Source organism: Somniosus microcephalus, chromosome 21 (genome assembly GCF_052327205.1).
Source record: "Somniosus microcephalus isolate GS21.2 chromosome 21, FLI_Smic_1.0, whole genome shotgun sequence".
NCBI classification, from domain to species: Eukaryota; Metazoa; Chordata; class Chondrichthyes; order Squaliformes; family Somniosidae; genus Somniosus; species Somniosus microcephalus.
Genome location: NC_141007.1, coordinates 4,371,900 through 4,443,988, shown reverse-complemented (window position 1 = coordinate 4,443,988; position 72,089 = coordinate 4,371,900). Strand labels below are relative to the sequence as shown.

The 72,089-nt window shown below is 54.8% G+C and overlaps 1 protein-coding gene across 1 annotated transcript; it reads left to right on the top strand.

Annotated features, from left to right (window-relative positions):
• The first annotated feature begins 23,310 nt into the window (after positions 1 to 23,310).
• Positions 23,311 to 43,196, top strand: LOC147102556 (uncharacterized). The gene is made up of 2 exons (XM_085963203.1): positions 23,311 to 24,290; positions 42,838 to 43,196. The coding sequence occupies exons 1-2, from the start codon at positions 24,038 to 24,040 to the stop codon at positions 43,194 to 43,196; spliced, it is 612 nt and encodes a 203-aa protein (XP_085819329.1). The 5' UTR covers positions 23,311 to 24,037.
• The last annotated feature ends 28,893 nt before the right edge of the window (positions 43,197 to 72,089 follow it).

Below are 72,089 nucleotides of genomic sequence, written 5' to 3'. Positions count from 1 at the left end.
TTGGACCTTCTGGCATCCTAGGCAGCTCTTGGTCATGTCTTCGATGTCTCCATCGATACCTGGCCACCATACAAATGCCCTAGCTAGGTTCTTCATTTTCACTCTACCCAGATGCCCCTCGTGAAGCTCCTTTAGCACTTTATCCTGGAGTTTGGGTGGAATCACCACTCTGGATCCACACATCAAGGTTCCTCGGCACACTGACAGCTGTTCTCTTCTTTGCGAGAATGCTGGCAACAGTGGTTCGCCATGTGCTGGCCATCCCTTCACTGTTAAATCGTAGACCCGTGAGAGAGTAGGGTCATTTCTTGTCTCCCTTTCAATGGCAGAATTTGTCACCGGTAGACATTCCACTATGGTAGAGTGGAATATCTCTACTGGGTCTACTGTAGGTGCCTCTTCTATCATTGGCAACGGTAGGCGTGATAAACCGTCAGCATTCCCATGCTGTTTTGACCCTTTGTATTCAATGTTATATTGGTGTGCCCCTAGAAAAAGGGACCACCTCTGTAGTCTTTGTGCCGTCATAATGGGGACACCTTTTTTAGGGTTGAATATGGAGATGAGGGGTTGATGGTCAGTCAGCAAGGTAAATTTTTGTCCGTGTAGGTAATGGTTGAATTTCTTCACTCCCCATACCAGGCTGAGTGCTTCCCTGTCTATCTGGGCATAGTTACGCTCAGCTGAGTTCAATGAGCGTGACGCAAAAGCTATCGGCCGTTCCGAGCCATCAGGGAATCTATGGGACAATACCGCTCCTATGCCGTAAGGGGATGCATCGCACGCCAGTCTGATTGGTAGTGATGGGTTGTAATGAGCCAAAATTTTCTCGGATGTGATTAAGTCTTTACATTTATGGAAGGCATGTTTACAGTCTTCGTTCCATTTCCAAATCACTCATGTCTGTAGAAGATCATTAAGAGGGTGTAGAATAGTTGATAAGTTCGGTAAAAATTTATGATAGTAATTTATTAATCCCAGGAATGACCTTAATTGTGAAACATTTTCAGGTGCTGGGGCTTTTATAACTGCTTCAATTTTTTCAGGTGACTTATGCAACCCTTCCTTATTAATTATGTGGCCACAATATGATACCTGATTTTGGAAAAATTCGCACTTGGGGCGATTTGCTCGTAGGCCCCGTTCTTTCAGCCTAGTGAGCACCTGCTCCAAATTGGCAAGGTGCTCGTTGTCATTTTCTCCTGTTATAAGGATGTCGTCTAGGTAGCATTGAGTCCCCGGAATCCCTTGCAGGACTTGCTCCATAGCTCTTTGCCAGATAGCTGGAGCTGATGCTATTCCAAAAACCAGTCGATTGTACTGGTACAGGCCTTTGTGCGTGTTTATTGTGAGATACTTTTTAGAGGTCTCCTCAACCTCCATCTGTAGATATGCCTGTGCCAAGTCAATTTTTGTGAAACGTTTCCCTCCGGATAGTGAGGCGAAAATATCTTCTATCCTCGGAAGAGGATACTGTACCGTGTGAAGGACCGGGTTTACAGTCACCTTAAAGTCCCCACAGATGCGAATTTTTTTCTGTTCCTCAGAGTTATTTTTCAATGTTTTTTTCATGACTGGAACGATGGGTGTTGCCCATTCGCTCCAATCTATTTTGGATAATACGCCTTCCTTTTCCAAATTCTTCAGCTCTGCCTCGACTGCCGGACGTATTGCGTATGGCACCGGTCTTGCCTTAAAAAATTTTGGAATTGCTGTATCTTCCACTTTTATTGAGGCGGTGATGCCTTTCAAGGTTCCTAGTTTCTCTTGAAACACTTCTTTGGCGTTGGCCAAGATGTCTTTTAATCGTTCAGGTATGATGTCATCATTGTTTTTTTCCTTACTGGTCACCGTCAGTGCCTGAGTGGAGTGCCAGTCTAAACGTATCTTCCTTATCCATTCACGTCCCAACAACGGTGGACCACCATCTTGTAGAATGTATAAATACAACTTCTGTATTTCTTTGCCGTTGTATACCACAGGCACCCTTATTTTTCCTTTGGGGTAGACTTTCTGCCCCGTATATGTTTTTAAGATAATGGATGTGTCTTTTAGAGGTATATGCGAAAATAGCCTCTCGTAATCTCGTCGATTTATTACGGTTAGAGCTGATCCTGTATCTAGCTCCATTTTAACTGGGGACCCTGCTATTGTGAGGGTAACCCAAATGGTTTGGTAATCCTCTTTGGCAAGTACATTATGTAATTTGAGACAGCTTAGTCTCTTGTTTCCGGAGTCGCTATCGCTATTCTGGTCTTCGGAGCTACTGTCCGCCATCATTTGTACCTTCCTGTACTTTTCTTTATTGATTCTTTGTTTTCTGTCAGTGGATTTATTTTGTCCAGATTGGCATACCCGTGCAATGTGTCCAATCTTACCACATTGCCTGCATGCTTTGCCCTTGAACCAGCAGTCCCTCTGGTTATGGGTGGATCTGCCGCAGCGATAACATCTTCCGAACTCCTGTGTCATTTTATGGGTGCCGAAGTCCTGTGTCTCTTGTTGTATCTCTGCAGCTCCTTTTGCTGCTGCTTCGTATGATACAGCCATACTGAAAGCTTTGTCCAATGTTAAATCTTTTTCAGAAAGCAGTCTTTTTTGTGTTCCTTCACTTAAGAGACCGCAAACAAATTTGTCTCGAAGATAATCCGATAGTCCTGCTCCGAATTGGCAGTACTTTGATAGCTTTCTTAATTCGGTTAGGTAATCAGCATTACTTTCATTCTTGTGTTGATTTCTCTTGAAGAACTTGAATCGTTCCGCTATCAGCAGCGGTGTTGGGTTTAAATGCTCCTGCAGGGTATCAACAATTTCTTTAAAAGTCTTGTCCTTTGGTTTGGCTGGAGTGATTAAATTTCGTAACAGCCCGTATGTCTTCGCGCCCATTAAGTTCAGAAGTACTGAAGCTTTTTTTTCATCTGTTATTCCATTTGCAGTGTAATAAACCTCTACTCTTTCCACGTATGTGGTCCAATCTTCTATTTCGCCATCAAAAGCCTCAATATTACCAGATTTAGGCATTTCAGAAAAGATATGGCGCTTCCCGCACTTTTTTTTTCTCTGTAGCAACGATATGGCGCTTCCCGCGCTTTCCCGCCGCTGCTACCGATAACAACACTGTTTATTCACTGTTGGAGACTCGTTCCCGACAGAGGTCTAAACGCTGACCTGCTTGCCGCGCCGGCCGTCTCTCGAGTGCACCCTCCCAGTCCGTTATTGCTTGCCTCCAATTTCGCTGCCTGTCTCAGCTGTAGAGCCCGCCGCTGGAGCTCCAGCCTGACGCCCAGGAAGGATTAGCGCAGTACCTGTCACCAGCTTGGCCAGCTGGTGAAACCACAGTTTCTCTTACTTCCTTGAGTCTTCTGGACGCTGGAGGAATCGATGTCCTTGAGGTGCTGCCGAATTGCAGGTAAGTCCGTTTCCACTTCGTCGCCACTGTAGTGTCCGTGTGTAGATAAAGACACTGAAGACAGGAGTTGGTTCATAGGTATTTACTAAGCAAGTCTGGGGGGGGTTTCTAAAGGATATACACAATACACAGGCTTATATAGCCCAAGTGGCAATTACCGGCATTACGCACAACTGGGGCTCTTAAAGGCACATACACCATAATTGCTCTTAAAGGCACATACACCACTCTCCTTCACCGCTACTCTCGCTCACCGCCACTCTCGCTCACCGCCACTCTCGCTCACCGCCACTCTTGTCCATCGTTACTCTCGCTCACCGCCACTCACCTTCACCGCCATGCTCGCTCGTCGCTACTCTCCTTCGCTGCCACTCTCCTTCACCGCTGCTCTCGCTCACCGCTACCGTCGCTCAGCGCCACGCTCGCTCACCGCTATCTCGTTCACCGCTACTCTCCCTCGCAGCTACTCTCGTTCACCGCTACTCTCCCTCGCAGCTACTCTCGCTCACCGCCACTCTCGTCCACCGTTACTCTCGCTCACCGCCACTCTCGCTCACCGCCACTCTCGCTCACCGCCACTCTCGTCCACCATTACTCTCGCTCGCCGCTACTCTCGCTCACCGCCACTCTCGCTCACCGCCACTCTCCTTCCCACCACTCTCCTTCACCGCCCCTCTCGCTCACTGCAACCCTCGTTCACCGCTACTCTCGTTCACCGCTACTCTCGTTCACCGCCACTCTCGCTCACCGCTACTCTCGTTCACCGCCACTCTCGCTCACCGCCACTCTCCTTCGCCGCCACTCTCCTTCACTGCCACCCTCCATTGCCGATACTCTCGCACGCCGCTTAACTCGCTCACCACTACTCTCGATCAAATCTACTCTCCTTCAATGCTACTGTCCTTCACCGCCACTCTCACTCACCAGCATGCTCCCTCACCGCCACGCTCGCTCACCGCCACGCTCGCTCACCGCCACTCTCGCTCACCGCCACTCTCGCTCACCGCCACGCTCGCTCACCGCCACTCTCACTCACCGCCACTCTCGCTCACCGCCACTCTCGTTCACCGCTACTCTCGCTAACCGCTATTCTCCTTCACCGCCACTCTCCACCGCCACGCTCGCTCACCGCTACACTCGCTCGCCGCTACTCTCGTTCACCGCCACTCTCGTTCACCGTCACTCTCGCTCACCGCTACTCTCGTTCACCGCTACTCTCCATCACCGCCACTCTCCCTCGCCGCTACTCTCGCTCGCCGCTACTCTCCCTCACCGCTACGCTCCTTCACCACTAGTCTCGCTCCCTGCTAATCTCGCTCACCGTTACTCTCCTTCACCGCTACTCTCCCTCACCGCCACTCTCCCACACCGCCACTCTCCCTCACCGCTATTCTCCCTCACCGCCACTCTCGCTCACCACGACTCTCCTTCACCGCTACTCTTGCTCACCGCCACTCTCGCTCACCGCCACTCTCGCTCACTGCCACTCTCCCTCACTGCCACGCTCCTTCACCGCCACTCTCGCTCACCGCCACTCTCGCTCACTGCTACTCTCCTTCACTGCTACTCTCCTTCACCGCTACTCCCGCTCACCGCTACTCTCCCTCACTGCTACTCTCAGTCACCGCTACTCTTGCTCACCGCCACTCTCGTTCACCGCCACTCTCGCTCACTGCTACGCTCCTTAAACACCACACTCGCTCACTGCTACTCTCGCGCACCGCCACTCGCGCACCGCCACTCTCGCTCACCGCCACTCTCGCTTACCGCCACACTCACTCACCGCGACTCTCCTTCACCGCCACTCTCGCTCACCGCCACTCTCGCTCACCGCCACTCTCCCTCACCGCCACTCTCGCTCACCGCCACTCTCCCTCACCGCCACACTCCCTCACCGCCACTCTCCCTCACCGCCACTCTCGCTTACCGCCACGCTCGCTCACCGTGACTCTCCTTCACCGCCACTCTCGCTCACCGCCACTCTCCCTCACCGCAACCCTCCCTAACCCCTACTCTCCGTCGCCGCTACTCTCCCTCGCCGCTACTCTCGCTCACCGCTACTCTGGATCAAATCTATTCTCCTTCACCGCTACGCTCGCACACCGCCACTCTTGCTCACCGACACTCTCCCTCGCCGCCACTCTCGTTCACCGCTACTCTCGCTAACCGCTATTCTCCTTCACCGCCACTCTCCACCGCCACGCTCGCTCACCGCAACCCTCGTTCACCGCTACTCTCCCTCACCGCTACTCTCGCTCACCGCTATTCTCCTTCACCGCCACGCTCGCTCGCTGCTACTCTCGTTCACCGTCACTCTCGCTCACCGCTATTCTCCTTCACCGCCACGCTCGCTCACCGCTACACTCGCTCGCCGCTACTCTCGTTCACCGCCACTCTCGTTCACCGTCACTCTCGCTCACCGCTACTCTCGTTCACCGCTACTCTCCATCACCGCCACACTCGCTCACCGCCACTCTCCCTCGCCGCTACTCTCGCTCGCTGCTACTCTCCCTCACCGCTACGCTCCTTCACCGCTAGTCTCGCTCCCCGTTAGTCTCGCTCCCTGCTAATCTCGCTCACCGTTACTCTCCTTCACTGCTACTCTCCCTCACCACCACTCTCCCACACCGCAACTCTCCCTCACCGCTATTCTCCCTCACCGCCACTCTCGCTCACCACGACTCTCCTTCACCGCTACTCTCGCTCACAGCCACTCTCGCTCAACGCCACTCTTGCTCACCGCCACTCTCGCTCACCGCCACTCTCCCTCACTGCCACGCTCCTTCACCGCCACTCTCACTCACCGCCACTCTCGCTCACCGCCACTCTCGCTCACTGCTACTCTCCTTCACTGCTACTCTCCTTCACCGCTACTCCCGCTCACCGCTACTCTCCCTCACTGCTACTCTCGGTCACCGCTACTCTTGCTCACCGCCACTCTCGTTCACCACCACTCTCGCTCACTGCTACGCTCCTTAAACACCACACTCGCTCACTGCTACTCTCGCGCACCGCCACTCGCGCACCGCCACTCGCGCACCGCCACTCTCGCTCACCGCGACTCTCCTTCACCGCCACTCTCGCTCACTGCCACTCACGCTCACCGCCACTCTCGCTCACCGACACTCTCCCTCGCCGCCACTCTCGCTCACCGCCACACTCCTTCAGCGCTACTCTCGCTCACTGCTACTTGCCTTCACCACAACTCTCCCTCACCGCCAATTTCCGTCACCGCCACTCTCCTTCACCGCTAATCTCCCTCACCGCTACTCTCCCTCGCCGCCACTCTCGCTCACCGCCACTCTCGCTCACCGCCACTCTCGCTCACCGCCACTCTCGCTAACCGCTATTCTCCTTCACCGCCACTCTCCACCGCTACGCTCGCTCACCGCAACCCTCGTTCACCGCTACTCTCCCTCACTGCTACTCTCGCTCACCGCTATTCTCCTTAACCGTCACTCTCGCTCACCGCCACTCTCGTTCACCATCACTCTCGCTCACCGCCACTCTCCCTCACCGCCACTCTCGCTTACCGCCACGCTCGCTCACCGCGACTCTCCTTCACCGCCACTCTCGCTCACCGCCACTCTCCCTCACCGCCACTCTCCCTCACCGCCACTCTCGTTCACCGCAACCCTCCCTAACCCCTACTCTCCGTCGCCGCTACTCTCCCTCGCCGCTACTCTCGCTCACCGCTACTCTGGATCAAATCTATTCTCCTTCACCGCTACGCTCGCACACCGCCACTCTTGCTCACCGACACTCTCCCTCGCCGCCACTCTCGTTCACCGCTACTCTCGCTAACCGCTATTCTCCTTCACCGCCACTCTCCACCGCCACGCTCGCTCACCGCAACGCTCGTTCACCGCTACTCTCCCTCACCGCTACTCTCGCTCACCGCTATTCTCCTTCACCGCCACGCTCGCTCGCTGCTACTCTCGTTCACCGTCACTCTCGCTCACCGCTATTCTCCTTCACCGCCACGCTCGCTCACCGCTACACTCGCTCGCCGCTACTCTCGTTCACCGCCACTCTCGTTCACCGTCACTCTCGCTCACCGCTACTCTCGTTCACCGCTACTCTCCATCACCGCCACACTCGCTCACCGCCACTCTCCCTCGCCGCTACTCTCGCTCGCTGCTACTCTCCCTCACCGCTACGCTCCTTCACCGCTAGTCTCGCTCCCCGTTAGTCTCGCTCCCTGCTAATCTCGCTCACCGTTACTCTCCTTCACCGCTACTCTCCCTCACCGCCACTCTCCCACACCGCAACTCTCCCTCACCGCTATTCTCCCTCACCGCCACTCTCGCTCACCACGACTCTCCTTCACCGCTACTCTCGCTCACAGCCACTCTCGCTCACCGCCACTCTTGCTCACCGCCACTCTCGCTCACCGCCACTCTCCCTCACTGCCACGCTCCTTCACCGCCACTCTCGCTCACTGCCACTCTCGCTCACCGCCACTCTCGCTCACTGCTACACTCCTTCACTGCTAATCTCCTTCACCGCTACTCCCGCTCACCGCTACTCTCCCTCACTGCTACTCTCGGTCACCGCTACTCTTGCTCACCGCCACTCTCGTTCACCACCACTCTCGCTCACTGCTACGCTCCTTAAACACCACACTCGCTCACTGCTACTCTTGCGCACCGCCACTCGCGCACCGCCACTCGCGCACCGTCACTCTCGCTCACCGCGACTCTCCTTCACCGCCACTCTCGCTCACTGCCACTCACGCTCACCGCCACTCTCGCTCACCAACACTCTCCCTTGCCGCCACTCTCGCTCACCGCCACACTCCTTCAGCGCTACTCTCACTCACTGCTACTTGCCTTCACCACAACTCTCCCTCACCGCCAATTTCCGTCACCGCCACTCTCCTTCACCGCTAATCTCCCTCACCGCTACTCTCCCTCGCCGCCACTCTCGCTCACCGCCACTCTCGCTCACCGCCACTCTCGCTAACCGCTATTCTCCTTCACCGCCACTCTCCACCGCTACGCTCGCTCACTGCAACCCTCGTTCACCGCTACTCTCCCTCACTGCTACTCTCGCTCACCGCTATTCTCCTTAACCGTCACTCTCGCTCACCGCCACTCTCGTTCACCGTCACTCTCGCTCACCGCTACTCTCCTTCACCGTTACTCTCGCTCACCGCAACTCTCCTTCACCGCTACTCTCGCTCACCGCTAATCTCGCTCACCGCTACTCTCATTCACCACTACTCTCGTTCACCGCCACTCTCGCTCACCGCCAATCTCCCTCACCGCCCCTCTCGATCACCGCCAATCTCGATCACCGCCACTCTCCTACACCGCCACTCTCGCTCACCGCCACACTCCTTCACCGCCAATCTCGCTCACCGCCACTCTCTTTCACCGCCACTCTCCTTCACCGCCACTCTGCTTCACCGCCACTCTCGCTCACCGCCACTCTCCCTCACCGCCACTCTCCTTCACCGCCACTCTCGCTCACCGCCACACTCCTTCATCGCCACTCTCGCTCACCGCCACTCTCCCTCACCGCCACACTCCTTCACCGCCAATCTCGCTCACCGCCACTCTCTTTCACCGCCACTCTCCTTCACCGCCACTCTCCTTCACCGCCACTCTCCTTCACCGCCACTCTCCTTCACCGCCACTCTCGCTCACCGCCACACTCCTTCACCGCCACTCTCGCTCACCGCCACTCTCCCTCACCGCCACACTCCTTCACCGCCAATCTCGCTCAATGCCACTCTCTTTCACCGCCACTCTCCTTCACCGCCCCTCTCGATCACCGCCACTCTCGCTCACCGCCCTTCTCCTTCACCGCCACTCTCCTTCACCGCCACTCTCCTTCACCGCCACTCTCCTTCACCGCCCCTCTCGATCACCGCCACACTCCTTCATCGCCACTCTCGCTCACCGCCACTCTCCCTCACCGCCACACTCCTTCACCGCCAATCTCGCTCACCGCCACTCTCTTTCACCGCCACTCTCCTTCACCGCCACTCTCCTTCACCGCCACTCTCCTTCACCGCCACTCTCCTTCACCGCCACTCTCGCTCACCGCCACACTCCTTCACCGCCACTCTCGCTCACCGCCACTCTCCCTCACCGCCACACTCCTTCACCGCCAATCTCGCTCAATGCCACTCTCTTTCACCGCCACTCTCCTTCACCGCCCCTCTCGATCACCGCCACTCTCGCTCACCGCCCTTCTCCTTCACCGCCACTCTCCTTCACCGCCACTCTCCTTCACCGCCACTCTCCTTCACCGCCCCTCTCGATCACCGCCACACTCCTTCACCGCCCTTCTCCTTCACCGCCACTCTCCTTCATCGCCACTCTCACTCACCGCCTCTCTCGTTCGCTGCTCCTCTCGCTCACCACCACTCTAGTTCACCACTACTCTCGCTCACCGCTACTCTCCCTCGCCGCTACACTCGCTCACCACTACCTCTTTCACAGCTACTCTTATTCACCGCTACTCACGCTCACCGCTACACTCCCTCACCGCTACTCTCGTTCACCGCCACTCTCCTTCACCGTCACTCTCGCTCACAGCCACTCTCGCTCACCGCCACTCTCGTTCACCGCCAATCTCACTCACCGCCACTCTCGCTCATCGCCCCTCTCGATCACCGCCACTCTCGCTCACCGCCACTCTCCTTCACCGCTACTCTTGCTCACCGCTACGCTCCCTCACCGCAACCCTCCCTCACCGCTACTCTCTCACCGCCACTCTCGTTCACCACTACTCTCTTTCACAGCTACTCTTATTCACCGCTACACTCCCTCACTGCTATTCTCGCTCACCGCCACTCTCGTTCACAGCCACTCTCCCTCACCGCTCCTCGCCCTCACCGCTACTCTCCTTCACCGCTACTCTCGCTCACTGCTACTCTCGTTCACCGCCACGCTCCCTCACCGCCAGGCTCCCTCACCACCACACTCCTTCACCGCCACTCTCGTTCACCGCCAATCTCCTTCACCGCCACTCTTCCTCACCACCACTCTCACTCACTGCCACTCTTCTTCACCGCCACTCTCACTCACCGCGCCTTTCCTTCACTGCCACTCTCGCTCACCGCCACTCTCGCTCACTGCTACTTGCCTTCACCGCAACTCGCCTTCACCGCAACTCTCCCTCACCGCCACTCTCCGTCACCGCCACTCTCCTTCACCGCTAATCTCCCTCACCGCTACTCTTGCTCGCCGCTATTCTCCCTCGCCGCTATTCTCCCTCACCGCCACTCTCCCTCACCGCTAATCTCCCTCACCGCAACTCTTGCTCACCGCTACTCTCGCTCACCGCTACTCTACTTCGCCACGACCCTCCTTCGCCGCCACTCTCCATTGCCGATACTCTCGCACGCCGCTTAACTCGCTCACCGCTACTCTCGATCAAATCTACTCTGCTTCAATGCTACTCTCCTTCACCGCTATTCTCCCTCACCGCCACGCTCGCTCACCGCCACGCTTGCTCACCGCCACGCTCCCTCACCGCCACGCTCGCTCACCGCCACTCTCGCTCACCGCCACTCTCGTTCACCGCCACTTTCGTTCACCGCCAATCTCCTTCACGGCCATTCTCGCTCCTCGCTCACCGCCACGCTCGCTCACCGCAACCCTCGTTCACCGCTACTCTCCCTCATCGCTACTCTCGCTCACCGCTATGCTCCTTCACCGCCACGTTCGCTCACCGCTACTCTCCCTCACCGCTACGCTCCTTCACCGCTAGTCTCGCTCCCCGCTAGTCTCGTTCCCCGCTAATCTCGCTCACCGTTACTCTCCTTCACCGCTACGCTCCTTCACCGCAACTCTCGCTCACCGCTACTCTCCTTCACCGCTACTCTAGCTCAGCGCCACGCTCGCTCACCGCTAATCTCCCTCGTCGCTATTCTCCCTCGCCGCTACTCTCCTTCGCCGCCACTCTCGCTCACCGCCACTCTCGCTCACCGCCACTCTCGCTCACCGCCACTCTCCTTCACTGCCACCCTCCATTGCCGATACTCTCGCACGCCGCTTAACTCGCTCACCACTACTCTCGATCAAATCTACTCTCCTTCAATGCTACTGTCCTTCACCGCCACTCTCACTCACCGGCACGCTCGCTCACCGCCACGCTCCCTCAGCGCCACGCTCGCTCACCGCCACTCTCACTCACCGCCACTCTCGCTCACCGCCACTCTCGTTCACCGCCACGCTCGCTTACTGCCACTCTCCTTCACCGCTACTCTCGCTCGCCGCCACTCTCGCTCGCCGCCACTCTCGTTCGCCGCCACTCTCGTTCGCCGCCACTCTCGCTCGCCGCCACTCTCGCTCGCCGCCACTCTCGCTCGCCGCCACTCTCGTTCGCCGCCACTCTCGCTCGCCGCCACTCTCGTTCGCCGCCACTCTCGCTCGCCGCCACTCTCGTTCGTCGCCACTCTCGCTCATCGCCACTCTCGCTCGCCGCCACTCTCGCTCACAGCCACTCTCGCTCACCGCCACTCTCGTTCACCGGCAATCTCACTCACCGCCACTGTCGCTCATCGCCCCTCTCGATCACCGCCACTCTCGCTCACCGCCACTCTCGATCACCGCCACTCTCGCTCACCGCCACTCTCCTTCACCGCTACTCTTGCTCACCGCTACGCTCCCTCACCGCTACGCTCCCTCACCGCAACCCTCCCTCACCGCTACTCTCTCACCGCCACTCTCGTTCACCACTACTCTCTTTCACAGCTACTCTTATTCACCGCTACACTCCCTCACTGCTATTCTCGCTCACCGCCACTCTCGTTCACAGCCACTCTCCCTCACCGCTCCTCGCCCTCACCGCTACTCTCCTTCACCACTACTCACGCTCACTGCTACTCTCGTTCACCGCCACGCTCCCTCACCGCCAGGCTCCCTCACCACCACGCTCCTTCACCGCCACTCTCGTTCACCGCCAATCTCCTTCACCGCCACTCTTCCTCACCACCACTCTCACTCACTGCCACTCTTCTTCACCGCCACTCTCGCTCACCGCGCCTCTCCTTCACTGCCACTCTCGCTCACCGCCACTCTCGCTCACTGCTACTTGCCTTCACCGCAATTCTCCCTCACCGCCACTCTCCGTCACCGCCACTCTCCTTCACCGCTAACCTCCCTCACCGCTACTCTCGCTCGCCGCTACTCTCCCTCGCCGCTATTCTCCCTCACCGCCACTCTCCCTCACCGCTAATCTCCCTCACCGCAACTCTTGCTCACCGCTACTCTCGCTCACCGCTACTCTACTTCGCCACGACCCTCCTTCGCCGCCACTCTCCATTGCCGATACTCTCGCACGCCGCTTAACTCGCTCACCGCTACTCTCGATCAAATCTACTCTGCTTCAATGCTACTCTCCTTCACCGCTATTCTCCCTCACTGCCACGCTTGCTCACCGCCACGCTTGCTCACCGCCACGCTCCCTCACCGCCACGCTCACTCACCACCACTCTCGCTCACCGCCACTCTCGTTCACTGCCACTTTCGTTCACCGCCAATCTCATTCACGGCCATTCTCGCTCCTCGCTCACGGCCACGCTCGCTCACCGCAACCCTCGTTCACCGCTACTCTCCCTCATCGCTACTCTCGCTCACCGCTATTCTCCTTCACCGCCACGTTCGCTCGCCGCTACTCTCCCTCACTGCTACGCTCCTTCACCGCTAGTCTCGCTCCCCGCTAGTCTCGTTCCCCGCTAATCTCGCTCACCGTTACTCTCCTTCACCGCTACGCTCCTTCACCACAACTCTCGCTCACCGCTACTCTCCTTCACCGCTACTCTAGCTCAGCGCCACGCTCGCTCACCGCTAATCTCCCTCGTCGCTATTCTCCCTCGCCGCTACTCTCCTTCGCCGCCACTCTTGCTCACCGCCACTCTCGCTCACCGCCACTCTCGCTCACCGCCACTCTCCTTCACTGCCACCCTCCATTGCCGATACTCTCGCACGCCGCTTAACTCGCTCACCACTACTCTCGATCAAATCTACTCTCCTTCAATGCTACTGTCCTTCACCGCCACTCTCTCACCAGCACGCTCGCTCACCGCCACGCTCCCTCAGCGCCACGCTCGCTCACCGCCACTCTCACTCACCGCCACTCTCGCTCACCGCTACTCTCGCTAACCGCTATTCTCCTTCACCGCCACTCTCACTCACCGCCACTCTCGCTCACCGCCACGCTCGCTCGCCGCCACTCTCCCTCGCCGCCACTCTCCCTCGCCGCCACTCTCGCTCGCCGCCACTCTCGCTCGCCGCCACTCTCGCTCGTCGCCACTCTCGCTCGCCGCCACTCTCGTTCGCCGCCACTCTCGCTCGCCGCCACTCTCGCTCGCCGCCACTCTCGTTCGCCGCCACTCTCGCTCGCCGCCACTCTCGCTCGCCGCCACTCTCGCTCGCCGCCACTCTCCCTTGCCGCTACTCTCCCTCACCGCTACTCTCGCTCACTGTCACTCTCGCTCACCGCTACTCTTGTTCACCACCACTCTCCGTCACCGCCACTCTCCTTCACCACAATCTCCTTCACCACCACTCTCCCTCACCGCCACTCTCCTTCACCGCCACTCTCGCTCACCGCCACTCTCCCTCACCACCACGTGCCCTCACCGCCACTCTCCCTCATCGCCACTCTTGCTCACCGCCTCGCTCGCTCACTGCCACTCTCCTTCACCACCACTCTCGTTCACTGCCACGCTCGCTCACGTCGGCTCTCGTTCACCGCTACTCTCCGTCACCGCTACTCTCGCTCACCGCTACTCTCGCTCACCGCCACTCTTGCTCTCCGCCACTCTTGCTCATCGCCAGTCTCCTTCACCGCCACTCTCGATCACCGCCACTCTCGCTCACCGCCACTCTCGCTCACCGCCACTCTTCTTCACCGCCACTCTCCTTCACCTCCACTCTTCTTCACCGCCACTCTCCTTCAGCGCCCCTCTCGATCACCGCCACTCTCGCTCACCGCCACTCTCGCTCACCGCTACTCTCGCTCACCGCCACTCTCCTTCACTGCCACTCTCCTTCACCGCCACTCTCGTTCACCGTCACTCTCCATCACCGCCACACTCGCTTGCCGCCACTCTCCCTCGCCGCTACTCTCGCTCGCTGCTACTCTCTCTCACCGCTACGCTCCTTCACCGCTAGTCTCGCTCCCCGCTAGTCTCGCTCCCCGCTAATCTCGCTCACCGTTACTCTCCTTCAACGCTACTCTCCCTCACCACAACTCTCGCTCACTGCCACTCTCCTTCACCGCCACTCTCCTTCACCGCCACTCTCCTTCACCGCCACTCTCGCTCACCGCCACTCTCCCACACCGCCACTCTCGCTCACCGCCACTCTCCCTCACCGCCACTCTCCCTCACCACCACTCTCCCTCACTGCTACTCCCCTTCACCGCCACGCTCCTTCACCGCCACTCTCGTTCACCACCACTCTCGCTCACCGCCACACTCCTTCACTGCTACTCTCGCTCACTGCTACTCTCGTTCACCGCTACTCTCGCTCACCGCTACTCTCGTTGACCGCCACGCTCACTCACCGCCACGCTCGCTCACCGCCACTCTTGCTCTCCGCCACTATCGCTCACCGCTACTCTCCTTCACCAGCACTCTCCCTTGCCGCCACTCTCCTTCACCGCCTCTCGCTCACCGCTACTCTCCTTCACCGCTACTCTCGTTCACCTCTCTCAATCACCGCTATTCTCCCTCACCGCTACTGTCGTTCACCGTCACTCGTGCTCACCGCTACTCTCGCTCACCACTACTCTCCCTCACCGCTACTCTCCTTCACCTCTCTCAATCACCGCTACACTCCTTCACCACTACTGTCGTTCACCGTCACTCGCGCGCACCGCCACTCTCGCTCACCGCCACTCTCCCTCTCCGCGAGTCTCCTTCACCGCCACTCTCCCTCATCGCTACTCTCAGTCACCGCTACTCTTGCTCACCACCACTCTCGTTCACCGCCACTCTCGCTCACTGCTACTCTCGCTCGCCACCACTCTCGCTCTCCACAAGTCTCCTTCACCGCCACTCTCGCTCACTGCTACTCTCGCGCACCGCCACTCGTGCACCGTCACTCTTGCTCACCGCCACTCTCGCTCTCCGCGAGTCTCCTTCACCGCCACTCTCGCTCACAGCCACTCTCCTTCACCGTCACTCTCGCTCACCGCCAGTCACGCTCACCGCCACTCTCCCTCAACGCCGCTCTCCCTCACCGCCACTCTCCTTCACCGCCGCTCTCCCTCACCGCCACTCTCCTTCACCGCTACTCTCGGTCACCGCCACTCTCGTTCACTGCCACGCTCGTTCATGGCTACTCTCCGTTACCGCTACTCTCCCTCACCGCTACTCTCCTTCACTGCTACTCTCATTCCCCGCTACTGTCCTTCACCGCCGCGCTCGCTCACCACGGCTCTCGCTCACCGCCGCTCTCGCTCACTGCCACTCTCGCTCACCGCCACTCTCGCTCACCGCCACTCTCGCTCACCGCCACTCTCCCTCACCGCCACTCTCGCTCACCGCCACTCTCGCTCACCGTCACTCTCGCTCACCGCCGCTCTCCCACACCGCCGCTCTCCCTCACCGCCACTCTCACTCACCGCCGCTCTCGCTCACCGTCAATCACCCTCACCGCCAATCTCCCTCACCGCCACTCTCACTCACCGCCACTCTCCCTCACCGCCACTCTCCCTCACCGCCAATCTCCCTCACCGCCACTCTCTCACCGCCGCTCTCCCACACCACCGCTCTCCCTCACCGCCACTCTCACTCACCGCCGCTCTCGCTCACCGTCAATCACCCTCACCGCCAATCTCCCTCACCACCAATCTCCCTCACCGCCACTCTCCCTCACCGCCACTCTCCCTCACCGCCGCTCTCCCTCACGGCCACTCTCCCTCACCGCCACTCTCCCTCACCGCCACTCTCCCTCACTGCCACTCTCGCTCACCACCACTCTCGTTCACCGTCACTCTCGCTCACAGCCTCCCTTTCTCACAACCTCCCTCGTTCACCGCCAATCTCCCTCACCGCCACTCTCCCTCACCGCCACTCTCGCTCACCGCCACTCTCCCTCACGGCCACTCTCACTCACCGCCGCTCTCGCTCACCGTCAATCACCCTCACCGCCAATCTCCCTCACCACCAATCTCCCTCACCGCCACTCTCCCTCACCGCCACTCTCCCTCACCGCCGCTCTCCCTCACGGCCACTCTCCCTCACCGCCACTCTCCCTCACCGCCACTCTCCCTCACTGCCACTCTCGCTCACCACCACTCTTGTTCACCGTCACTCTCGCTCACAGCCTCCCTCGCTCACAACCTCCCTCGTTCACCGCCAATCTCCCTCACCGCCACTCTCCCTCACCGCCACTCTCGCTCACCGCCACTCTCCCTCACCGCCACTCTCGCTCACTGCCACTCTCGCTCACCACCACTCTTGCTCACCGCCACTCTCGCTCACCTCTACTCTCGCTCACCGCCACTCTTTCACCGCCACTCTCCCTCACCGCTGTTGTGTATGTACCTTTAAGAGAATAACTGGTCTCAGACTGCAGTACCAGCAGTGACCACCCCTGTATAAAAGGCGCTAGAGAGCCTCTGTTGTTTAGTTTCGTTCTTGCCTTTCACGAGTAAAGATCTGTTTGTTTTCACTCCTGCTAGTTCGTGTCTCAATCATTCACGGACGTAACACTGGCGACGAGTAAGAAACTAACTTACCTGCAACTCAGCAGCAGCTCCGACGACGTTGTTGAAGGTCGGAGCCAGAAGAAAGAAAAAAAAAATAGAGGCCATTGAAACTCGAGAAACGGGCGTCGACCGTCAATCATCGATTTAAAAACTTGCAGGACTGTCCAGAGCCAGGCTGGGTTCCTCGGTCCGTGGTTTCCCAGCTAATCGGGCTGGTGGCAGGTAGTGCTCTGATCCTTCCTGGGCTGCGGCGGGCTGAAGCTCGATCGGGTGGCTTTTCAACGGGGCCGGGCAGCGAGTCGGGACGCAAAGAGAGAGAGAGAGGGTGGAGCACACAGGGCGCGGCCGGTGCTTCGAAGCCGGGCAGCGTTCGGACCTAAGAAGAGGGAGGGAAGTGTCCCAGAGGGTCCGCTCCACGACGGGAAGATAATAAAAGAAAAAGGATTAATATTTAATGCGCAGGAAACCGTGGAAAGCAGCGCTAACAACAGCGGGGAAGAAGACAAAGCGCGGGAGGCGCCATTTTGTTAAATCGGGGAAGAAGGCAAAGCGCGGGAGGCGCCATTTTAGATTTGCAAGATGCCAAAGACTGGCTGTATCACTGCTTTTGATAATACATTAGAGGGCTGGACCACGTATGTGGAAAGAGTCGAGGTATATTTCGAGGCAAACAAAATAGCGGAGGGGAAAAAGGCATCGATATTGCTAAACTTAATGGGCGCTAGAACGTACGGCCTATTGCGGGATCTGATTACTCCAGCCAAACCGAAGGCGAAGAGTTTTAACAAAATTGTTGCTGTTCTACAGGAGCACTTAAACCCTGCACCGCTGTTGATAGCAGAAAGATTTAAATTCCAGAGGAGAACTCAGCACAAAGATGAGAGCAATGCTGAGTATCTTACGGAACTACGCAAGCTATCAAAGCACTGCCAGTTCGGAGCAGGACTGGCAGCTACCCTATGGGACAAATTTGTCTGTGGACTCCTGAGTGAAGGAACACAGAAGAAGTTACTCTCAGAAAAAGAGCTGACGCTAGGTAAGGCTTTCAGCGTGGCAGTATCGTATGAAGCAGCAGCCAGGGGAGCTGCAGAAATTCAACAAAAACCACAGGAATACGGCACCCACGAAATGACACGGGGATTTGCAAAATGTTATCACTGCGGCAGAACTAACCATGACCAGAAGGACTGCTGGTCCAAAGACAAAATATGCAGACAATGCGGGAAGATTGGACACATTGCATGAGTTTGTAGGTCTGGGAAGAAGACCAGCGACAACAAAAAGGCTACTAAGGAACCGTACAAGAAAGTACAAAAGATGACGGACAGTAGTTCCAAAGACCAGATGAGCGATAGTGAATCCGGAAACAGGAGACTAAGCTGTCTCAAACTTCACAATGTAATCGCAAAAGAGGATCACCGAACCATTTGGGTCACTCTCACGATAGCAGGGTCCCAAGTTAAAATGGAATTGGATACAGGATCAGCGCTAACCATCATGAATCGACGAGACTACGAGCGGCTATTTTCACACATACCCTTGAGAGAGACATCCATCGTCTTGACGACGTATACGGGGCAAAACATATACCCCAGAGGAAAAATAAGGGTGCCTGTCGAATACAATGGCAAGAAAATACGGAAATTGTATCTCTACATACTGCCAAATGGTGGACCACCATTATTGGGACGGGAATGGATCAGGAAGATAAACTTAGATTGGCATTCCATTCATGCAATGACGGTGGATGGTAAAAAAGATGAAGACGTCACTCCTGGACGATTGTCAACAATCTTAACTAACGCCAAAGGGGTATTTCAACAAGAACTGGGCACACTTAAAGGCATAACCGCCTCGATAAAAATAGAAGAGAAGGCAGTTCCCAAGTTTTTCAAAGCGAGACCGGTACCATATGCAATTCGCCCAGCCGTCGAGGCAGAGCTGGAGAATCTGGAGAAGGCGGGCGTGTTGTCTAAGGTCAACTGGAGCGAGTGGGCGACACCCATCGTTCCTGTCATGAAGAAAACGTTAAGCAATAAGTCCGGAGAGCCAAGGAAGATTCGCATCTGTGGGGATTTCAAGGTGACGGTGAACCCTGTCCTTCGCACAGTACAATATCCTCTTCCAAGGATAGAAGACATCTTCGCCTCGCTGTTTGGAGGGAAGCGTTTTACAAAAATTGATCTAGCACAAGCATATTTGCAGATGGAGGTTGAAGAGTCCTCTAGGAAGTATCTCACGATAAACACTCACAAAGGTCTTTACCAGTATCATCGATTGGTATTCGGAGTAGCATCGGCTCCGGCGATATGGCAAAGAGCGATGGAACAAGTCCTGCAAGGGATTCCGGGGTCTCAGTGTTACTTGGACGACATCCTTGTAACAGGTGAAGATGACAGTGAACACCTTAACAACCTAGAACAGGTGCTCACTAGACTACGGGAACATGGGCTGCGAGCCAACCGCCCCAAGTGCGAATTTTTTAAGAAACAGATATCGTATTGTGGCCACATGATTGATGAAGAGGGGTTACATAAGTCCCCTGACAAAATTGAAGCGGTTGTTAAGGCCCCAGCGCCTGAAAATGTGTCGCAACTGAGGTCATTCCTCGGGTTGGTGAATTACTATCATGAGTTTTTGCCGAATTTGTCGACAATTCTGCACCCACTGAACGCCCTGCTACGAACGGGGGTAGCATGGAAATGGAGCGATGATTGTAAGCGTGCTTTTCAGAAGAGTAAGGACTTAATCACTTCAAAGGAAGTATTGGCTCACTACAACCCAGCACTGCCAATCAGGCTGGCATGTGATGCGTCTCCCTACGGCATTGGGGCGGTACTGTCACATAAATTCCTTGATGGTTTGGAGAGGCCAATAGCTTTTGCGTCACGCTTGTTAACTTCTGCCGAGCGTAACTACGCCCAGATTGACAGAGAGGCCCTTAGCCTAGTGTGGGGGGTGAAGAAGTTCAATCACTATCTGCACGGTCAAAAATTTACTCTACTAACCGATCATCAACCTCTTGTCTCCATTTTCAACCCTCAGAAGGGCGTACCGATAATGACAGCACAACGGCTGCAGAGATGGTCCCTTTTCCTAGGGGCACACCAATATGACATCGAGTACAAAGGAACTAAACAGCATGGAAATGCTGATGGATTGTCACGTCTACCGTTGCCGACGGTGGAAGAAGAAGACCTTGCAGTGGATCCAATGGAGTTATTCCACTCGACCATAGTCGAATGTCTCCCTGTGACGAATGCAAACATAGAAAAGGAAACACGGAATGACCCGACACTATCACGGGTCTATGATTTAACGGTGAAGGGATGGCCAGCACATGGCGCACCACTGCTGCCAGCATTCTCGCCAAGAAGAGAACAGCTGTCAGTGTGCAGAGGAACCTTGATGTGTGGATCCAGAGTAGTAATTCCACCTAGGTTGATGGATAGAGTGCTCAATGAGCTTCATGAGGGTCATCTGGGTGGGGTAAAAATGAAGAACTTAGCCAGAGCGTTTGTGTGGTGGCCGGGAATCGATAGAGAAATCGAAGAGATGACCAAGAGCTGTGCAGGATGCCAGAAGGTCCAAAACGCCCCACCACAAGCTCCTCTGCATCCATGGGAGTGGCCCTCATCTCCATGGCAAAGGGTGCACATTGATTTTGCTGGTCCCTTCATGGACTCGATGTTTTTAATTGCGGTGGATGCACATTCAAAGTGGCCAGAGGTAATAAAAATGTCCTCAACCACCACAGAAAAAACTATCACAGTTTTACGAACCATATTCACCAGGAATGGGCTGCCTGAACAGATTTGCTCTGACAATGGACCACAGTTTGTGTCTGAAGAGTTCCGGAGGTTCTTAAAGAACAATGGTGTTAAGCATTACACATCTGCCCCATATCATCCAGCCACTAATGGATTGGCCGAGAGGTTTGCCCAAACATTCAAGAAGGCTATCAAGGCAATGTGTAATGAAGATATACCCCTACAACACAAGGTGGACAACTTCTTGTTTGCCTACCGGAATGCGACACATGCGGTTACCAACCAAACTCCAGCCATGATGTTCTTCAATCGAAGACTACGATGCCGCTTGGATTTGGTTAAGCCAAACGTCCGAAGAGATGTGGAGAACAGGCAGTTTCAGAATATGAATGAAAGGCCGACCAGGAGTTTTAAGATAGGTCAACCAGTTTTGGCCCGGGACTACCGCACTGAGAAATGGCAACCAGGAACAATTTGTACACGACAAGGACCTCTCATGTATATCGTGGACGTTGGGGAGAGCATTGTAAGGCGCCATGCTGACCAGATTCTAGAGTCACTGGAAAACGTCAACTCCACACCACGATCTGATACACCTGGTAATGAAATCGACGTTCCAATTGCAGCTACCGCAGAACCGGTAATATTGGAAGCAGATGAACCAAACAATGACATTGATTCCGACTCAACATTGTCAGAAGAACCTGATACCCCAAAGAGGCGTTATCCAGATAGAATCAGGAAGCCTCCTCAAAGACTGAACTTATAATTGCTTAAACTTAACCAATGTATCTAGCAACAGTAATTGTGATTGTAATTCGTTATCATTTAGTTGTTAAATGAATGTTATGTACTGTTTATCTAAAAGGGGAGGAATTGTTGTGTATGTACCTTTAAGAGAATAACTGGTCTCAGACTGCAGTACCGGCAGTGACCACCCCTGTATAAAAGGCGCTAGAGAGCCTCTGTTGTTTAGTTTCGTTATTGCCTTTCACCAGTAAAGATCTGTTTGTTTTCACTCCTGCTAGTTCGTGTCTCAATCATTCATGGACTTAACAACCGCCACTCTCCCTCACCGTCACTCTCCCTCACCGCCACTCTCGCTCACCGCCACTCTCGCTCACCGCCACTCTCGTTCACCGCCACTCTCCCTCACCGCTACTCTCCTTCACCGCTACTCTCGCTCACCGCTACTCCCCCTCACCGCCACTCTCCCTCACCGCCACTCTCCCTCACCGCCACTCTCGCTCACCGCCACACTCATTCACCGCCACTCTCCCTCACCGCTACTCTCCTTCACCGCTACTCCCCCTCACCGCTACTCTCGTTCACCGCCACTCTCCCTCACCGCCACTCTCCGTCACCGCCACTCTCCCTCACCGCCACTCTTCCTCACCGCCACTCTCCTTCACCGCCACTCTCCCTCACCGCCACTCTTCCTCACCGCCACTCTCCTTCACCGCTACTCTCGCTCACCGCCACTCTCCCTCACCGCCACTCTCGCTCACCGCCACACTCATTCACCGCTGCTCTCCCTCACCGCTACTCTCCTTCACCGCTACTCTCCCTCACTGCTACTCTCGTTCAGCTCTCGCTCATCGCTGCACTCCTTCACCGCTACTGTCATCCACCGTCACTCGCGCTCACCGCCACTCTCGCCCACCGCCACTCTCGCTCACCGCAACTCTCGCTCACTGCTACTCTCCTTCACCGCTACTCCAGGTCACCGCTACTCTCCCTCACCGCTACTCTCCCTCACCGCTACTCTCCCTCACTGCTACTCTCCCTCACCGCTACTCTCATTCACTGCTACTCTCCCTCACTGCTACTCTCGTTCAGCTGTCGCTCACCGCTACACTCCTTCACCGCTACTGTCGTCCACCATCACTCGCGCTCACCGCCACTCTCACTCACCGCCACTCTCGCCCACCGCCACTCTCGCTCACCGCAACTCTCGCTCACTGCTACTCTCCTTCACCGCTACTCTTGGTCACCGCTACTCTTGCTCACTGCCACTCTCGTTCACCACCACTCTCACTCACCGCCACTCTCCCTCACCGCTACTCTCCTTCACTGGTACTCCCGCTCACTGCCACTCTCCCTCATCGCTACTCTCGGCTTTCTGTCCTTTAGCCAATTCATACATTATAGATAGGTATATTAGAAACCAACTTTTATAGTACTTTACATGTCAGGATTTGTAACTGCGACAGAATTATTACCAGTGAATACCTTGAAGGTGTTGAGAGATTTCACTTTATTTAGACCCCTTGGTATCTCTCACCTTTTCGTTCTGTTTTTAATGGTTTAATGAGTCTCTCTCCGTCACTCAGTGCATCTGCAGACATCATGGTTTCCCGCCCTCTTTGAGGCTTGGCAGGATTTGTTGCTTAGTTCCGGATTTAGCAGCAGCAATAATAACCGGCTGCAATCACCAGGAGCAGTGCCAGGGTTCGCTGTGAAGAATATTGTTGGGCAGGAGTGGTCAGTGAGAGAGGAAGCGAGCAGGCGAGCCAGTCAGTAGTTGCCAGGTGCACTTTCACCGTGACCAACACACAGTGAGGTTACAAAACGTTAGTGCGGACCTGAAGCTCCTCGTGCATTGCCTGCCGCGGCACTGAGCCACACTGAGCGATCAGGCCCCCTGGTTACTGGTGTCAGCAGGGAAATCAGCCAGAACTTTATCACTCAAACAGTAGTGGAAATCTGCAATTCTTCCCCCACCCCCCCCCCCACCGCCAAAGGCTGTGGATGCTGGGGGTCTGTTGAAATCTTCAAGGCTGAGATCGGCAGATTTCTTGGGTACGGGGGTCAAGGGCTCTGGGGAAAAGGCGGGTCAATGGATCTGAGGCACAGCTCAGTCGTGATCTACTTGAATGTTGGAGCAGGCTCGAGAGGCTGGGTGTCTGGAATGCACTGGGTCTGTGCTACTGAAAGGGTTAAACTCCGCTATCAGGACAAATGGTTTTCGCATCTGTGAAGTGGCCCACAAGCCGGGTGATGAATTGCTGTTTACACAAGATCACCTTTGCCAGAAGATTCCAAACATACCACCAGCTCTGTCAGTGCGAGGGCTGTAAAAGTCGCACCGTAAACTTTTCCCACCTCCAAGGCCGCAAACTAACAGCGGCTTTGACAGACGATTGATCGCAGTGACGTTTACGAGGCTTCTTAAAGGATGGCTCGGGCCTGGTTTTGGGGGTCAGTCAGCATCTGGTTACTATCCGCTTGCTTCAGCTCACATGACATCAGCGCAGCACCGATGGAATCGCCTCCCTGTCTCACCCAGAGCGAACTGCGAAGGTTTTCGGAAGGTCCCAAGAGGCTTCCTCCCTCAAACGAGTGCATGCTGAACTGTACTGTGCAGACTTACTTGAAGATCCTCCGACAGCAGAAGAGAATGACCGTCCGTTTACATAACTCAGTGACAGGTAAACAAGGGGACAGGCACACAGACACAGACACACACACAGAGACACACCCACACACAGACACAGAGACAGACACCTACAGACACAGAGACAGACACCCACAGACACACAGACACAGACACACACACAGAGACACACCCACACACAGACACAGAGACAGACACCTACAGACACAGAGACAGACACCCACAGACACTCAGACACAGAGACACACACCCACACACAGAGACAGACAGACACACACACACACACACACAGACAGACACACAGACACACAGACAGACACACAGACACATACACACACACAGACAGACACAGACACACACACACAGACAGACAGACAGACACGCCTGACTGGGTCAAAGCAAAAACCAAACAGACATGGAATAGGCAGACTGTCGCTGAGTTCTCTGATTTGTCTCACTGAATTGCTGTCAATGTATTAAGGAGGAATGATGGGGTGAAGGGTTATGTAGCAAAACTGTTAAGGTCTTTGCTTCTCGCACAGCTTGTGTGTAACTTACATTAAACTCCCTCTCACTTCCAGAAAGATGTGTCCAGTTCAGGTCGCTGTGTTATGTAGTGATGGGGGAGGGGGTAACTGTGGGCTTTGGAGGGGCTCAACTGAGCTAACTGCCGAATGAGGAGGGGCTGAGGAAGCTGTTTACATTGGGAGAAGAGGGGGTTCAGGGGAGATGTTATTGAATGTTCTACGGTACAAATAGACTGAACCCAAGTTTAACATAAACACCAACATCAGTAACCAGGGAGACGGACTCTAACTCAGAACGGAGAAGGGGAGAGAGGCCCCAAAAATCCATTGCAAGTGTAGGAGTGGGCACCAGAGTTCACCACGTCAAAGGGCAGTGCCAGAAGAGGCCGGTCTGTGGCACCCACCCTCCCCCCACCCCCACCGAAACTAATAAAAGCTGCCTCCCCCCATCGCCCCCCCCGCAGAAACTAATAAAAGCTGCCTCCCCCCATCGCCCCCCCCCCGCAGAAATGAATAAAACTGCCTCCCCCCATCCCCCACCCCTCACCCCCACCCGTGATCAGCGTTTTTTCTCTTGAGGGGGTCCAGGCCTGAACCCTGGCCTGGATCCCCAGGAGGGCCGGATTTCCACTCCACCCCGCTCGGTGAGCCCTTACACCAGGCATTCCCCTCAATCACACAGAGGGCCCCAACTGAGAGCTGGAGTATGAGAACATCTCCAAGGTGCAGACAGAGGCTCTGCCCCTTGCAAGTCCGAGCGGGAATTCCCTCACAAGACCAGCACCCAGCGTATCCCAGAGTTACTGCGTGAATCCCCCAGAAAGGCTTGGAATTTTCGAGGCCAAATAGTTTAGATTTACTTGACAGAGGATGGGGGCTGCATGGGTCAGACTGCCCTGGGAGATACTGGAGGCGGACAGCTAAGGGGCACAGGAGAAAGGGCCTCCAGAAATCTCAGACAGTCCAACAGAAAACATTTCTGGAACTTTCTGGCCAGCATTAGAGGCCAGAACGTCCATCCCCTGAACCCCTTATAAGGCAAATGGCACCAAGGAGGCAGGGTCAAGGGTAGGGCCAAGGGGCAAGGCCAAGGCTGAGGACAGAGACAACGGGGCAGGGTCAAGGGAGCAAGGGCAGGGTCAAGGGGGTAGAGCCGAGGGCAGGGACAATGGGGTCGGGACTCTGTACTGGTAGCTTTGGCTTCCCCAGCATAGTCAGAACCAGGCCTTGGACTGGAAGCCGGGTTGCAGAGTGAGATGGGTGGGATAGTGTGCCTCAGCACAGGGGGAGGAGGCCCAGTCACTGCAGGGAAGTGGGCTGGACTCTCAAAGAACAGGCCAAGATTGGACCCTCCAGAGATGTGGGGTTGAGCAACCCCCTGCCCGCAGCCACGTGTGTCCCTGTGCCCAACCCCGTACCCCCCAACCCCAGAACTTAAAGGGGGCTCTTCAAATAGTGCCATGGGATACTTTACATCCACCTGAGAGAGCAGACGGGGTTTCAGTTTAACATCTCATCTGAAAGACAGCACCTCCGACAGTGCAGCAATCCCTCAGTAGTGTCCCTCCGACAGTGCGGCGCTTCCTCAGTACTGCCCCTCCCACAGTGCGGCGCTCCCTCAGTACTGCCCCTCCGACAGTGCAGCACACCCTCAGTACTGCCCCTCCCACAGTGCGGCGCTCCCTCAGTACTGACCCTCCAACAGTGCAGCACTCCCTCAGTACTGCCCCTCCGACAGTGCGGTGCTCTCTCAGTACTGTCCCTCTGACAGTGCAGCGCTCCCTCAGTACTGCACCTCCGACAGTGCGGTGCTCTCTCAGTACTGTCCCTCTGACAGTGCAGCACTCCCTCAGTACTGCCCCTCTGACAGTGCAGCGCTCCCTCAGTACTGCCCCTCCGACTGTGCGGCGCTCACTCAGTACAGCCCCTCCGACAGTGCGGCACTCCCTCAGTACTGCCCCTCCCACAGTGCGGCGCTCACTCAGTACAGCCCCTCCGACAGTGCGGCATTCCCTCAGTACTGCCCCTCCCACAGTGCGGCGCTCCCTCAGTACTGACCCTCCGACAGTGCGGCGCTCCCTCAGTACTGCCCCTCCCACAGTGCGGCGCTCCCTCAGTACTGCCCCTCCCACAGTGCGGCGCTCCCTCAGTACTGCCCCTCCCACAGTGCGGCGCTCCCTCAGCACTGCCCCTCCAACGGTGCGGCACACCCTCAGTACTGCACCTCCGACTGTGCGGTGCTCCCTCAGTACTGCCCCTCTGACAGTGCAGCGCTCCCTCAGTACTGCCCCTCCGACTGTGCGGCGCTCACTCAGTACAGCCCCTCTGACAGTGCAGCGCTCCCTCAGTACTGCCCCTCCGACTGTGCGGGGCTCCCTCAGTACTGCCCCTCCCACAGTGCGGCGCTCCCTCAGTACTGCCCCTCCCACAGTGCGGTGCTCCCTCAGTACTGCCCCTCCCACAGTGCGGTGCTCCCTCACTACTGCCCCTCCAACGGTGCGGCACACCCTCAGTACTGCCCCTCCGACGGTGCGGCGCTCCCTCAGGACTGCCCCTCCGACAGTGCGGCACTCCTTTAGTACTGCCCCTCTGACAGTGCAGCACTCCCTGAGTACTGCCCCTCCCACAGTGCGGCGCTCCCTGAGTACTGCCCCTCCCACAGTGTGGCGCTCCCTCAGTACTGCCCCTCCCACAGTGCGGCGCTCCCTCAGTACTGCCCCTCCGACAGTGCAGCGCTCCCTCAGTACTGCTCCTCCGACAGTGCGGTGCTCCCTCAGTACTGCCCCTCTGACAGTGCAGCGCTCCCTCAGTACTGCACCTCCGACTGTGCGGTGCTCCCTCAGTACTGCCCCTCTGACAGTGCAGCGCTCCCTCAGTCCTGCCCCTCCGACTGTGCGGTGCTCACTCAGGACTGCCCCTCCGACAGTGCGGCTTGCCCTCAGTACTGCTCCTCCCAAAGTGCGGCACTCCCTCAGTACTGCCCCTCCCACAGTGCAGCGCTCCCTCAGTACTGCCCCTCCGACAGTACTGTGCTCCCTTAGTACTGCCCCTCCGACAGTACGGTGCTCCCTCAGTACTGCCCCTCCCACAGTACGGTGCTGCCTCAGTACTGCCTCTCCGACAGTGCAGCGCTCCCTCAGTCCTGCTCCTCCGACAGTGCAGCGCTGCCTCAGTCCTGCTCCCCCGACAGTACAGTGCTCCCTCAGTACTGCACTGGAGCATCAGCCTGGAATATGTGCATAGGTTTCTGGATACATTTTAAGGATACAGGGCTATGTGGAGAGTGAGGCAGTGGGATTAGTTTGGGATTGATACAGGGCTATAGGGAGAGAGCTGGGCAGTGGGATTAGTTTCGGATTGATACAGGGCTATGGGTAGAGAGCGGGGCAGTGGGATTAGTTTGGGATTGATACAGGGCTATGGGGAGAGAGCGGGGCAGTGGGATTAGTTTGGGATTGACACAGGGCTATGGGGAGAGAGCTGGGCACTGGGATCAGTTTGGGATTGATACAGGGCTATGGGGAGAGAGCGGGGCAGTGGGATTAGTTTGGGTTTGACACAGAGCTATGGGGAGAGAGCGGGGCAGTGGGATTAGTTTGGGATTGATACAGGGCTATGGGGAGAGAGGAGGACAGTGGGATTAGTTTGGGATTGATACAGAGCTATGGGGAGAGAGCGGGGCAGTGGGATTAGTTTGGGATTGATACAGGGCTATGGGGAGAGAGGAGGACAGTGGGATTAGTTTGGGATTGATACAGAGCTATGGGGAGAGAGCGGGGCAGTGGGATTAGTTTGGGATTGATACAGGGCTATGGGGAGAGAGCAGGGCAGTGGGATTAGTTTGGGATTGAAGCAGGGCTATGGGGAGAGAGCAGGGCAGTGGGATTAGTTTGGGATTGATTCAGGGCTATGGGGAGAGAGCAGGGCAGTGGGATTAGTTTGGGATTGATACAGGGCTATGAGGATAGAGCGGGGCGGTGTGATTAGTTTGGGATTGATTCAGGGCCATGGGGAGAGAACAGGGCAGTGGGATTAGTTTGGGTTTGATACAGGGCTATGAGGATGGAGCGGGGCGGTGGGATTAGTTTGGGATTGATATAGGACTATGGGGAGACAGCGGGGCAGTGGGAATAATTTGGGATTGATACAGGGCTATGGGGAGAGAGCGGGGCAGTGGGATTAGTTTAGGATTGATACAGGGCTATGGAGACAGAGCGGGGCAGTGGGATTAGTTTGGGATTGATACAGGGCTATGGGGAGAGCGCGGGGCAGTGGGATTAGTTTGGGATTGATACAGGGCTATGGAGACAGAGCAGGGCAGTGGGATTAGTTTGGGATTGATACAGGGCTATTGCGAGAGAGCGGGGCAGTGGGATTAGTTTGGGATTGATACAGGGCTATGGGGAGAGAGCAGGGCAGTGGGATTAGTTTGGGATTGATGCAGGGCTATGGGGAGAGAGCGGGGCAGTGGAATTAGTTTGGGATTGATGCAGGGCTATGGGGAGAGAGCGGGCAGTGGGATTCATTTGGGATTGATACAGGGCTATGGGGAGAGAGCGGGCCAGTGGGATTAGTTTGGGATTGATACAGGGCTATGGGGAGAGAGCAGGGCAGTGGGATTAGTTTGGGATTGATACAGGGCTATGGGGAGAGAGCAGGGCAGTGGGATTAGTTTGGGATTGATGCAGGGCTATGGGGAGAGAGCAGGGCAGTGGGATTAGTTTGGGATTGATACAGGGCTATGGGGAGAGAGCAGGGCAGTGGGATTAGTTTGGGATTGATGCAGGGCTATGGGGAGAGAGCGGGGCAGTGGGATTAGTTTGGGATTGATGCAGGGCTATGGAGAGAGAGCGGGGCAGTGGGATTAGTTTGGGATTGATACAGGGCTATGGAGAGAGAGCGGGGCAGTGGGATTAGTTTGGGATTGATGCAGGGCTATGGGGAGAGAGCGGGGCAGTGGGATTAGTTTGGGATTGATGCAGGGCTATGGGGAGAGAGCGGGGCAGTGGGATTAGTTTGGGATTGATACAGGGCTATGGGGAGAGAGCGGGGCAGTGGCATTAGTTTGGGATTGATACAGGGCTATGGGGAGAGAGCAGGGCAGTGGGATTAGTTTGGGATTGATGCAGGGCTATGGGGAGAGAGCAGGGCAGTGGGATTAGTTTGGGATTGATACAGGGCTATGGGGAGAGAGCGGGGCAGTGGGATTAGTTTGGGATTGATACAGGGCTATGGGGAGAGAGCAGGGCAGTGGGATTAGTTTGGGATTGATGCAGGGCTATGGGGAGAGAGCAGGGCAGTGGGATTAGTTTGGGATTGATGCAGGGCTATGGGGAGAGAGCAGGGCAGTGGGATTAGTTTGGGATTGATACAGGGCTCTGGGGAGAGAGCGGGGCAGTGGGATTAGTTTGGGATTGATACAGGGCTATGGGGAGAGAGCAGGGCAGTGGGATTAGTTTGGGATTGATGCAGGGCTATGGGGAGAGAGCAGGGCAGTGGGATTAGTTTGGGATTGATGCAGGGCTATGGGGAGAGAGCAGGGCAGTGGGATTAGTTTGGGATTGATGCAGGGCTATGGAGAGAGAGCGGGGCAGTGGGATTAGTTTGGGATTGATACAGGGCTATGGGGAGAGAGCGGGGCAGTGGGATTAGTTTGGGATTGATACAGGGCTATGGGGAGAGAGCAGGGCAGTGGGATTAGTTTGGGATTGATGCAGGGCTATGGAGAGAGAGCGGGGCAGTGGGATTAGTTTGGGATTGATACAGGGCTATGGGGAGAGAGCGGGGCAGTGGGATTAGTTTGGGATCGATACAGGGCTATGGGGAGAGAGCAGGGCAGTGGGATTAGTTTGGGATTGATACAGGGCTATGGGGAGAGAGCGGGGCAGTGGGTTTAGTTTGGGATTGATACAGGGCTATGGGGAGAGAGCAGGGCAGTGGGATTAGTTTGGGATTGATGCAGGGCTATGGGGAGAGAGCAGGGCAGTGGGATTAGTTTGGGATTGATGCAGGGCTATGGGGAGAGAGCGGGGCAGTGGGATTAGTTTGGGATTGATACAGGGCTTTGGGGAGAGAGCGGGGCAGTGGGATTAGTTTGGGATTGATGCAGGGCTATGGGGAGAGAGCGGGGAAGTGGGATTAGTTTGGGATTGCTCGAGCAAAGAACCGACACAGATGCAAAATAGTTAAATATCTTCCTTCATTAATGTAAAGGGGCGAGCAAGAAACCAAGAAAGATAGCATACCAACCGAGTAACTAACCATGGAATCTAGCTAGTGGTGTGAAAGAGTGTAAATGGAGAGAGCGTGGGAATAAATGGAGAGAGGGAGGGAGTAAATGGAGAGAGGGAGTAAATGGAGAGAGGGAGTGTGTAAATGGAGAGAGGGAGTGTGTAAATGGAGAGAGGGAGTGTGTAAATGGAGAGAGGGAGTAAATGGAGAGAGGGAGTGTGTAAATGGAGAGAGGAATGTGAATGGAGAGTAAGAGTACAAAGGGGTGAGCCGTGGCGGAGTGGAGCACTCACACGTCTGAGTCAGAAGATTATGGGTTCAAGCCCCACATTCCACAGTCTGTGCAAGTGGAGACTGGAGCTCTGATCTCTGAATATTGGGACAACCTCCAGCGGGGTACACACGGGGTGGAGAAGTCACCCCCCCATTGCATCGAGTCAGCCCCTCTTAGTCAGGCTAATGACCTGCCTAAATAAATTGAGGTCTTCGTTACTGAAACAAATCAGAGCATGATCTATTGGATGGAAAAGCAGAGGAAGAAATGGGTTATCTCCTGTGCGGCTAGGAAAGAGAAGGGAGTGAATGAGGAGATGGTAAAAAGCAATAGGGAAAGGAAGCATGGAAAAAAGTGTCAATAAAGAGAGGATTTGGAAATGAAGAGAGGGGGAAAGTAAATAGAGAGAGGGAGTGTGGAAATGAAGAGGAGAGTGGTATTAGAGAGACAGTGTAGATGGAGAGTGGAAATGGAGAGAGGCAGAGTGTAAAAATCTTCAGCCGAAATGGCTGGTTCCTCTCTCACCCGCTCCTGCCCTGGACGGAGAGGCCTCGGTGTTGCCCGGACACCATCCCTGGGATTTGGGACAAGGGTGACCGCTGATAGTCATACCTTGGTGGAGAGGGGATCCAGGAATTGTAGGGTCATCATCTTCAGAGAGACCTGAACCAATGAAATAGGCGACATTGCTTCAGGTCATTGCTCCAAATAGGCAAATCCAGGCATTGCAGCTCCCAAGAGATTGGTGAGGTCAATCAGGGGCGGGGCGGGGAGAGAGTGACAGACTAACTGCTGGCAAATGTTAGGCTGCGGACCAGGATTGATATCAATTATATTTTTAAAAAATCTTAGAAGTTGTATGAACAGGTGCATGCTGGGAGCTGTAGCCAGCAGCAACTCAAGGCTCAGGCTTCACTCAGGGGCACAGGCCTTCGACATAAAACATACAGGGAGAGTGCCATTGTAAGATAGCTTTCGTCATTTTATTTAATATGTTGTAATTTTTTATGTCTTCACTTATGCAACAAGCCTTATTTCCAGTAGTCGTCAGCTTAGGGGAGAAACCATAAATCCTTCCTGCCCCAATCTTAACTTTCCCCCTCGCCGCCCACTCCCCCCCTCGCCGCCCACTTCCCCCCATCGCCGCCCACGCCGCCCCCTCCCCCCCTCGCCGCCCACTTCCCCCCCTCGCCGCCCACTCCCCCCCTCGCCGCCCACTCCCCCCCTCGCCGCCCACTTCCCCCCTCGCCGCCCACTCCCCCCCTCGCCGCCCACTTCCCCCCATCGCCGCCCACGCCGCCCCTCGCCACCCACTTCCCCCCTCGCCGCCCACTCCCCCCCTCGCCGCCCACTCCCCCCCTCGCCGCCCACTTCCCCCCCTCGCCGCCCACTACCCCCCTCGCCGCCCACTTCCCCCCTCGCCGCCCACTTCCCCCCTCGCCGCCCACTCCCCCCCTCGCCGCCCACTTCCCCCCTCGCCGCCCACTCCTCCCCTCGCCGCCCACTTCCCCCCTCGCCGCCCACTCCCCCCCTCGCCGCCCACTCCACCCCTCGCAGCCCACTTCCCCCCTCGCCGCCCACTCCCCCCCTCGCCGCCCACTCCCCCCCTCGCCGCCCACTCCACCCCTCGCAGCCCACTTCCCCCCTCGCCGCCCACTTCCCCCCTCCCCCCCTCGCCGCCCACTCCACCCCTCGCCGCCCACTTCCCCCCTCGCCGCCCACTTCCCCCCCTCCACCCCTCGCAGCCCACTTCCCCCCCTCGCCGCCCACTTCCCCCCTCGCCGCCCACTTCCCCCGACACCCACCGACCCCCTCGCTGCCCACTCCCCCCCTCGCCGCCCACTTCCCCCCTCCCCCCTCGCCGCCCACTCCCCCCTTGCCGCCCACTCCCCCCCTCGCCGCCCACTTCCCCACTCGCCGCCCACTCCCCCCTCACCGCCCACACCCCCCCTCGCCGCCCACTTACCCCCCTCGCCGCCCACTCCCCCCTTGCCGCCCACTCCCCCCCTCGCCGCCCACTTCCCCACTCGCCGCCCACTCCCCCCTCACCGCCCACACCCCCCCTCGCCGCCCACTTACCCCCCTCGCCGCCCACTCCCCCCCTCGCCGCCCACTTCCCCCCTCGCCGCCCACTCCCCCCCTCGCCGCCCACTTCCCCCCTCGCCGCCCACTCCCCCCCTCGCCGCCCACTCCCCCCTCGCCGCCCACTTCTCCCCCTCGCCGCCCACTTCCCCCCTCGCCGCCCACTTCCCCATCGCCGCTCACTTCCCCCTCGCCGCCCACTTCCCCCCTCGCCGCCCACTCCCCCCTCACCGCCCACACCCCCCCTCGCCGCCCACTTACCCCCCTCGCCGCCCACTCCCCCCCTCGCCGCCCACTTCCCCCCTCGCCGCCCACTCCCCCCCTCGCCGCCCACTTCCCCCCTCGCCGCCCACTCCCCCCCCTCGCCGCCCACTCCCCCCTCGCCGCCCACTTCTCCCCCTCGCCACCCACTTCCCCCCTCGCCGCCCACTTCCCCCCTCGCCGCCCACTTCCCCATCGCCGCTCACTTCCCCCTCGCTGCCCACTTCCCCCCTCGCCGCCCACTTCCCCATCGCCGCTCACTTCCCCCCTCGCCGCCCACTTCCCCTCGCCGCCCACTTCCCCCCCTCGCTGCCCACTTCCCCCCTCGCTGCCCACTTCCCCACCTGCCACATTCACACGCTGGGGTGTAGGTGAGGCCCAGCCAGTTATTATCCCATTAGCTGCTCGCTGGGACCGCTAGGAGAAGCCAGGGTAGGCCCTGGGGTAGCAGCGGGAAGCCCCCAATGGATGGAGAGAGCCTAGTAGCAGCCACCACTGCCGCCAACTCAGCCACAAGCATTTACTTTTGTAGGCCGTGGCCTCGATGGAGGCCTGCGACAACTTTACTCATGACCTCCCTGTCTCTTCTGTTGCTGCAGTGACGGCCCCGCCGGGATTGTCCATGTTGGCAGTGACAGGCCCGCCAGGATTGTCCATGTTGGCAGTGACAGGCCCGCCAGGATTGTCCATGTTGGCAGTGACAGGCCTGCCGGGATTGTCCATGTTGGCAGCGACAGGCCCGCCAGGATTGTCCATGTTGGCAGCGACAGGCCCGCCAGGATTGTCCATGTTGGCAGTAACAGACCCGCCAGGATTGTCCATGTTGGCAGTGACAGGCCCACCAGGATTGTCCATGTTGGCAGTGACAGGCCCACCAGGATTGTCCATGTTGGCATTGACAGGCTCCCTCTTGGTGGCAGGGAACCTACCGGGAGCCCACCTTGCATGCTAAGGGATGGGCAGAAGTCCAGCCCTACTGCTGCCCAGTGATGTTGGTTGAGGGATATGATTCTTAATGAATACATTAGGGGAGAAATTGACTATAGCCCCATTTGAGGCAGCAGCCTCGCCAGGGCACTAAAAGTAGCGTCCCGGAAGCATTCGCGGCCGCCCGCCAGAAATTCAGTGGTAGCGCCCCAAAGGGAAGCGCGGTGCTACTGGAGACGCCTCGCATCCCTCTTGGGGCGCTGCGACTGAATATCGTGGCGCAACGTGCCACAGCGCCACATGCTGCGGCACGTCGTGCTGCGGTACTGCAGGCCTTCCTCCCCTTCTTAAAGGGGAGGGGCCTTGTTCAGCGCGATCTGGGGCCCAGCTGGGCCCCCGAGGATCGCGAGTGCCGGCAAAAGAGCCCGGCACCGAGGAGAAGTGCTGGGCTCTTGGAACGCAGCCAGCACTCCGCGGCGGTGGGGGGGGGGGGCCGGCAGTCAGGAGGCCGGGGACGGGAGCGCAGGCAGGTGCTGGCAGGCGGCCAACAACAAAAATGGCTGCCCCGCACCTCTCCTTTAATTTGCGCCTCCACCGCCGCAGGTAGGCCCCCCTGAACCGGTCGGACATAACGTCCGGCGGTAAATCAGGGGGCGCTTACAAATATCGTGGCCGGGGCGTCAGCGGGGCGCTGCGCCCACCGATGACGTCATCGGTGGCGGCGCAGCGCTAACAGCTAGTGCCACCACTAGCGTCCCGTGGAATTTAGCCGGAGTCGTGGCCAGTGGCTTGCGACCCACTTAGCGCCCTCTTAAGGCACTAACGGGTGGCGCAGCCCATTGAATTTCTCCCCCATTGTGTCTGTCTTCACAAAAGAGAGCGACGATGCAGACAGTGTAGTTAAGGAGGGGGAGTGTGAAATATTAGATGAGATAAACATAGTAAGAGAGGAAGTATTAAGGCATTTAGTATCTTTGAAAGTAGATGGATCGGCAGGCGTTAATGAAATATATTTAAGGCTGTTAAGAGAAGCAAGGGAGGAAATAGCGGAGGTTCTGATCATCATTTTCCAATCCTCTCTGGCTACAGGCGTGGTGCTGGAGGACGGCTCACATTGTACCATTGTTTAAAAAGGAAGAAAGGGATAGAGTGAGTAATTATAGGTCAGTCAGCCTAACCTCGGTGGTGGGCAAATGATTGGAAAAAATTCTGAGAGACAGTTTTAATCATCATTTAGAAATGGTGTGGAGATGCCGGTGTTGGACTGGGGTGGACAAATATAAGAAGTCACACAACACCAGGTTATAGTCCAACAGTTTTATTTGAAATCACAAGCTTTCGGAGCGCTGCTCCTTCGTCAGGTGAAGTGGAGAGATGCATAAAGACACAGCTTATATAGTCAGAGAATCATGTCAGATGATTACAGGTAATCTTTCTAACTGCCATTTATCACACCTCGGCAGAGAGATAATCACAGCAATCAAAGGTGTGAATGGTGTCCAAACAGGTCAGTCAGGAAAACATTACATCAAAGAACAATGAGGTGGGGTCACAAGGGGTCAAATGTTGCAGATGCTGGGGTCTGTGCGAAAAACAAAAAGACAAAAAAACATTTTTTTGCTGGAAATCACAGCAGGTCCGGCCGCACCTGTGTAGAGAGAACAAGCCAACGATGACTCGCGTCTGGATGACCCTATGTCAGGTGGGGTTACATGTAGCATGACATGAACCCAAAATCCCGGTTGAGGCCTTCCTCATGAGTGCGGAACTTGGCTATCAGTTTCTGCTCTACGATTTTGCATTGTCGTGTGTCTCGAAGGCCGCCTTGGAGAATGCTTACCCGAAGATCGGAGGCTGAATGTCCTTGACTGCTGAAGTGTTCCCCGACTGGGAGGGAACACTCCTGCCTGGCGATTGTTGCGCGGTGTCCATTCATCCGTTGTCGCAGTGTCTGCATGGTATCGCCGATGTACCATGCTCCGGGGCATCCTTTCCTGCAACGTATGAGATAGACAATGTTGGCCGAGTCACATGAGTATGTACCATGCACCTGGTGGGTGGTGTCCTCACGTGTGATGATGGTATCTGTGTTGATGATCTGGCATGTCTTGCAGAGGTTGCCGTGGCAGGGTTGTGTGGTGTCGTGGTCGCTGTTCTCCTGAAAGCTGGGTAATTTGCTGCGAACGATGGTCTGTTTGAGGTTAGGCGGCTGTTTGAAGGCGAGTAGTGGAGGCGTGGGGATGGCCTTAGCGAGGTGTTCATCGTCATCGATGACATGTTGAAGGCTGCAACGAACATGGCGTAGTTTCTCCGCTCCGGGGAAGTACTGGACGACGAAGGGTACTCTGTTGGTTGTGTCCCGACCTTCAAAGCATCCTACGTGCTCTCATCCCATGTACTCCCTGCGTGGGAGACTTCTACTGCCTCCCAAAGATACACAAAGCCAACACACACGGACGTCCTATCGTATCAGGCAACGGAACCCTGTGTGAGAACCTCTCTGGATACGTCGAGGGCATCCTGAAACCCATCGTACAGGGAACCCCCAGCTTCTGTCGCGACACTACAGACTTCTTACAGAAACTCAGCACCCATGGACCAGTTGAACCAGGAACACTCCTTGCCACGATGGACGTCTCGGCACTCTACACCAGTATCCCCCACGATGATGGCATCGCTGCGACAGCCTCAGTACTCAACACCAACAACAGCCAATCTCCAGACGCCATCCTACAACTCATCCACTTCATCCTTGACCACAATGTCTTCGCCTTCGACAACCAGTTCTTTACCCAAACACACGGAACAGCCATGGGGACCAAATTCGCACCCCAATACGCCAACATCTTCATGCTCAAGTTCGAGCAAGACTTCTTCGCTGCACAGGACCTCCAACCAACGCTATACACCAGATACATCGACGACATTTTCTTCCTATGGACCCACGGCGAAGAATCACTGAAAAGACTACACAATAACATCAACAAATTCCAGCCCACCATCAAACTCACCATGGACTACTCCTCAGAATCGGTTTCATTCTTGGACACACTAATCTCCATCAAAGACGGACACCTCAGCACTTCACTCTACCGCAAGCCCACGGACAACCTCAGGATGCTCCACTTCTCCAGCTTCCACCCTAACCACGTTAAAGAAGCCATCCCCTATGGACAAGCCCTGCGAATACACAGGATCTGCTCAGATGAGGAGGAACGCGATGGACACCTACAGACACTGAAAGACGCCCTCGTAAGAACGGGATATGACGCTCGACTCGTCGATCAACAGTTCTGATGGGCCACAGCAAAAAATCGCATAGACCTCCTCAGAAGACAAACACGGGACACAACCAACAGAGTACCCTTCGTCGTCCAGTACTTCCCCGGAGTGGAGAAACTACGCCATGTTCTTCGCAGCCTTCAACATGTCATCGATGACGACGAACACCTCGCTAAGGCCATCCCCACGCCTCCACTACTCGCCTTCAAACAGCCGCCTAACCTCAAACAGACCATCGTTCGCAGCAAATTACCCAGCTTTCAGGAGAACAGCGACCACGACACCACACAACCCTGCCACGGCAACCTCTGCAAGACATGCCAGATCATCAACACAGATACCATCATCACACGTGAGGACACCACCCACCAGGTGCATGGTACATACTCATGTGACTCGGCCAACATTGTCTACCTCATACGTTGCAGGAAAGGATGCCCCAGAGCATGGTACATCAGCGAGACCATGCAGACACTGCGACAATGGATGAACGGACACCGCGCAACAATCACCAGGCAGGAGTGTTCCCTCCCAGTCGGGGAACACTTCAGCAGTCAAGGACATTCAGCCTCCGATCTTCGGGTAAGCATTCTCCAAGGCGGCCTTCGAGACACACGACAACGCAAAATCGTCGAGCAGAAACTGATAGCCAAGTTCCGCACTCATGAGGACGGCCTCAACTGGGATCTTGGGTTCATGTCACGCTACATGTAACCCCACCTGACGTAGGGTCATCCAGACTCGAGTCGTTGTTGGCTTGTTCTCTCTGTACAGATGCGGCCGGACCTGCTGTGATTTCCAGCAAAAAAAATGTTTTTTTGTGTTTTTTGTTTTTCATACAGACCCCAGCATCTGCAACATTTGACCCCTTGTGACCCCACCTCATTGTTCTTTGATGTAATGTTTTCCTGACTGACCTGTTTGGACACCATTCACACCTTTGATTGCTGTGATTATCTCTCTGCCGAGGTGTGATAAATGGCAGTTAGAAAGATTACCTGTAATCATCTGGCATTATTCTCTGACTATATAAGCTGTGTCTTTATGCATCTCTCCACTTCACCTGACGAAGGAGCAGCGCTCCGAAAGCTTGTGATTTCAAATAAAACTGTTGGACTATAACCTGGTGTTGTGTGACTTCTTGCATCATTTAGAAAGGCACGGATTAATCAAAGACAGTCAGCATGGATTTGTTAAGGGAAGGTCGTGTCTGACTAACTTGATTGAATTTTTTGAGAAGGTAACAAGGAGGGTCAATGAGGGTAATGCATTTGATGTAGTCTATATGGATTTTAGCAAGGCCTTTGACATGTTTCCACGTGGCAGACTAGTCAGAAAAGTAAAAGCCCATAGCATCCAAGGGAATTGGCTATTTTAGATCTAGTATTGTGCAATGAGACAGGGTTAATTAATAACCTTGTAGTAAAGGAGCCTCTGGGGAGCAGTGATCATAATATGATAGAATTTTATGTTGAGTTTGAGAGTGACTTAGTTAAGCCTGAAACTAGGGTTCTAAACCTGAACAAAGTAAACTTCGTAGGTATGAGAGGCGAGTTGGCTAAGGTAGGTTGGGAAAATAGATTAAAAGATATGACAGTAGAAAAACAATGGCAAACATTTAAATAAATAATTCATAATTTGCAATAAATATACATTTCCTTAAGGAATAAAAACACCATGGGAAAATTGGTACGACTGTGGCTAACAAGAGAAGTTAAAGATAGTATTAGATTAAAGGAAGAGGCTTATAATGTTGCCAAAACAAGTAGTAAGCCTGAGGATTGGGAAGATGTTAGAATTCAGCAGAGGACCAAGAAATTGATAAAGAAAGGGAAAATAGAATATGAGAGTGAACTAGCGAGAGACAGAAACAACTGTAAAAGCTTCTATAGGTATGTAAAAAGGAAAAGATTCGTGTAGGTAAATGTGGGTCCCTTACAGGCTGAGACAGGAGAAATTATAATGGGGAATAAGGAAATGGCAGAGAAATTAAACAAGTATTTTGTGTCTGTCTTCACGGAAGAAGACGCAGAAAATCTCCTGGAAATAGTGGAGAACCAAGGCTCTCGCGAGAATGAGGAACTGAAAGAAATTAGTATTAGTAAAAAGTAGTGCTTGAGAAATTAGTGGGACTGAAAGCTGATAAATCCCCTGGACCTGAGGGCCTACATCCTAGTGTTTTGAAAGAGGTGGCTACAGAGATAGTGGATGCATTGGTTGTCATTTTCCAAAATTCCATAGATTCTAGAATGGTTCCCGTGGATTGGAAGGTAGCAAATGTAACCCCACTATTTAAGAAAGGAGGGAGAGAGAAAACGGGGAACTACAGACCAGTTAGCCTGACATCACTAGTAGGAAGATTCAAGAATTTATTACTAAGGACGTGGTAACAGGGCACTTAGAAATAGTAATAGGATTGGGCAGAGTCAACATGGATTTATGAAAGGGAAATCGTGTTTGGCAAATCTGTTAGAGTTTTTTGAGGTTGTAACTAGCAGAATAGATAAGGGGGAACCAGTGGATGTGGTGTATTTGGATTTTCAGAAGGCATTCGATAAGCTACCACACAAGAGGTTATTAAACAAAATTAGGGCTCATGGGATTGGGGGTAATATACTAGCATGGATTGAAGATTGGTTAATGGACAGAAAACAGAGAGTAGGAATAAACGGGTCATTTTCAGGTTGGCAGGCTGTAACTAGTGGGGTACCGCAAGGATCAGTGCTTGGGCCTCAGCTATTCACAATCTACATCAATGATTTGGAGGAGGGGACCACATTTAATATATCCAAGTTTCCTGATGATACAAAGCTGGGTGGGAATGTAAGTTGTGAGGAGGATGCAAGAAGGCTTCAAGGGGATATAGACAGGCGAAGTGAGTGGGCAAGAACATGGCAAATGGAATATAATGTGGAGAAATGTGAAGTTATCCACTTTGGTAGGAAAAATAGAAAAGCAGAGTATTTTTTAAATGGTGAGAGATTGGGAAATGTTGGTGTTCAGAGGGACCTGGGTATCCTTGTACACGAATCACTGAAAGTTAACATGCAGGTACAGCAAGCAATTAGGAAAGCAAATGGTATGTTGGCCTTTATTACAAGAGGATTTGAGTATAAGAGTAAAGACGTCTTACTGCAATTATATAGGGCCCTGGTGAGACCACACCTGGAGTATTGTGTCCAGTTTTGGTCTCCTTACCTAAGGAAGGATATACTTGCCATAGAGGGAGTGCAACAAAGGTTCACCAGACTGGTTCCTGGGATGGGGGGATTGTCCTATGAGGAGAGATTGAGTAGACTAGGCCTATATTCTCTAGAGTTTAGAAGAATGAGAGGTGATCTCATTGAAACACACAAGATTCTTACAGGGCTCGACAGGGTAGATGCAGGGAGGATGTTTCCCCTGGCTGGGGAGTCTAGAACCAGGGGTCACTGTCTCAGAATAAGGGGTCGGCCATTTAGGACTGAGATGAGGAGGAATTTCTTCACTCAGAGGGCGGTGAATCTTTGGAATTCTCTGCCCCAGAGGGCTGTGGAGGCTCAGTCGTTGAGTATATTCAAGACAGAGATCGATAGATTTTTGGATATTAAGGGAATCAAGGGATATGCAGGAAAGTGGAGATGAGGTAGAAGATCAGCCATGATCTTATTGAAGGCTCGAGGGGCCGAATGGCCTATTCGTGCTTCTATTTCTTATGTTCTTATGAAAGTGGCAAGTTGGATCCAAAATTGGTTCAGTGGCAGGAAGCAAAGGGTGATGGTCGACAGGTGTTTTTGTGACTGGAAGGCTGTTTCCAGTGGGGTTCCGCAGGGCTCAGTACTGGGTCCCTTGCTTTTTGTGGTGTATATCAATGATTTAGACTTCAATGTAGAGGACACGATTAAGAAGTTTGCAGATGATACAAAAATTGGCCGGATGGTTGATCGTGAGGAAGAAAGCTGTAGACTGCAGGAAGATATCAATGGATTGGTCAGGTGGGCAGAAAAGTGGCAAATGGAATTCAACCTGGAGAAGTGTGAGGTAATGCATTTGGGGAGGGCTAACAAGGCAAGGGAATACACAATAAATGGTACGATGCTGAGAATTGTAGAGGAACAGAGGGACCTTGGAGTGCATGTCCACAGATCCCTGAAGGTAGCAGGACAGGTAGATAAGGTGGTTAAGAAGGTATACGGGATACTTGCCTTTATTAGCCGAGGCGTAGAATATAAGAGCAGGAAGGTTATGTTTAAACTGTATAAAACACGAGTTAGGCCTCAGCTAGAGTACTGCGTGCAGTTCTGGTCAGCACATTACAGGAAGGATGTGATTGCACTAGAGAGGGTACAGAGGAGATTTACAAGGATGTTACCAGGACTGGAGAATTTTAGCTATGAGGAAAGATTGGATCGGCTGGGGTTGTTTTTTTTGGAACAGGGCAAGATGAGAGATTTAATTGAGGTGTATAAAATTACAAGGGGCCTAGATAGAGTGGATAGGAAGGACCTATTCCACTTAGCAGAGAGGTCAATAACCAGGGGGCAGAGATTTAAAGTAATTGGTAGGAGGTTTAGGGGGGATTTGAGGAGAAATATTTTCATCCAGAGGGTGGTGGGTGTCTGGAATTCACTGCCTGAAAGGGTGGTAGAGGCAGAAACCCTCACCACATTTAAAAAGTACTTGGATGTGCGCTTGAAGTGCTGTGGCCCACAAGGCTACGGACCAAGAGCTGGATAGTGGGATTCGGCTGGATAGATCATTTTCGGCCGGCATGGACATGATGGGCCGAATGGCCTCCTTCTGTGCCGTAAACTTCTATGAGTCTATGATAAATGTTGGCCAGGACACCGGGGACAACACCCCTGCTCTTCTTCGAATAGTGCCATGGGATCTTTTATGTCCACCTGAGAGGGCAGACAGAGTCTCGGTTTAACGTCTCATCGAAAAGGCAACACTTCCAATTAAAGCTCAAATGAAATCATTATAAAGATCTTCCTTTTCTTCTCTTGTCCCAACAGCCAGTGAGAACGAGTACTGTTGGCCTTCTTACCTGCGCTGCCGGAATGGAGAGCAGCTGGACAAAGCCTTCGTGTTTTTAGACACCGACGAGGGAAAAGTGAACTCGTCTGCGAGTTATGGACTGAGCTCAGCGACGGCTATGTCAGCCCAGGGGGTCCACATGACCCCACAGGCCACCAGCTCGATAATGAGCGAACAGTGCGGCATCAAGTTCGACACGACAAACCTTCTCAAAACAACAGCCAGTAACTTCTGCGTGCAGGTCACCTGCCAGGAAACTATTTCCACATCATGTGACTCGCTGAACACCACTCTTAAATGCCCACCATTCTTAGCGACCATATGGTCCAGGTTCTAGCAGCCTCTGTGGTGAAGGACGCTGGACAATGTGTCCACAGCGAATTAAACACGTACAGTAGTGTTTTTTCTAAAGATATTTGGAAAGGAGACTAAATCGAGACTGTCATTGGACAGAAGAAGCATAGGAATATTTAGAACTGTGATAAAGTAGGGTCCTTGACTCCTAGGAAATATTGGGGACCCCTTGTTTTATAGAGAGATGATGATCTTCTATTTTTTATATGTCCTTGTTCTGTGTACGTCTGTGAATTCAACATGAGGGTCTCACCCAGTTCTCAATGCTGCTGACTCTCAGTCAAGCAGTCAATGCAAGGTGACATCGAAATTGGGTTGCCGACCCTCCCTGGATTGTCCTGGAGTCTCTGGAATTAAAGATTAATCTCCTGGACATTGCTGTGAGCAAACCCGGGAGAAAGATCAAAGAGGCATAAAAGAAATGGGGAGATGGGGAAAGAAGGCTGTTTGGCTGATTGTCAAGCTGCATCCAATCAGGCAACGCAGTCTGCTCACATTCCATTGACGGAGGAGTCTGGGTGCCGCGAGGATGGACGTGTTGGGCGACCAATAACAGGAGTGTGGGGGCGGGGCTGTTATGGGCGGGAGCTCATGTGATGAAGCCTCCAGGAATACATCCATCCAGAGTTGGCAACTCTTCATCGAAAGCCATACTGAAGCGGTTTCGCTGCTGCACAATATTTCTACTCATGAAACTGTTTGGCCCTTGCTCTGCTCGCTGAGCTCGAAAACAGGAGGAGATCATGTCGAATTTCTGCATTTTTGGGAGATCACACCTGACCAATCCAGAAGCATTAATCCTACTTGTGTGTTGGCATTATATATATTGTACATAAAGTGAATCTACAAGGTAGGCCTATTATACATCTGGTAACCATAGCAACCAAGTGCCTGATGGAACGGTGCACACAGGGTTGGTGGGGGTGGGAGAGGAAGGGGGAGGGAGATTCTACTAGCCTTAAATACATGCATAATACTTAATGTAAAAATGTTACGCACTTGCTCTCCCCCTCCCAGTGCATTAACAATTCAGAATAACTTTATAATGTTAAGTGAAGCTGTGCAAGGTTAGTCGTTCATAAGCACTATAAACTGCAAAGTGTATGTAGGATTGTATCTTGTGAATACGCTCAAAACACAGAGGAAAATAATGCCTACTGATATTAGGAACAGAAGGAGGCCATGCAGCCCCACAGGCCTGTTCTGCCCTGACCCCCAGCCTGAACAGCTTTTTTGGGGAGAGTATTCCGGGTTTCCACTACTCTGTGTGAAAAAGTGACATCACCCCTGAACGGCCTGGCTCTAATTTTAAGGCTATATCCCCTTGTTCTGGACTCGCCCACCAGAGGAAATAGTTTCTATCTACCCTATCAAACCAGTTAATAATCTTAAACACCTTGATTAGATCACCCCTTAATCTTCTAAACTCGAGGGAGTACAAGCCCAGTCTGTGCAACCTGTTTTAGCCCCGGGATCATTCTGGTGAATCTGTGTGGCTCCCCCTCCGAGGCCTATCCTTCCTGAGGGGCGGGGCCCAGAACTGGACACAGGGTCCAGATGGGGTCTGACCAGAGCTTTATATAACTGAAGCATAACTTCCCCCCCTTTGTATTCCAGCCCCGAGATAAAGGCCAACATTCCATTCGCCTTTATAATTATTTTTTGTTCCTGTCCACCAGTTTTTAGTGATTTCTATCCAGGGACCCCTAACTCTCTCCGCTCCTCCACAGTTCCCAGCTTCTCACTATTTAGAAAATGCTCTGATCTCTTTCTTGGGTCCAAAGTGGATGACCTCACACTTCCCCACGTTGAACTCTATCTGCCACAGTTTTGCCCACTCACTGACTCGATCAGTGTCCCTTTGCAACTTTCTGCTCCCATCTACACTCCTTACTGTGCCTCCTAACTTGGTGTCATCAGCAAACGTGGATATACAGCTCTCTATTCCTTCATCCAAGTCACTTATAAACAGTGAAAAGCTGAGGCCCCAGTACAGATCTCTGGGGATCTAGTCACATCCTGCCAACAGGAATACACACCCATTACCCCAGGACCTTCACTTTTTATGCCCTCCGTTTCCCTCAGGGTCCTTGCATGTATCCCATCAGGACCTGGTATTTTGTCCCTCTTTAGCTTAACTAACTTCTCTATTACTTTCCTTTTATTTATAATAATATTTCTCATCTCAATTTAACCAATTCAGGATTGACCTCCTCCCCCATGATCGTTCTCTTGTGTAAACACTGATGGAAAGTACTTGTTAAGAATCCTTGCCAATTTATGCTCACAACCTCCCTCAGAGTTATTACTAAATGTTGAAGTTCTACATCTGGCTGCACCTCCATTTGGCATATGGTTATCATTTGCAGTCATTTATGACTCCATCCCTTATTGGAAGAGATACAGTACACAGCAAACCTGGACTGCACACAGCAAACCTGGACTGCACACAGCAAACCAGGACTGCACACAGCAGGCTGCTGTGATAGGTGGCATTATAAACTGAAAATATTAATACTTCACTTTTGCACACTGAACAAACAAATCCTTATTTCCACCATTTATGCAGGTAGATTCCTGAGAACCAGTTCCCCTTTGGCCCTGAATTAAAGGTGCAGTATGGTTCGCGTTTGTGACCAGTTCACCCATCACCCCTGTGCTCGCTGACCTACATTGGCTATCGGTTAAGCAACGCCCGATTTCAAAATTCTCATCCTTGTTTTCAAATCCCTTCATGGCCTCTCCCCTCCCTATCTCTGTAATCTCCTCCAGCCCCACAACCACCCCACCCCCCGAGATATCTGCGCTCCTCTAATTCTGCCCTCTTGAGCATCCCTGATTTTAATCGCTCCACCATTGGTGGCCGTGCCTTCGGCTACCACCGCCCTAAGCTCTGGAATTTCCTCCCTAAACCTCTCCGCCTCTCTACCTCTTTCCTCCTTTAAGACGCTCCTTAAAACCTACCTCTTTTTGACCAAGCTTTTGGTCATCTGCCCGAATTTCCCCTTATGTGGCTTGGTGTCAAATGTTGTTTTATAACACTCCTGTGAAGCGCCTTGGAACGTTTTACAACGTTAAAGGTGCTATATAAATGCAAGTTGTTGTTGTTAACAACCCGCTCATTATGGTTTCTTCAAGGCCCGGTCTCGCTGCGACAGTGAATCTGTAATCCGATCTACTGGTCACTTGCCCATTGGAGTCCAGGGGCTGAGTTCCTCTTCCTAGAAGGATGGGAGAGTGCTAAAGGTCTGAGAACTAAACCGCACCCTCAGAAATTACATGGTTCAAAGCCACAAGTTTCAGGGGGATAATATGGAGGAAAATGGTCACATTTCTGCCTATTGTTACGAGAAATGTTGTGTCTCCAAAGTGTCTGTTGAGTATCACAATTTTAAATGTGTCTCATAAAATGCACTGCTATTGTAAATATAAAACAAGCATTTTTCTGAATGTTTTTTGCACTAATGTATACCTTCTATATGCTCCTCTTTGGTGAGTACTATTGGCATATATAGAATCAGTTATACACTTAAGGTTAAAATCGCAAGTCTAGATGCTGCTAACACTGAACAATTTGTGCGAAATGCAAACCAACTGAAATAAATGTTAAAGCTCCAATATTTCTCTATCCCAATTGCTCTACATTTACTTTATTGAACACAAGTAGGACAGAATTCATCTCTTTCCATCATTGAATCAACTATCTTCTTCCATCATCCAACTCATTTATCACCAGCTCAAACCATCACAAGCACATGCCAACAGTTCATTCCACCACCAGCTCATTCCAGCACCTCAGCCACCTCCCTCCTTCCACTATTGATAAACATCCATCATCCAGTTCATTCCATCACCAGCGCAATCCATTCCAGCTAATTCCACTAGTTCTACCTGCAACCAGCTCCTTCAATCCCCAGGTCCATACATCACAAGTGCATCGCACCACCAGTTAATTCCAGCGCTAACTAATTGGATCCCCAGCTCACTCCACCACCACCTACTAATTCCACTATCAGCTTAATCCATCAACTTATTTCAATACAAACTAATTCTACCTCCAACTCATTCCACCACCAGGTCCTGCCATCGCCAGTTAATTCGATCACCAGATCATTGCACCACCAGCTTGTTGTATTCGAGCTCCACCTAATTGCATCAGCAGTTCCTCTTCCATCTCCTCATCATCCACCTCCTCCCCGTCCATCTCCTCCCTGTCCATCTCCACACCGGCCATCTCCTCCCCGTCCATCTCCTCCCCGTCCAACTCCTCACCGTCCATCTCCTTCACCGTCCATCTCCTCCCCGTCCATCTCCTCCCCGTCCATCTCCTCCCCGTCCATCTCCTCCCCGTCCATCTCCTCCCCGTCCATCTCCTCCCCGTCCATCTCCTCCCCGTCCATCTCCTCACCATCCATCTCCTCACCATCCATCTCACCATCCATCTCCTCACCATCCATCTTCTCACCATCCATCTCTTCACCATCCATCTCATAATCCATCTCCTCACCACCCATCTCTTCACCATCCATCTCTTCACCATCCATCTCATAATCCATCTCCTCACCATCCATCTCTTCACCGTCCGTCTCCTCACCGTCCGTCTCCTCACCGTCCGTCTCCTCACCGTCCATCTCCTCGCCATCCATCTCCTCACCGTCCATCTCTTCCCCGTCCATCTCCTCCTCATCCATTGCCTCACCATCCATCTCCTCACCATCCATCTCGTCTCCATCCATCTACTTCACCATCCATCTCCTCACCGCCCATCTCCTTCACCGTCCATCTCCTTCACCATCCATCTCTTCACCACCCATCTCTTCGCCACCCATCTCCTCACCATCCATCGCCTTCACCATCCATCTCTTCACCACCCATCTCCTCCTCATCCATTGCCTCACCACCCATCTCCTCACCACCCATCGCCTTCACCTCCCATCTCCTTCACCACCCATCTCCTCACCGCCCATCTCCTCACCATCCATCGCCTTCACCATCCATCTCCTCACCACCCATCTCCTCACCATCCATCTCCTCACCATCCATCGCCTTCACCATCCATCTCCTCACCATCCATCGCCTTCACCATCCATCGCCTTCACCACCCATCTCCTCACCGTCCATCTCCTCACCATCCATCGCCTTCAACACCCATCTCCTCACCGTCCATCTCCTCACCATCCATCGCCTTCACCATCCATCTCCTTCACCATCCATCTCCTCACCATCCATCGCCTTCACCATCCATCTCCTCACCGCCCATCTCCTTCACCATCCATCTCCTTCACCATCCATCGCCTTCACCATCCATCTCCTTCACCACCCATCTCCTCACCATCCATCGCCTTCACCATCCATCTCCTCACCATCCATCTCCTCACCATCCACCTCCTCACCACCCATCTCTTCACCACCCATCTCCTCACCATCCATCGCCTTCACCATCCATCTCCTCACCATCCATCTCTTCACCACCCATCTCTTCACCACCCATCTCCTCACCATCCATCGCCTTCACCATCCATCTCCTCACCACCCATCTCCTCACCATCCATCGCCTTCACCATCCATCGCCTTCACCACCCATCTCCTCACCACCCATCTCCTCACCATCCATCACCTTCACCACCCATCTCCTCACCATCCATCTCCTCACCATCCATCGCCTTCACCACCCATCTCCTCACCATCCATCTCCTCACCATCCATCGCCTTCACCACCCATCTCCTCACCACCCATCTCCTCACCATCCATCGCCTTCACCATCCATCTCCTCACCATCCATCTCCTCACCACCCATCTCCTCACCATCCATCGCCTTCACCATCCATCTCCTCACCACCCATCTCCTCACCATCCATCTCTTCACCATCCATCGCCTCACCATCCATCTCCTCACCATCCATCTCCTCACCATCCATCTCTTCACCATCCATCGCCTTCACCACCCATCTCCTCACCATCCATCTCGCCACCCATCTCTTCACCACCCATCTCCTCACCATCCATCTCCTCACCATCCATCTCCTCACCACCCATCTCCTCACCATCCATCTCCTCACCATCCATCTCTTCACCACCCATCTCTTCACCACCCATCTCCTCACCATCCATCTCCTCACCATCCATCTTTTCACCACCCATCTCTTCACCACCCATCTCTTCACCACCCATCTCCTCACCATGCATCTCTTCACCACCCATCTCCTCACCATCCATCGCCTTCACCATCCATCTCTTCACCACCCATCTCCTCACCATCCATCTCCTCACCATCCATCTCTTCACCACCCATCTCCTCACCATCCATCTCCTCACCATCCATCTCCTCACCATCCATCGCCTTCACCATCCATCTCCTCACCATCCATTTCCTCACCATCCATCTCTTCACCACCCATCTCCTCACCATCCATCTCCTCACCATCCATCTCCTCACCACCCATCTCCTCACCATCCATCTCCTCACCATCCATCTCCTCACCACCCATCTCCTCACCATCCATCGCCTTCACCATCCATCTCCTCACCATCCATCTCTTCACCACCCATCTCTTCCCCACCCATCTCCTCACCATCCATCGCCTTCACCATCCATCTCCTCACCACCCATCTCCTCACCATCCATCGCCTTCACCATCCATCGCCTTCACCATCCATCTCCTCACCATCCATCTCCTCACCATCCATCTCTTCACCACCCATCTCCTCACCACCCATCTCCTCACCATCCATCGCCTTCACCACCCATCTCCTCACCATCCATCTCCTCACCATCCATCGCCTTCACCATCCATCTCCTCACCATCCATCTCTTCACCACCCATCTCCTCACCATCCATCTCCTCACCATCCATCTCTTCACCATCCATCTCCTCACCATCCATCACCTTCACCATCCATGTCCTCACCACCCATCTCCTCACCATCCATCGCCTTCACCATCCATCGCCTTCACCACCCATCTCCTCACCATCCATCTCCTCACCATCCATCTCCTCACCATCCATCTCCTCACCATCCATCTCCTCACCACCCATCTCCTCACCATCCATCTCCTCACCATCCATCGCCTTCACCACCCATCTCCTCACCATCCATCTCCTCACCATCCATCTCCTCACCATCCATCTCTTCACCACCCATCTCTTCACCCACCATCTCCTCACCATCCATCTCCTCACCATCCATCTCTTCACCATCCATCTCTTCACCACCCATCTCCTCACCATCCATCTCCTCACCATCCATCTCCTCACCATCCATCTCTTCACCACCCATCTCTTCACCACCCATCTCCTCACCATCCATCTGCTCACCATCCATCTTTTCACCACCCATCTCTTCACCACCCATCTCTTCACCACCCATCTCCTCACCATGCATCTCTTCACCACCCATCTCCTCACCATCCATCGCCTTCACCATCCATCTCTTCACCACCCATCTCCTCACCATCCATCTCCTCACCATCCATCTCTTCACCACCCATCTCCTCACCATCCATCTCCTCACCATCCATCGCCTTCACCATCCATCTCCTCACCATCCATCTCCTCACCATCCATCTCTTCACCACCCATCTCCTCACCATCCATCTCCTCACCATCCATCTCTTCACCACCCATCTCCTCACCATCCATCGCCTTCACCATCCATCTGCTCACCACCCATCTCCTCACCATCCATCGCATTCACCATCCATCGCCTTCACCACCCATCTCCTCACCATCCATCTCCTCACCATCCATCTCCTCACCATCCATCTCCTCACCATCCATCTCCTCACCATCCATCTACTCACCATCCATCGCCTTCACCATCCATCTCCTCACCATCCATTGCCTTCACCATCCATCTCCTCACCATCCATCTCCTCACCATCCATCGCCTTCACCACCCATCTCCTCACCATCCATCTCCTCACCATCCATCGCCTTCACCACCCATCTCCTCACCATCCATCTCCTCACCATCCATCTCCTCACCACCCATCTCTTCACCATCCATCTCCTCACCATCCATCTCTTCACCACCCATCTCTTCACCATCCATCTCCTCACCACCCATCTCCTCACCACCCATCTCTTCACCACCCATCTCCTCACCATCCATCGCCTTCACCATCCATCTGCTCACCACCCATCTCCTCACCATCCATCGCCTTCACCACCCATCGCCTTCACCACCCATCTCCTCACCATCCATCTCCTCACCACCCATCGCTTCACCACCCATCTCCTCACCACCCATCTCCTCACCGCCCAGCTCCTCACCGCCCATCTCCTCACCATCCATCTCCTCACCATCCATCTCTTCACCACCCATCTCCTCACCATCCATCTCCTTCACCATCCATCTCCTCACCATCCACCTCATTCCATGACCATCTCATCACAATCTCATTCAACCAGGAGCTCAACTCCCCAAAGGTCACTGCATTATCAAATTGTTCCATGATCACCAGCTCACTGCATCACCAATTCAAACCACTAGTAGCTCATTGCTTCATCCATTCATTCCAACCCATTAACCACTAATTCACTGCACGACCAACACATTGCACCACCGGCTCGCTCCAGCACCAACTCATTCCAGTGCCAGCTCATTCCAAAACCATTTCATTCCAGCACCAACTCATTCCATCAAACTATTCCACCACCAACAGCTCATGCCATTAAATTATTCCATCACCAGCTCATTCCATCATCAACTTCCAGCATCAACTCATTCAGCAAATTATTCCACTACCGACTCATTCCCATAAATTATTCCACCACCATCTTATTCCACCACCAGCTCATTTAAAAGCAGATTGTAAGAGCTTCTACAAGTATGTAAAAAGGAAGAGAGTAGCAAAAGTAAACATTGGTCCCTTAGAGGCTGAGACAGGTGAAATTATTATGGGGAACAAGGAAATGGCAGAGACTTTAAACAAGTATTTATCTGTCTTCACAGTAGAAGACACAAAAAGCATAATAAAAATAGTGAGGAACCAAGGGTCTAATAAGAGTGGGAAACTTAAAGTAATTATCAGTAGAGAAAATGTACTTGAGAAACTAATGGGACTAAAAGCTGACAAATCCCCCTGGACCTGACGGCCTATATCCTAGGGTTCTGAAAGAGGTGGCTGCAGAGATAGTGGGTGCATTGGTTGTGATCTTCCAAAATTCCCTAGATTGAAAACGGTCCCAGCAGATTGGAAGGTAGCAAATGTATCCCGGCTATTCAAGAAAGGAAGGAAAGAGGAAACAGGGAACTACAGACCAGTTCGCCTGACATCAGTCTTCGGGAAAATGCTGGAATCCATTGTTAAGGAAGAGGTAACAGGGCATTTAGAAAATCATAACATGATTAGGCAGAGTCAACATGGTTTTATGAAAGGAAATCGTGTTTAACAAATTTATTAGAGTTTTTTGAGGATGTAACAAGCAGGGTAGATAATGAGGAACCAGTGGATGTAGTATATTTGGATTTCCAAAGGGCATTCAAATAAGGTGCCACATAAAAATTTGCTACGCAAGGGCTCATGGGGTTGGGGTAATATATTAGCACGGATAGAGGATTGGTTAACGGGCAAAAAACAGAGAGCAGGAATAAATGGGTCATTTTCCGGTTGGCAGGCTGTAACTAGTGGGGTGCAGCAAGGATCAGTGTTGGGGCCTCAGCTATTCACAATCTATACTAATGACTTAGAAGAAGGGACCGAGTGTAATGTATCCAAGTTTGCTGACAATAAAAATCTAGGTGGGAAAGTAAGCTGTGAGGAGCCTGCAAAAGGATATAGACAGGTTAAATTAGGTGGCATAAGGAGTATAATGTAGGGAAATGTGAGGTTATGCACTTTGGTAGGAAGAATAGAAAAACAGAATATTTTTTAAATGGTGAGAAACTATAAAATGTTGGTGTTCAGAGAGATTTGGGTGTCCTCGTACAGGAAACACAGAGTTAGCGTGGCAGGTACAGCAAGCAAATAGGAAGGCAAATGGCTGTTGGCCTTTATTGCAAGGGGGTTGGAGTATAAGAGTAAGGAAGTCTTGCTCCAATTGTACAGGGCCTTGGTGAGACCACACCTGGAGTACTGGGCACAGTTTTGGTCTCCTTATCTAAGGAAGGATAGACTTGCCTTGGAGGCGGTGCAACGAAGGTTCACTAGATTGATTCCTGGGGTGAGAGGGCTGTCCTATGAGGAGAGAGTGAGTAGAATGGGCCGATACTCTCGGGAGTTTAGAAGAATGAGAGGTGGTCTCTTTAAACATAAAAGATTCTGAAGGGGAATTGACAGGGTAGATGCTGAGAGGATGTTTATCCTGGCTGGAGAGTCTAGAACTAGGGGGCATAGACTCAGGGTAAGGGCTCGGCTATTTAAGACTGATGAGGAAGAATATCTTCACTCAAAGGGTTGTGAATTTTTGGAATTCTCTGTCCCAGAGTGCTGTGAATGCTGAATCGTTGAGTATATTCAAGGCTGAGATAGATTTTTGGACTGTAGGGGAGTCAAGAGATATGGAGATCGGGTGGGAAAGTGGAGTTGAGGTCGAAGATCAGCCATGATCTTATTGAATGGTGGGGCAGGCTCGAAGGGCCGAATGGCCTACTCCTGCTCCTATTTCTTATGTTCTTTTCCACCACCAGTTCATTCAATATCCAGCACATTCCTCCAGTTCATTCCACCACCAACACATAGAATCATAGAATGGATACAGCGCAGGAGGCCATTCGGCCCATCAAGCACGTGCCGGCTCCCTGCAAAAACACTTCAGCTAGTCCCACTCCTCCGCCCTTTCCCCATAGCCCTGCAAATTTTTTTCCTTCAGGTACTTACCCAATTCCCTTTTGAAAGCCACGATTGAATCTACCTCCCCCGCCCTCTCAGGCAGTGCAACCAGACCCTAACCACTCACTGCATAAAAAAGTTTTTCCTCATGTCACCTTTGGTTCTTCTACCAATCACCTTAAATCTGTGTCCTCTGGTTCTCGACCCTTCCGCCAATGGGAACAGTTTCTCTCTATCTACTCTGTCTAGACCCCCTATGATTTTGAACACCTCGATCAAATCTCCTCTCAACTTTCTCTGCTCCAGGGAGAACAACCTCAGCTTCTCCCGTCTATCCACGTAACTGAAGTTCCTCATCCCTGGAACCATTCTTGTAAATCTTTTCTGCACCCTCTCTAAGGCCTTCACATCCTTCCTAAAGTGCGGTGCCCAGAATTGGACACAATACTCCAGTTGAGGCCGAACCAGTGTTTTATAAATTTCATCATAACTTCCTTGCTTTTGTACTCCAGGCCTCTGCTTATGAAGCCCAGGATCCCGTCGGCTTTTTTAACCGGTTTCCTTCCACCTGCCCTGCCACCTTCAACGATTTGTGCACATATACTCCAGGTCTCTCGGTTTATAAGAACATAAGACGTAGGAGCAGGAGTAGGTCATTTGGCCCCTCGAACCTGCTCCGACATTCAATAAGATCATGGCTGATCTGATCTTGGCTTCAACTCCACTTCCCTGCCCGCTCCCCATAACCCTCGACTCCCTTACCATTCAAAAATCTGTCTATCTCCACCTTAAATATATTCAATGACTCCGCCTCCACAGCTCTCTGGGGAAGAGAATTCCAAAGATTCACGACCCTCTGAGAGAAGAAATTCCTCCTCATTTCCGTTTTAAATGGGTGCCCCCTTATTCTGAAATTATGCCCCCTCGTTCTAGATTTCCCCACGAGGGGAAACATCCTCTCTGCATCTACCCTGTCAAGTCCCTTCAGGATCTTATATGTTTCAATAAGATCCCCTCTCATTCTTCTAAACTGCAATGAGTATAGGCCCAACCTTTCATCTCCGGAATCAACCTCGTGAACCTTCTCTGAACTGCCTCCAATGCAAGTATATCCTTCCTTAAATAAGGAGAACAAAACTGTACGCAGTACTCCAGGTGTGGTCTCACCAACGCCCTGTACAGTTGTAGCAGGACTTCCCGTTGCAATAAAGGCCAACATTCCATTTGCCTTCCTAATTACTTGCTGTACCTGCATGCTAACTTTTTTGTGATTCATGTACAAGGACCCCCAGATCCCTCTGTACCTCAGCATTTTGTAATCTCTCCCCATTTAAATAATAATTTGTTTTATTTTTCCTACCAGAGTGGATAACCTTGCATTTTCCCACATTATACTCCACCTGCCAGATTTTTGCCCACTCACTTAGCCTATTTATATCCCTTTGGAGATTCTTTGTGTCCTCCACACAATTTGCTTTCCCACCTATCTTTGTATCATCAGCAAATTTGGCTACATTACTCTCAGTCCCTTCATCCAAGTCATTAATATAGATTGTAAACAGCTGAGACCCCAGCACTGATCCCTGTGGCAACCCACCAGTTAGTTTGCCAACCTGAAAATGACCCATTTATCCCGACTCTCTGTTTTCTGTTAGTTAGCCAATCCTCTATCCATGCTAATATATTACCCCCAAACCCCGTGAGCTCTTATCTTGTGCAGTAACCTTTTATGTGGCTCCTTATCGAATGTCTTCTGGAAATCCAAATACACGACATCTACTGGTTCCCCTTTATCCACCCTGCTTGTTACATCCTCAAAGAACTCCGGCAAATTTGTCAAACGTGATTTCCCTTTCATAAAACCATGCTGATTCTGCTTGACTATATTATGATTTTCTAAATGTCCTGCTAACACTTCCTTAATGATGGACTCCAGCATTTTCCCAATGACAGATGTTAGGCTAACTGGTCGATAGTTGCCTGCTTTCTGTCTCCCTCCTTTCTTAAATAGGGACGTTACATTTGCGGTTTTCCAATCCGCTGGGACCTCTCCAGAATCCAGGGAATTTTGGTAGATTACAACCAATGCATCCACTATCTCTGCAGCCACCTCTTTTAAGACTCTAGGATGCAGGCCATCTGGTCCAGGGGACTTATCCGCCTTTAGTCCCATTAGTTTGCCTAGTATTTTCTCTCTAGTGATATGCACCCACTTTAGGATTGTACCATTTAGTTTATATTGCCTCTCCTCGCTCTTCCTACCAAAATGTATCACTTTGCACTTTCATCTGCCACGTGTCCGCCCATTCCACCAGCCTGTCTCTGTCTTCTTACAGTCTATCACTCTCCTCCTCACTGTTCACTATACTTCCAAGTTTTGTGTCATCTGCAAATTTTGAAATTGTGCCCTGTACACCCAAGTCTAAGTCATTAATATATATCAAGAAAAGCAGTGGTCCTAGTACACCACTGGGAACACCACTGTATACCTTCCTCCAGTCCGAAAAACAACCGTTCACCACTACTCTCTGTTTCCTGTCACTTAGCCAATTTCGTATCCATGTTGCCTCATGGGCTTCAACTTTGCTGGTGAGCCTATTATTTGGCACTTTATCAAACGCCTTTTGGAAGTCCATGTACACCACATCAACCTCATTACCCTCATCAACCTTCTCTGTAACCTCATCAAAAAACTCAATCAAGTTAGTTAAACACGATTTGACTTTAACAAATCCGTGCTGGCTTTCCTTAATTAACCCATACTTGTCCAAGTGACTTTCCAAAAGCTTCCCCACTACCGAGGTTAAACTGACTGGCCTGTAGTTGCTGGGTTTATCCTTGCACCCTTTTTTGAACAAGGGTGTAACATTTGCAATTCTCCAGTCCTCTGGCAGCACCCTGTATCTAAGGAGGATTGGAAGATTATGCCCAGTACCTCCGCAATTTCCACCTTTACTTCCCTCAACATCCAGGATGTATCCTATCCGGTCCATCCGGTCCTGGTGACTTATCTACTTTAAGTACAGCCAGCCTTTCTAGTACCTCCTCATCATCAATTTTTATCCCATCGAGTATCTCCACTACCTCCACTTTCACTATGACTTTGGCAGCATCTTCTTCCTTGGTAAAGACAGATGCAAAGTACTCATTTAGTACCTCAGCCATACCCTCTGCCTCCATGTAGGTCTCCATTTTGGTCTTTAATCGGCCCCATCCCTCCTCTTACTATTTATATGCCTATAGAAGACTTTTGGATTCCCTTTTATGTTAACTCATTCCGCCAACTCGTTCCAACTCGTTCCGCCAACTCGTTCCACCATCAACTCGTTCCGCCAACTCGTTCCACCACCAACTCGTTCCACCGCCAACTCGTTCCGCCAACTCGTTCCAACTCGTTCCACCAACTCGTTCCAACTCGTTCCACCACCAACTCGTTCCACCAACTCGTTCCACCAACTCGTTCCACCAACTCGTTCCACCAACTCGTTCCAACTCGTTCCACCAACTCGTTCCACCAACTCGTTCCAACTCGTTCCACCAACTCGTTCCACCAACTCGTTCCACCAACTCGTTCCACCACCAACTCGTTCCAACTCGTTCCACCAACTCGTTCCACCAACTCGTTCCACCAACTCGTTCCACCAACTCGTTCCACCACCAACTCGTTCCACCACCAACTCGTTCCAACTCGTTCCACCAACTCGTTCCACCAACTCGTTCCACCAACTCGTTCCACCACCAACTCGTTCCACCACCAACTCGTTCCACCAACTCGTTCCACCAACTCGTTCCACCAACTCGTTCCACCAACTCGTTCCAACTCGTTCCGCCAACTCGTTCCGCCAGCTCGTTCCGCCAACTCGTTCCGCCAACTCGTTCCGCCAACTCGTTCCAACTCGTTCCTCCAACTTGTTCCGCCAACTCGTTCCACCACCAACTCGTTCCGCCAACTCGTTCCGCCAACTCGTTCCACCACCAACTCGTTCCACCGCCAACTCGTTCCGCCAACTCGTTCCACCACCAACTCGTTCCACCGCCAACTCGTTCCACCGCCAACTCGTTCCGCCAACTCGTTCCACCGCCAACTCGTTCCACCGCCAACTCGTTCCGCCAACTCGTTCCACCGCCAACTCGTTCCACCACCAACTCGTTCCACCAACTCGTTCCGCCAACTCGTTCCACCGCCAACTCGTTCCGCCAACTCGTTCCACCACCAACTCGTTCCACCACCAACTCGTTCCACCGCCAACTCGTTCCGCCAACTCGTTCCACCACCAACTCGTTCCGCCAACCTGTTCCACCGCCAACCCGTTCCACCGCCAACTCGTTCCACCGCCAACCCGTTCCACCACCAACTCGTTCCACCACCAACTCGTTCCACCAACTCGTTCCGCCAACCCGTTCCACCGCCAACTCGTTCCACCGCCAACCCGTTCCACCACCAACCCGTTCCACCGCCAACTCATGCCGCAATCAGAGGCAGGTCACTGAGTCACGGGACTACGATCAGAGCCAAGAATCTCGGCTAATTTTCTCACACCTCTCCCCAGCCCAGAGGTCCTACTGGGCTGAGAGCAGGAGTCGGACGGGTGTCCTGGGTCTGATGACTCAGCTACTCACTGGAGAAGTCTGAAGAGCTCCATCAGGGAAAGTTGCAAAATAATTTATTTAAGGAGGAAAAAAAAATGTAATAATGCTTCACTGTGCCTGTATTCTGAAGCTGTTCTACTACAAACGTAAGATAGTCACCAAGAGATCCAAAAGGGAATTCAGGAGAAACATCTTTACCTAGGGAGTGGTTAGAATGTGGAAAGTGCGACCACAGAAACAACAACTCACGTTTATATAGTCAGTTAACGTAGCAAAACGTCCCAAGACTCTTAACAAGAACGATATCAATAAAAACATTTTGGACAGCGAGCCACAGAAGGCGATATCGGGACAGGTGACCAAAAGCTTGGTCAAAGCGGTAGGTTTTAAGAAGCCTCTTAAAGGAGGAGAGGCCAAGGCAGCTGAAAGCCGCCAATGGTGGAGCGATTAAAATCGGGGATGTGCAAGAGGCCAGAATTGGAGGAGCTCAGGCTTGGAGGGATGGAGGAGGTTAGAGAGATAGGGAGGGTTGTAGGCGCTGGAGGAGGTTAGAGAGATAGGGAGGGTTGTAGGTGCTGGAGGAGGTTAGAGAGATAGGGAGGTTGAGGCAAATAGCATAGATGCATTTAAGGGGAAGCTAGATAAGCACATGAGGAAGAAAGGATATGCTGATAGGGTGAGATAAAGTAGGAGTGCGAGGAGGCTCGTGTGGACCCATAAAGGCCAGCATAGACCACTTGGGCTGAATGGCCTGTTTCTATGCTGAAAGTTCCATACAATATAGGAATACAGGGAAAGAATGGCAGAAAACAGGACTAGGTGAGGGTGAGATTCAAGTGGGTTCTCACTGAACTCGGTGATTGAAATAACTACCTTTTAGCTATGGATATAGTGTACACTTTATTATTCAAAAAATATGAATTCTCCATTGCTCTGTGGGTTTTGAGGGGCAGGGTAAAGGAGCAAGATACAGATCTTGACAGCTGAGGCAGGGAAGGTGTTTGGGCTCGCACGACTGGTACTATAGTCACACAGCGGAAGAAACTATACACTATATACATGACATTTTATATATTACAGAAACTATACAATGCTTCTTTCTGTACCGTTCTCATCAAAGCAAGCAGTCCAAGTAAACATGGATAGTAAAATCAAAGGGAAAGACCTTTGAGCTATTGCCAGACTCTGGACCGCTCTGTTGGAGCTGGGGGAGTGAGATGAACCAGGATGGTTGAGTATTATTTTTGCTGCACTGATACAGGAAGCACTATCACTGCCCGTGTTTCACAAATGAAAACCAGCTTTTTCACCAACAATTATTCCACAGTGAAGAATATTGTTTTTAAAAAAAATTAAATTTCCTCCTTCCGGGGGTAGAGGGTGCTGGCACCCTCCGAGTGTAGAATGATACAGCACAGGAGGCCATTCGGCCCATCGTGTCTGTGCTGGCTCTTTGAACGAGCTCTCCAACCAGTCCCACTCCCCCGCCCTTTCCCCACACCCCTGCAAATGTTTCCTTTGAAAGTATTTATCCAATTGCCTTTTGAAAGTTACAATTGAATCTGCTTCCACCGCCCTTTCAAGCAGCGCATTCCACATCACACCAACTCGCTGCGTAAAGAAATTCTCTGCATCTCCCCTCTGTTTTTTTTTGCCAATTACCTTAAATATGTACCTCGCACAAGTGGCCATACTTTATGCATCAGCCGAGGCAGTGAGAATCTGCAGGCTATGAGACCACAGAGAGCGTTGCAAATCAACCTGATCCTGCCCTTCCCAGTCGGGGTCACTGGATCGTGATGGGCAGTGGGAACCCTGGCTGGTCTTTCCTTTCCTGAACCCAGTGGTACTGAGGCCCACAACTGCCCCGCTGGGTTCTGCGAAACAAACATTAGTCTAAGATGACCAGGGTCATTTAAGAATCAATTCTCACTATTTTCACTTCCTCCTTTGTGTGGTTATTTCTCTTGAGTGAGTCAGAACCGTGACTGGATTTCAAACGTAATTCGTTGGATTTAAACTCTTCGCCACATCCTGCAAAGGCCAAATAAAAGCAAGTTCCTTCTTTATTTCTTAATTCATCACTAAATTGGCAAACTGACTCAGGATGGCTGGTGTAAGAAGTGGAAAAACATCGCACACCTACACTGGAAGGCGCACTTCTGAGATTGGGACTGAATTAATTTTGTTGGGACAGTGTAGAGGGAGCTTTACTCTGTATCTAACCCGTGCTGTACCTGCCCTGGGAGTGTTTGATGGGACAGTGTAGAGGGAGCTTTACTCTGTATCTAACCCGTGCTGTACCTGCCCTGGGAGTGTTTGATGGGACAGTGTAGAGGGAGCTTTACTCTGTATCTAACGTGTGCTGTACCTGCCCTGGGAGTGTTTGATGGGACAGTGTACAGGGAGCTTTACTCTGTATCTAACCCGCGCTGTACCTGTCCTGGGAGTGTCTGATGGGACAGTGCAGAGGGAGCTTTACTCTGTATCTAACCCGTGCTGTACCTGCCCTGGGAGTGTTTGCTGGGACAGTGTAGAGGGAGCTTTACTCTGTATCTAACCCGTGCTGTACCTGCCCCGGGAGTGTTTGCTGGGACAGTGTAGAGGGAGCTTTACTCTGTATCTAACCCATGCTGTACCCGCCCTGGGAGTGTTTGATGGGACAGTGTAGAGGGAGCTTTACTCTGTATCTAACCCGTGCTGTACCTGCCCTGGGAATGTTTGATGGGACAGTGTAGAGGGAGCTTTACTCTGTATCTAACCCTTGCTGTACCTGCCCTGGGAGTGTTTGATGGGACAGTGTAGAGGGAGCTGTACCTGCCCCGGGGGGTGTTTGATGGGGACAGTGTAGAGGGAGCTGTACTCTCTATCTAACCCCCTGCACCTGCCCTGGGAGTGTTTGATGGGACAGTGTAGAGGGAGCTGTACTCTCTATCTAACCCCCTGTACCTGCCCCGGGGGGTGTGTGATGGGGACACGGGGTGCAGTAAGATGGAACGTGCTCCGGGGGGTGTGTGATGGGGACACGGGGTGCAGTAAGATGGAACGTGCCCCGGGGGGTGTGTGATGGGGACACGGGGTGCAGTAAGATGGAACGTGCTCCGGGGGGTGTGTGATGGAGACACGGGGTGCAGTAAGATGGAACGTGCCCCGGGGGGTGTGTGATGGGGACACGGGGTGCAGTAAGATGGAACGTGCCCCGGGGGGTGTGTGATGGGGACACGGGGTGCAGTAAGATGGAACGTGCCCCGGGGGGTGTGTGATGGGGACACGGGGTGCAGTAAGATGGAACGTGCCCCGGGGGGTGTGTGATGGGGACACGGGGTGCAGTAAGATGGAACGTGCTCCGGGGGGTGTGTGATGGGGACACGGGGTGCAGTAAGATGGAACGTGCCCCGGGGGGTGTGTGATGGGGACACGGGGTGCAGTAAGATGGAACGTGCTCCGGGGGGTGTGTGATGGGGACACGGGGTGCAGTAAGATGGAACGTGCCCCGGGGGGTGTGTGATGGGGACACTGGGTGCAGTAAGATGGAACGTGCTCCGGGGGGTGTGTGATGGGGACACGGGGTGCAGTAAGATGGAACGTGCCCCGGGGGGTGTGTGATGGGGACACGGGGTGCAGTAAGATGGAACGTGCTCCGGGGGGTGTGTGATGGGGACACGGGGTGCAGTAAGATGGAACGTGCACCGGGGGGTGTGTGATGGGGACACGGGGTGCAGTAAGATGGAACGTGCCCCGGGGGGTGTGTGATGGGGACACGGGGTGCAGTCAGATGGAACGTGCCCCGGGGGGTGTGTGATGGGGACACTGGGTGCAGTAAGATGGAACGTGCCCCGGGGGTGTGTGATGGGGACACGGGGTGCAGTAAGATGGAACGTGCCCCGGGGGGGTGTGATGGGGACACTGGGTGCAGTAAGATGGAACGTGCTCCGGGGGTGTGTGATGGGGACACGGGGTGCAGTAAGATGGAACGTGCTCCGGGGGGGTGTGTGATGGGGACACGGGGTGCAGTAAGATGGAACGTGCCCCGGGGGGGTGTGTGATGGGGACACGGGGTGCAGTAAGATGGAACGTGCTCCGGGGGGGTGTGTGATGGGGACACGGGGTGCAGTAAGATGGAACGTGCCCCGGGGGGTGTGTGATGGGGACACGGGGTGCAGTAAGATGGAACGTGCCCCGGGGGGTGTGTGATGGGGACACGGGGTACAGTAAGATGGAACGTGCTCCGGGGGGTGTGTGATGGGGACACGGGGTGCAGTAAGATGGAACGTGCCCCGGGGGGTGTGTGATGGGGACACTGGGTGCAGTAAGATGGAACGTGCCCCGGGGGTGTGTGTTGGGGACACGGGGTGCAGTAAGATGGAACGTGCCCCGGGGGGTGTGTGATGGAGACACGGGGTGCAGTAAGATGGAACGTGCCCCGGGGGTGTGTGTTGGGGACACGGGGTGCAGTAAGATGGAACGTGCCCCGGGGGGTGTGTGATGGAGACACGGGGTGCAGTAAGATGGAACGTGCTCCGGGGGGTGTGTGATGGGGACACGGGGTGCAGTAAGATGGAACGTGCCCCGGGGGGTGTGTGATGGGGACACGGGGTGCAGTAAGATGGAACGTGCCCCGGGGGTGTGTGATGGGGACACGGGGTGCAGTAAGATGGAACGTGCTCCGGGGGGGTGTGTGATGGGGACACGGGGTGCAGTAAGATGGAACGTGCCCCGGGGGGTGTGTGATGGGGACACGGGGTGCAGTAAGATGGAACGTGCCCCGGGGGGTGTGTGATGGGGACACGGGGTGCAGTAAGATGGAACGTGCCCCGGGGGGGTGTGATGGGGACACGGGGTGCAGTAAGATGGAACGTGCCCCGGGGGGTGTGTGATGGGGACACGTGGTGCAGTAAGATGGAACGTGCCCCGGGGGGTGTGTGATGGGGACACGGGGTGCAGTAAGATGGAACGTGCCCCGGGGGTGTGTGATGGGGACACGGGGTGCAGTAAGATGGAACGTGCCCCGGGGGTGTGTGATGGGGACACGGGGTGCAGTAAGATGGAACGTGCCCCGGGGGGTGTGTGATGGGGACACGGGGTGCAGTAAGATGGAACGTGCTCCGGGGGGTGTGTGATGGGGACACGGGGTGCAGTAAGATGGAACGTGCTCCGGGGGGTGTGTGATGGGGACACGGGGTGCAGTTAGATGGAACGTGCCCCGGGGGTGTGTGATGGGGACACGGGGTGCAGTAAGATGGAACGTGCTCCGGGGGGTGTGTGATGGGGACACGGGGTGCAGTAAGATGGAACGTGCCCCGGGGGGTGTGTGATGGGGACACGGGGTGCAGTAAGATGGAACGTGCTCCGGGGGGTGTGTGATGGGGACACGGGGTGCAGTAAGATGGAACGTGCCCCGGGGGGGTGTGATGGGGACACGGGGTGCAGTAAGATGGAACGTGCCCCGGGGGGTGTGTGATGGGGACACGGGGTGCAGTAAGATGGAACGTGCCCCGGGGGTGTGTGATGGGGACACGGGGTGCAGTTAGATGGAACGTGCTCCGGGGGGGTGTGATGGGGACACGGGGTGCAGTAAGATGGAACGTGCTCCGGGGGTGTGTGATGGGGACACGGGGTGCAGTAAGATGGAACGTGCCCCGGGGGGGTGTGTGATGGGGACACTGGGTGCAGTAAGATGGAACGTGCTCCGGGGGGTGTGTGATGGGGACACGGGGTGCAGTAAGATGGAACGTGCTCCGGGGGTGTGTGATGGGGACACGGGGTGCAGTAAGATGGAACGTGCCCCGGGGGGTGTGTGATGGGGACACGGGGTGCAGTAAGATGGAACGTGCCCCGGGGTGTGTGTGATGGGGACACTGGGTGCAGTAAGATGGAACGTGCCCCAGGGGGGTGTGTGATGGGGACACGGGGTGCAGTAAGATGGAACGTGCCCCGGGGGGTGTGTGATGGGGACACGGGGTGCAGTAAGATGGAACGTGCCCCGGGGGGTGTGTGATGGGGACACGGGGTGCAGTAAGATGGAACGTGCCCCGGGGGGTGTGTGATGGGGACACGGGGTGCAGTAAGATGGAACGTGCTCCGGGGGGTGTGTGATGGGGACACGGGGTGCAGTAAGATGGAACGTGCCCCGGGGGGTGTGTGATGGGGACACGGGGTGCAGTAAGATGGAACGTGCCCCGGGGGTGTGTGATGGGGACACGGGGTGCAGTAAGATGGAACGTGCTCCGGGGGGTGTGTGATGGGGACACGGGGTGCAGTAAGATGGAACGTGCCCCGGGGGGTGTGTGATGGGGACACGGGGTGCAGTAAGATGGAACGTGCTCCGGGGGTGTGTGATGGGGACACGGGGTGCAGTAAGATGGAACGTGCTCCGGGGGGTGTGTGATGGGGACACGGGGTGCAGTAAGATGGAACGTGCCCCGGGGGGTGTGTGATGGGGACACGGGGTGCAGTAAGATGGAACGTGCTCCGGGGGGTGTGTGATGGGGACACGGGGTGCAGTAAGATGGAACGTGCTCCGGGGGGTGTGTGATGGGGACACGGGGTGCAGTAAGATGGAACGTGCCCCGGGGGGGTGTGATGGGGACACGGGGTGCAGTAAGATGGAACGTGCCCCGGGGGGTGTGTGATGGAGACACGGGGTGCAGTAAGATGGAACGTGCCCCGGGGGGTGTGTGATGGGGACACGGGGTGCAGTAAGATGGAACGTGCTCCGGGGGTGTGTGATGGGGACACGGGGTGCAGTAAGATGGAACGTGCCCCGGGGGGTGTGATGGGGACACGGGGTGCAGTAAGATGGAACGTGCCCCGGGGGGTGTGTGATGGGGACACGGGGTGCAGTAAGATGGAACGTGCTCCGGGGGGGTGTGTGATGGGGACACGGGGTGCAGTAAGATGGAACGTGCCCCGGGGGTGTGTGATGGGGACACGGGGTGCAGTAAGATGGAACGTGCTCCAGGGGGTGTGTGATGGGGACACGGGGTGCAGTAAGATGGAACGTGCCCCGGGGGGTGTGTGATGGGGACACGGGGTGCAGTAAGATGGAACGTGCCCCGGGGGGTGTGTGATGGGGACACGGGGTGCAGTAAGATGGAACGTGCCCCGGGGGGTGTGTGATGGGGACACGGGGTGCAGTAAGATGGAACGTGCCCCGGGGGGTGTGTGATGGGGACACGGGGTGCAGTAAGATGGAACGTGCCCCGGGGGGTGTGTGATGGGGACACGGGGTGCAGTAAGATGGAACGTGCCCCGGGGGTGTGTGATGGGGACACGGGGTGCAGTAAGATGGAACGTGCTCCGGGGGTGTGTGTGATGGGGACACGGGGTGCAGTAAGATGGAACGTGCCCCGGGGGGTGTGTGATGGGGACACGGGGTGCAGTAAGATGGAACGTGCCCCGGGGGGTGTGTGATGGGGACACGGGGTGCAGTAAGATGGAACGTGCTCCGGGGGGGTGTGTGATGGGGACACGGGGTGCAGTAAGATGGAACGTGCCCCGGGGGGTGTGTGATGGGGACACGGGGTGCAGTAAGATGGAACGTGCTCCGGGGGGGTGTGTGATGGGGACACGGGGTGCAGTAAGATGGAACGTGCTCCGGGGGGGTGTGTGATGGGGACACGGGGTGCAGTAAGATGGAACGTGCTCCGGGGGGTGTGTGATGGGGACACGGGGTGCAGTAAGATGGAACGTGCCCCGGGGGTGTGTGTTGGGGACACGGGGTGCAGTAAGATGGAACGTGCCCCGGGGGGTGTGTGATGGGGACACGGGGTGCAGTAAGATGGAACGTGCCCCGGGGTGTGTGATGGGGACACGGGGTGCAGTAAGATGGAACGTGCTCCGGGGGGTGTGTGATGGGGACACGGGGTGCAGTAAGATGGAACGTGCTCCGGGGGGTGTGTGATGGGGACACGGGGTGCAGTAAGATGGAACGTGCTCCGGGGGTGTGTGATGGGGACACGGGGTGCAGTAAGATGGAACGTGCCCCGGGGGGTGTGTGATGGGGACACGGGGTGCAGTAAGATGGAACGTGCTCCGGGGGGTGTGTGATGGGGACACGGGGTGCAGTAAGATGGAACGTGCTCCGGGGGGTGTGTGATGGGGACACGGGGTGCAGTAAGATGGAACGTGCTCCGGGGGTGTGTGATGGGGACACGGGGTGCAGTAAGATGGAACGTGCTCCGGGGGGTGTGTGATGGGGACACGGGGTGCAGTAAGATGGAACGTGCCCCGGGGGGTGTGTGATGGGGACACGGGGTGCAGTAAGATGGAACGTGCCCCGGGGGGTGTGTGATGGGGACACGGGGTGCAGTAAGATGGAACGTGCCCCGGGGGGGGTGTGATGGGGACACGGGGTGCAGTAAGATGGAACGTGCCCCGGGGGTGTGTGATGGGGACACGGGGTGCAGTAAGATGGAACGTGCCCCGGGGGGTGTGTGATGGGGACACGGGGTGCAGTAAGATGGAACGTGCCCCGGGGGGTGTGTGATGGGGACACGGGGTGCAGTAAGATGGAACGTGCCCCGGGGGGGGTGTGATGGGGACACGGGGTGCAGTAAGATGGAACGTGCCCCGGGGGGGTGTGATGGGGACACGGGGTGCAGTAAGATGGAACGTGCCCCGGGGGGTGTGTGATGGGGACACGGGGTGCAGTAAGATGGAACGTGCCCCGGGGGGGGTGTGATGGGGACACGGGGTGCAGTAAGATGGAACGTGCTCCGGGGGGTGTGTGATGCTGACACGAGGTGCAGGAAGATGGAACGTGCTCCGGGGGTGTGTGATGGGGACACGGGGTGCAGTAAGATGGAACGTGCTCCGGGGGGTGTGTGATGGGGACACGGGGTGCAGTAAGATGGAACGTGCCCCGGGGGGTGTGTGATGGGGACACGGGGTGCAGTAAGATGGAACGTGCCCCGGGGGTGTGTGATGGGGACACTGGGTGCAGTAAGATGGAACGTGCTCCGGGGGGTGTGTGATGGGGACACGGGGTGCAGTAAGATGGAACGTGCCCCGGGGGGGTGTGATGGGGAGACGGGGTGCAGTAAGATGGAACGTGCCCCGGGGGGTGTGTGATGGGGACACGGGGTGCAGTAAGATGGAACGTGCCCCGGGGGGTGTGTGATGGGGACACGGGGTGCAGTAAGATGGAACGTGCTCCGGGGGGTGTGTGATGGGGACACGGGGTGCAGTAAGATGGAACGTGCCCCGGGGGGTGTGTGATGGGGACACGGGGTGCAGTAAGATGGAACGTGCCCCGGGGGGTGTGTGATGGGGACACGGGGTGCAGTAAGATGGAACGTGCCCCGGGGGGTGTGTGATGGGGACACGGGGTGCAGTAAGATGGAACGTGCCCCGGGGGGTGTGTGATGGGGACACGGGGTGCAGTAAGATGGAACGTGCCCCGGGGGGTGTGTGATGGGGACACGGGGTGCAGTAAGATGGAACGTGCTCCGGGGGGTGTGTGATGGGGACACTGGGTGCAGTAAGATGGAACGTGCCCCGGGGGGTGTGTGATGGGGACACGGGGTGCAGTAAGATGGAACGTGCTCCGGGGGGGTGTGTGATGGGGACACGGGGTGCAGTAAGATGGAACGTGCTCCGGGGGGGTGTGTGATGGGGACACGGGGTGCAGTAAGATGGAACGTGCCCCGGGGGGTGTGTGATGGGGACACGGGGTGCAGTAAGATGGAACGTGCTCCGGGGGGTGTGTGATGGGGACACGGGGTGCAGTAAGATGGAACGTGCTCCGGGGGGGTGTGTGATGGGGACACGGGGTGCAGTAAGATGGAACGTGCTCCGGGGGGTGTGTGATGGGGACACGGGGTGCAGTAAGATGGAACGTGCCCCGGGGGTGTGTGATGGGGACACGGGGTGCAGTAAGATGGAACGTGCCCCGGGGGGTGTGTGATGGGGACACGGGGTGCAGTAAGATGGAACGTGCCCCGGAGGGTGTGTGATGGGGACACGGGGTGCAGTAAGATGGAACGTGCCCCGGGGGGGGGTGTGATGGGGACACGGGGTGCAGTAAGATGGAACGTGCTCCGGGGGTGTGTGATGGGGACACGGGGTGCAGTAAGATGGAACGTGCTCCAGGGGTGTGTGATGGGGACACGGGGTGCAGTAAGATGGAACGTGCCCCGGGGGGTGTGTGATGGGGACACGGGGTGCAGTAAGATGGAACGTGCCCCGGGGGGTGTGTGATGGGGACACGGGGTGCAGTAAGATGGAACGTGCTCCGGGGGGGTGTGATGGGGACACGGGGTGCAGTAAGATGGAACGTGCCCCGGGGGGTGTGTGATGGGGACACGGGGTGCAGTTAGATGGAACGTGCTCCGGGGGGTGTGTGATGGGGACACTGGGTGCAGTAAGATGGAACGTGCTCCGGGGGGTGTGATGGGGACACGGGGTGCAGTAAGATGGAACGTGCTCCGGGGGGGTGTGTGATGGGGACACGGGGTGCAGTAAGATGGAACGTGCCCCGGGGGGTGTGTGATGGGGACACGGGGTGCAGTAAGATGGAACGTGCCCCGGGGGGTGTGTGATGGGGACACTGGGTGCAGTAAGATGGAACGTGCTCCGGGGGGTGTGTGATGGGGACACGGGGTGCAGTAAGATGGAACGTGCCCCGGGGGGTGTGTGATGGGGACACGGGGTGCAGTAAGATGGAACGTGCTCCGGGGGGGTGTGATGGGGACACGGGGTGCAGTAAGATGGAACGTGCCCCGGGGGGTGTGTGATGGGGACACGGGGTGCAGTAAGATGGAACGTGCTCCGGGGGTGTGTGATGGGGACACGGGGTGCAGTAAGATGGAACGTGCTCCGGGGGGTGTGTGATGGGGACACTGGGTGCAGTAAGATGGAACGTGCTCCGGGGGGTGTGTGATGGGGACACGGGGTGCAGTAAGATGGAACGTGCCCCGGGGGGTGTGTGATGGGGACATGGGGTGCAGTAAGATGGAACGTGCCCCGGGGGGTGTGTGATGGGGACACGGGGTGCAGTAAGATGGAACGTGCCCCGGGGGGTGTGTGATGGGGACACGGGGTGCAGTAAGATGGAACGTGCCCCGGGGGGTGTGTGATGGGGACACGGGGTGCAGTAAGATGGAACGTGCCCCGGGGTGTGTGATGGGGACACGGGGTGCAGTAAGATGGAACGTGCCCCGGGGGGGTGTGATGGGGACACGGGGTGCAGTAAGATGGAACGTGCCCCGGGGGGTGTGTGATGGGGACACGGGGTGCAGTAAGATGGAACGTGCTCCGGGGGGTGTGTGATGGGGACACGGGGTGCAGTAAGATGGAACGTGCCCCGGGGGGTGTGTGATGGGGACACGGGGTGCAGTAAGATGGAACGTGCTCCGGGGGGTGTGTGATGGGGACACGGGGTGCAGTAAGATGGAACGTGCCCCGGGGGGTGTGTGATGGGGACACGGGGTGCAGTAAGATGGAACGTGCTCCGGGGGGTGTGTGATGGGGACATTGGGTGCAGTAAGATGGAACGTGCTCCGGGGGGGTGTGTGATGGGGACACGGGGTGCAGTAAGATGGAACGTGCTCCGGGGGGTGTGTGATGGGGACACGGGGTGCAGTAAGATGGAACGTGCTCCGGGGGGGTGTGATGGGGACACGGGGTGCAGTAAGATGGAACGTGCTCCGGGGGGTGTGTGATGGGGACACGGGGTGCAGTAAGATGGAACGTGCCCCGGGGGGTGTGTGATGGGGACACGGGGTGCAGTTAGATGGAACGTGCTCCGGGGGGGTGTGATGGGGACACGGGGTGCAGTAAGATGGAACGTGCTCCCGGGGTGTGTGATGGGGACACGGGGTGCAGTTAGATGGAACGTGCTCCGGGGGTGTGTGATGGGGACACGGGGTGCAGTAAGATGGAACGTGCTCCGGGGGTGTGTGATGGGGACACGGGGTGCAGTAAGATGGAACGTGCTCCGGGGGGTGTGTGATGGGGACACGGGGTGCAGTAAGATGGAACGTGCCCCGGGGGGGTGTGTGATGGGGACACTGGGTGCAGTAAGATGGAACGTGCTCCGGGGGTGTGTGATGGGGACACGGGGTGCAGTAAGATGGAACGTGCTCCGGGGGGTGTGTGATGGGGACACGGGGTGCAGTAAGATGGAACGTGCTCCGGGGGGTGTGTGATGGGGACACGGGGTGCAGTAAGATGGAACGTGCTCCGGGGGGTGTGTGATGGGGACACTGGGTGCAGTAAGATGGAACGTGCTCCGGGGGGTGTGTGATGGGGACACGGGGTGCAGTAAGATGGAACGTGCCCCGGGGGGTGTGTGATGGGGACACGGGGTGCAGTAAGATGGAACGTGCCCCGGGGGGTGTGTGATGGGGACACGGGGTGCAGTAAGATGGAACGTGCCCCGGGGGGTGTGTGATGGGGACACGGGGTGCAGTAAGATGGAACGTGCCCCGGGGGGGTGTGATGGGGACACGGGGTGCAGTAAGATGGAACGTGCCCCGGGGGTGTGTGATGGGGACACGGGGTGCAGTAAGATGGAACGTGCCCCGGGGGGTGTGTGATGGGGACACGGGGTGCAGTAAGATGGAACGTGCCCCGGGGGGTGTGTGATGGGGACACGGGGTGCAGTAAGATGGAACGTGCTCCGGGGGGTGTGTGATGGGGACACGGGGTGCAGTAAGATGGAACGTGCCCCGGGGGGTGTGTGATGGGGACACGGGGTGCAGTAAGATGGAACGTGCCCCGGGGGGTGTGTGATGGGGACACGGGGTACAGTAAGATGGAACGTGCCCCGGGGGGTGTGTGATGGGGACACGGGGTGCAGTAAGATGGAACGTGCCCCGGGGGGTGTGATGGGGACACGGGGTACAGTAAGATGGAACGTGCCCCGGGGGGTGTGTGATGGGGACACGGGGTGCAGTAAGATGGAACGTGCCCCGGGGGGTGTGTGATGGGGACACGGGGTGCAGTAAGATGGAACGTGCCCCGGGGGTGTGTGATGGGGACACGGGGTGCAGTAAGATGGAACGTGCCCCGGGGGGGGGGGTGTGATGGGGACACGGGGTGCAGTAAGATGGAACGTGCCCCGGGGGGTGTGTGATGGGGACACTGGGTGCAGTAAGATGGAACGTGCCCCGGGGGGGTGTGTGATGGGGACACGGGGTGCAGTAAGATGGAACGTGCCCCGGGGGGTGTGTGATGGGGACACTGGGTGCAGTAAGATGGAACGTGCCCCGGGGGTGTGTGATGGGGACACGGGGTGCAGTAAGATGGAACGTGCTCCGGGGGGTGTGATGGGGACACGGGGTGCAGTAAGATGGAACGTGCCCCGGGGGGTGTGTGATGGGGACACGGGGTGCAGTAAGATGGAACGTGCCCCGGGGGGTGTGTGATGGGGACACGGGGTGCAGTAAGATGGAACGTGCCCCGGGGGGTGTGTGATGAGGACACGGGGTGCAGTAAGATGGAACGTGCCCCGGGGGTGTGTGATGGCGACACGAGGTGCAGTAAGATGGAACGTGCTCCGGGGGGGT

Coding starts and splice junctions, on each gene's coding strand:
- LOC147102556 (XM_085963203.1), top strand. CDS start 24,038: ATGGCTCGGGCCTGGTTTTGGGGGTCAGTCAGCATCTGGTTACTATCC. Junction 24,291..42,837: donor TTTACATAACTCAGTGACAG/GTAAACAAGGGG, acceptor TTGTCCCAACAG/CCAGTGAGAACGAGTACTGT.